We start from the raw sequence: 72,089 nt of genomic DNA, 5'->3' as shown, positions 1-72,089 counted from the left end.
GTGCTCGAATTTCTAGTAGTTTTGGTTTTCAAAGAGGTTCTGGGATGTAATTACTTCGATTTGTCATATTTTAGTCACTTTTTATAGCCAAGCGTCACAGATTATCAGTAAATCGACGAAAGAATGAGAATTCAAATTCTGCTGAAGACGTCGGTTTGGTTTCTTCTTGTCATGGAGGAGAGAGTGACGTTGGCAATTATACTCTCTCTTTGTTTCAATGAGAAACGAGAATGCTTCGTCTCTCTTCGTTTGTTCTGGTTTCGGTCATTTACGAATGAGACAGTAAAATATTGAAAATGAGGCAGTTGGGTTGGATTCTTTCATTCAGAATGCGTGACAATTTTAAGCTATGGTCATGACACCATTTTGCTCCTTTGCCCATTCAAGACGTTTTTGCACATGCTTTTCACTCAACATCGATTTTTTCAAAGTACTCCGAAATTTCAAATTGCTTACGATCAAATGTCTGCGAACAGTTCCGCACGATATATTTAAACCTTTTTTGGCAAATTTTGAAGCACCTTCGCGTAAAGTTAATGTCGGATTCTTCAAAAACAGGTCACGAATCACTTTTTTTTTCATCTTTTTCCGACAATACACCGACAGAGCCGCGATTTGCAAAAGTGGCGACATTTTTCACCTCTTTAACCCCTTAACGACCAAGGGAAATATGTTTCCCTTCTATAAATATCGTTATAGATGCTTCAATTACTATTAAATCGATGTTTTCTTTTACTGAATGTTAAAGAAAACTTATTTCTAAGTGTGACAAGTGTGTTTCTGAACGAATAAGTAAAAAGAACTATCAATCTTTATTGCACTAAAAAAGTTAGAGCAAAATGACGTATAGAAAATAGAACACATAATAAATGTGTTATGTGCAACGTTCACAAGTACATGAAATCGATTTGTAGAATGCCATAACTAACTATTTATTATACTATTCTGATAATCAAAGCAATTAAAGCAATAAATTAAATTACGGTATAATAATCCCAACTCTTTTTTTATTTATTTCTAAGAATCATAAGGAAAAATATTTCCCATAAAATTATAGGAACCTTATCTACCCTGCCATGTTTTTCTGGTGATGTTCTCTTAATTTGCACCCCCAATAGCTAAAATATTGTCTTGTACTGACATATTTCGTCCTGCACATCTTATGGTCGTGAAGAGGTTAAAACGATTCACCCACTTACTCACAAACTGTTTCGACTTATTCATGTATTTCGCCGCGGCAGCTTGGGTCATTTTGGAACCTTTCAGATGCGAGCACAAAAAACTGCTTCCAAGCGCGTAGCGTACGCGGTACTCATTTTGAAAAAATGCTGAAATCAAATTGTAAACAATCGTCAGCTGATTTATTCTCGCATTGCATCAATCACACTACTGCCCTTTGTGTTTAAAAAAATATCACACCATTTCACTTTACTGATCGCGAGTAATGGTGAGCACGCTCTTATGTAACATCTCAACACATATTTAAAAAAAAGTTTCGTCGTATCTCATAGTGCTGTTTTTTGCGCATCTGTATCGTATTATATTTTCCGTTTCCAAAAATTATCGTAGAAGAAAACTGTTTTCTCGTGATGAAGTGGGTGTAGTACTGCGCTCCGCGACGTGTAACCTTACTCCCCCCTGAGTGGTTGCAAATTCAGGTCCATCCTACTGATACAATTTTGATGCGTAAAAAAGAAATTAATTACAATTTTTTCGACACAATGGTACTTACTTAGAAGTAAATGTAAACGGGTTAAAGTGAATGTTAAATGCTAATCAGTAGAACAAAGGCAAAGCGGCGGAACGAAAATTCCAGCTTCCAGCAAAATGCAGTACTTGTACCAGTGTTGAAAAAAAATGAAAATTTCGAACATTTTCAGAAGTGATTTTCGGTCTAAAAAATCATCGATTATTAAACTCATTGCAGGAAAGTTCAGTACTGATTTTTCGCAAACGAGATTTTCACTGGAACTTTCACATGGCTAAAAATCAGTTGTGAAAAGTTCACTCAGTGGCGTACCGAGAAAGTTGGCGCCCGGGGCAAAATAAGATTTGCCGTTCCCTCGTTGGTTTAATAAGCGAAAGAAAAAAAAGCTCAACTCCATTTGAGGAAAGATGACTTGGACGAGCAAAAATAACAAGGGCGCAGGGATTGGTTTACCGCCCTATAAATGTTGCGCCCGGGGCGAGTGCCCCCTTCAAAAATACCCCCCACCACTCTCTAGATGCGCCACTGATTCATTATTGAACATTCTGCTTGATGATGTTTAAGAAAAAAGTTCAATATATCTGATATGATTCTTGAACAGAATATTTTTGGGAAATGAATTTTCATAGCCATTATATCTCAACCCTTTGCAGAATACATGATGATTAAATTCGCCAATGAACAAAACTGAACTTTTCTTAAAATGTTCAATGCGCTTAGGATGGCTAATAAGTAGATCAATAATGGCGATGTATTCAAAATTTATTCGACAATACCGTTTTGGCAGAGTAATATCATCAATAGAAGCAGCAAGTGCAGAGATCAATGATCGTTATAATGATATCATAACAGAAAAACATAAATAAAAACTTTATTTAATCTACCTAGTGGTGTAATATTGCCTCCTCATATTACTTCTATTTCTGCCAAGAATTTTTTTTTTTCATACTTGAGTAAAATTAGAAACTTTCTTTGTATATAAACTAACATGACCGATTAATTTTGTAAACAATTATGCCAAATAATAAGAATTTTTACCTATTTTGCATCTAAATAATGGCTTGAAGTTTCAAACACACTTTACAGTATAGTTCCGGAACCGGAAGTTTGACCCGTATGAAGCTCAACAGCAACATATGAGGCTATAGAACTTTTCATTTGAGTCTAAATTTGTGAAAATCGATCTAATCATCTATGAGAAAATAGAAAATATTAAGGATTTAATCTAAATATAATTTAAGCGCAATTCTTTATGCTGTCTAGAATTTCTTCAGATAATATGGAAAGATTGTAGCTTTGATCATAATGTAAGAAAGTAAAATGAAATGATTGCCAATTACATTACAATAAACGCTATCCCTAAATAAAAAGTAGCTGTCATTTTCAGATTTGATTCAATTTTTCATTTTCATACAGAGATTCTCAATACGGAATTTTTATCTTCTGATACAGATTTACATCTTCTCCTGAAACGCTATACAAAATTGAACAAAGCACGCTGTGTACTTTGGCGGTGGTGTTTTCTTCTTCCATACCAGCACGTACCGATGCGTACCAGTTTTGCATCGTTTTGTATGACAGTTTGAAAATTTTGATACTCATCGCCCCATAATTTCGGGTGAGATTGCACTGTATTGTTTAAGATACTGAGAGCTTTAATTTGAATCATGATCTGTGAAAAACGGTTTAATCGTTGCTAAGAAATCGAAGTGAGTTCCGTTTTTGGAGCTTTTCTTTACTATTATCGGTGTGTTCGGAAGCGGAAACTGGGAACTAGGAATCTCAAAGTAGATTTTTATAACAACTAAACCACAAGGTCTGTCAAATAGATGAATTTACCAGTAAATTAAAAAAAATTGCATCTCGTTTCGCTATCACTTTTGAAAAAATACACATAAAATAGAAATTAAATTTTACTTATTGCGATCTAATACCGGAACCAGAAGTCGGATTTGGATCATCTCAGTTTTTTTTACAAACTTAAAGATTAAGAAATTTCCGAGAAAATTGAGTGCACATTTTCTCATACATTTGCACGTATTACTTTGTAATTCCGGAACCGCAAGTCGGATAAGGATAACATTTATTAGCGACCTATGGGACTATAAGACGTTTCATTTGAATCTGTGTTTGTTAGAATCGGTTCTGTCATCTCTGAGGAAATCGTGTAACATTATTTGTCACACACACCCATACATTTTGTGATCTCGACGAACTGACTCGAATGGTATATGACATTCGGCCCTCTGAGTTTCCGTTCAAAAGTTTGTTTTTACAGTGATTTCAAAGTGTTACTATATGAGAAAGGCCTATTTAGCCTGAATATCATACTCATACATGCTGACAATGCTGCGCTCCTGTTACTTCTATAAATCAAATTCAAGCAAAAAACGTTTTATTGGGGCTAATCGAAATAGCGCGGTGTAATCAACCAGCTGAAATTAAAACAGTTTTTTGTTGCTGCATGCATCGAAAATATCACTGTCATTATTTCTCAGTTGCGAGTTTATTCAGCAGATTTATAATTAAATCTTGCACAAATCATTTCGCTATCGAACTGAAGAGTAGTGGAAACTCAGCATCGAAATATCGTCGGAGACTCTTCTACCTTTCGATTATCTCTACAACGATATTTCTGTGGGTGAAAAAAAATCATTTGTGAATTCTGAGGTTCAAAGTTTTATGGATGCTTGCTTCATGAATGAAAATCTGGGTGATTTGTTCAATCACTGATTTTTTCAAGAAAATCTCTTGAACTGATTTTTTCACGAGTGATAATGAAATGAAATTTTTCTGATCCGCATTTTCCCAACATTGCTACACTGCACATAACTAAAAGGATGGAATAACACATATAGTTAGGGTCAGGGTCATTTTGCATAAAGCCATTTCGCCGAAAAAGACATTCTGCATACAAAATTCCTGAATTTTATTCGAATCAGACTTCCGGTTCCGAAATTACAGGGTGATATGAGCAGCAAAATGAAAATATGTGTACTAACTGAGCCGATTTTCACAAACTTAAATATAAATGAAAGGTCTGAAAGAGCCGAGCCATATAAAAGTTTTGATGTTTTTCTGGATACGATTTCCGGTGTGGAACTACAGGCTCATTAGTGTAAACAAATTATTCCAGGAGTGTTTTCTCAGTAATTCCGTTGAAATTTTTTTTTAAAATTACTCTTCTTAGCACATGACAAAATAATCTCAATTCAGTTTTACCGATCTTCATTTTCCCGGAAATACCGGAAACAGTGTAAATAATTTCAAAATGGAACTCACTAAAATTGATCAAAGACGATTTTCACAAACTTGTCTTCAAATTTATCCCACAGAACTTTTATTAGGTTTGAATTTGATCCAGATCCTATATTATAAGTTGACGAATGTTGAAAATTTCATACCGTCATTCGAAGTGACGAAGCAAGTAATACGAAAACTATTCGGGACAGTGCTGAAATCTATTTTAGTACATTAGTGGGCCTCGTTAGTTTATGAGCAATCCAACCCTTTTTTATCTATACCGGACCAGTTCCGGAAGTACCGGAAATTGTGGTTTAATGCTTCGATTGGTTTAATACTTCGATTGCTCTGAGATGGCTGAGCCGATTTTCAAGGTGGCCAAGAGTGCTTAAACTTTCAAACCGTTGATAAAAAGTGACGATAGGAAAACGAGAAAAATTGAACTTCGTTCAACTATATTTGCAAATTTAAAAGGTTATGCTATTTTACACTTAAATGAATGAATTTCAAGGCCTTTCGAGAAAGGTTTTTTTAAGTGTCTTTCAGTAATAATCATGATTAAATGAGTAAAGTTAGGAAGGAATTATTACACAACTAGGTGGAGTTAAGCAGGTTTTCTTTTTCATATTGTTTTGAACACCAATGCCAACAACATATGAATAATGCAATAATTGTTTATAACTATGTTGTGTTATGTCAATAAAATACTTTAATCCGTGTTTTTCATATAAACCAATTTTATTAACTAAACTTGCTTTAGATTTACTACAATACCGCTATGATGGAAAATATTTTATTCGTGAGAAACAAAACAAAACCGGTGGAGCGTTCAAGTTCTTGCAATAACCGTATTTCGAAACTTGATCGTAATATCGGTGGCCCGCATATTCGAGTTGGGAGCCATGTACTGCTGCAAAGCTTGCACCATCGCGGGAGATTTCCTGTCGAACGGGAAACCCATTGACCGAGCGTCCGGATAAAGTTTATCTCGTAATCCACAGAAAGAGTGAGAATCATTACAATTTACGTTCCTGGAGGCAAAAATTGATTTAATAAACGAATGATGAACGACATGACTAAGCTGAACTCACTCGTCGAACTCCTGACCAATACTATCACCAGAATAGTTGGATATCATAACAAATAAATCAAACACCATGCCCTCCGTAGTTCCCTTCGGCAATAGCATATGTTCTGGCCAGCCACATCCACAGAAGCGGAATTGCTCCAAATCGTCCTTGTTAGGAAGGTGAGCTTCGGTTTTGATTTGACGGAATGTTCGATTGTAGGCCACCGTCACGCTGGATTGGTTGGAGCGTCGAGAGATGTTGTTCGCTCCCGGGTTCACTGCAAAAAAGTATATGACAGCTGTTATTATGAACACCCCAACAAATCAAGCCACACAGTACAAGTAACCATAAACTTGTCTAGCTCAATGACGTAACGTCTCCATTCGTCGTACTTCAAAATCGTATTGCGGTCATCCGTTTTCGGTGCCATAAAAATACGAACTGTTCCTCGAGACCGGCTTCTGTTGCTGTTATTTACTTTAATGTTGTACATGAACGGTGCATGTTGCAGATGAGTGAACGAAGCAAACACATTTCCTCTAGGACCAAAATCCAATCCGGCAGCCAAATCAACTTGCGACCGTTGCCAATAGGTAAGCAGAATATTCGGCACAACATTTGCCCGATTCAACATTACGTTTAAATCTGTGACGCTAATGCCTGGGAAAGTAAGCTGGAAGGTGGAAATAATTAAAGAACATCTTGAACGTGCACTGCTGACGATTACTCACATCGGCCGCAGTATAAGGAGTCAACGAATCTTTATGACGAACTAGAATATCATCGACGAAAGAATGCCAAAGATAGAAGGCAGGATCTCTTTGAACCGTCGATAGCTCCCCCATGATACTGAATGGTTCCAAATAACGATTGTCAGGATCATGGCAGAAAGCAATTGCTATGTGACCGGCGATGTGCAGGTTCCCGTACAGTGCTGAGTTGATTGTCAAATCCGATGCCTCCAGTAGATTTGCCAAAATGTCGATACCGGTTTTGTTATCCAACGGAATTCGTTTTCCAGATTTCTTCGAACACGTAATTTATGACAAAAACTAGAAACTGATTTTTTAAACAATGGTACTCACATCGACTACAAATCCAGAATCGATTGCTGTATAGATTCTCTCCCGCCATAGTTCCATTTCGGAAATTGTGAACTTCATATCCATGTCGGGACGATCAATGTCCTTCAGCGTTCTGCGCTCCGGACGCGAAGCGTATGCTCTATTATCAGCACTTCTAACCATTTTCGAAAAATAGGCCTCATCAATAGGTTCTCGGAAGTTTTGGAAAGACTTCGCCTTCCCTAGCCGATTACAGAAGCGTTCAACATTGTACCGATGAATAAGTTGCTGGTGCATATAGAAAAACAATTCTCCTCGACGATCCTTATTGATGATCTCCACCGGACCCGACGTCGGATACACCAAGTGCCAGTGCCAGTGATGTAGGTTGACTCCAATATCCTCACGCCAGTAAGCCATCCGCTGCTCATTCTCCCGGTCCGACGCCGTATAATTCATCGGTATATCAATTGCAATCTACAAACATCCATATCTTCCTAAATCTAAACGCAATCTTAGTTTTTTTTGCTTCTAACGCCCATCCTTACCCTATCCGATTGCGAAACCACCTTTCCCTCTTCACGTAACTTCGGAAACACAGATGGATCGACGAAATGATCCGGAAACAGTTCCAATATTGATGGCAAGTTAACATTTTTCGTATCCTCACGATGCTGCACGGCCACCGAAAACGCATACTGAAACAGATAGACATTCAATCGCTCTCGGCAGTACGATGCTACCGCAATCAGAGCTGGAATGTTCGGCTGTTTCATAAAAAGTTCGATCAACTGCGCCGCAATCTGCCGATGCTTCGGAATGAACACCGAAAATGCTCCCCGGCGATCTATCACTTCCGCAAACGCAATATCCGGAATTCCCACGTCCCGTACCGGGATTTTCACGTCCACGTTATCACCGAAACGGGTTTGCAAATCAATACCAAGTGGGCGGTACCGGTCGGAGAGATATCGTTCCGGCAGTTCCACCACGGTTTTGCCGTCATCTTTCGGATAGAACGTAGGTTCCAGGGGCCTCTGTAGCAAAGCCAGGACGTCCGTGCTGGTAGTCATTCTGCTTGTTGCAACAAAAAAAAAAACACAAATCTAGTAGTGGATGCGTTCACGATAAAACTAACACGATCTGCATAAACATGCACTTTTATATAAGGGACAGATTGATAAGCGCGTTTGCTAGTGGTTTTGCGGTTCCAGTTCCCTTCGCCAATGTTGCACCAGAGCACGTGACTTTGAATGCTCTGCAAAATTGCAATCATCTCGTCGGATCGCAATGAGAATTATCTTGCCTTTGGAGTTGATTGGTTAAATTAACGTTAGCAGATCTTTATCCGTGTCAAGTTTTACTAGAGCAATACATTTCTGTAATTAAGCCTGAAATTGATAATGTAATTAGAGCCCGAATTGATACTGCTATCATTCGCTATATCTAATGTAATACCAGAGCTCGCGAATCCGTTTGTCCCCTGTAATTGTATCCAACACCGAGAAAAACTCCTTGTATCACGGAATAAGAGAACACCATGTGATATAATCTAATACCCGAAGTATGGAGATTTTCCATAGCATCCGTAAATAGGAGTTCCTCCACACGAAAAAGGTAAGCCAAAAAACTAATAAAAGTAAGTCAATGTGGTTAAAGCTCAGTGTTTTTTCTCCCGTATCGGTTTTACCGCACAATTTGCTTTGCTGAGGTTTAAAATGCCTATAAAAAAACACAAGTCAGTATTTGGTGTGTTGTGATTTCACAGCAGCAGGACAGTCAGCCTCATCAGCGCCGGAAAGGCGAAACCGGCTAGTTCAAATAAGGGGCGACTAGAGCTAATGATGATGTTGCCATAGGGGTAAATCGTGCGTCATTTTACTGGAAAGCAGTGGGAGGGTAAATGAATGTTTTCGTTTTTTTTAAGTGAGGCAATACAGGCATGTGAATATTTTATGTCTACACGAACTACAGACCGGAGGGTGGAATTCAATTGATCTCCATTTAGAAAGTATGAATGCTAATGATAATCGAATCCGAAAGCGATCCCTTGGTGACAATAAAGTATAATATTGGGGTTGATTGATTTTGGATTGGTTACCAATAGATTTGAATGGTGTAGCAACCGTAGGAAAGACTACCGGTATCGTTTTAGTAAACCAGTGCTTGAGGAATTTCAAGTACCGTATGTTTCTAAAGCGCCTGAAAGCTATGCAGCAATCGAGTCACTTGATCTGTTTACCGCATGTTGTGGTAAACGCCATAGACAGTGCGGCACAGCCGTACAGACATGGAGACGCCTTATCTACTGATGTGTCGTTCACTATTTTCCCCGCATCAATCCACAGTCGGATCCATACCCCACCGACGACCGATGGCGAACCAATTTCCCATCACTCTTGGCACTTCCGCTAACGAGACACGCGCTCAATACTTGGGCAAACAGAGAAAAAAAATGAAAGGCAACAGAATGAATCGTGAACTCCAGCAAGAAGATTAAAAAAATCTTTGCCTTTTCTTTTCTTTCCCCACTTCTCGATGGAAGTAAATATTGAATTAAGAAAAACTGATCGAGCATGAAAAAATAATTCCCTCGTTTTGATGCCGGGGAGTATCGGGCGAACGGGGGTTGGGCGCGAGTACACTATTGAAATGATTTCCATATACTTTTTCTGTTGTTGTTGTTGTTGTTGTGTGCGCTATTTCAACTGTCTTTTATTTTTCGAAAAGCTAGATAATTGGGAGATTTGGAACGAAGCAACCGCGGAAGCAGATAAGAACAGAGCAAACAAAGAACGGGACAATCTCTTTGCGGTATTTGTTGTCTTCGTTTGCCTGAAGAACATTGAACGCATCGGAAACCGTGCATCTTTGGTTCAAGATTGAAGTCGTTGCCTTTGAGTTTTTGCTCGCTGGAGTTGGTTGCTTTTTTCTGTCATGAGGAAAATAATTGCTAACTGAATCATTATGCGAGATCCTTTCACATGTACTATGGAAACAACGTTACGCCAGGTACAGCCTTCCTGTTAAACATTTTACTACATTTTCTTTACGAATCTTTATATTTTCCTTTGGTTCTACCTTTTGGTTGAAATATGGCATATCGATAACTGCTTTCTCCTTAGTAGTACAATTTTACTAAAACAACGACTCATTCCAAAATTGTTCATTGAAAATTAAATGATAACAAGTAACATAGTACAATAATTATAATACAGAAAGCATGGCGTTTTGACTCCCTGTGCAGCCATAGGCACCAGACGACTGCCAGGATCGATTCAGTGGCGGCTGTCAAAGCCAAAATGACATAAAGCTCTCGCCCCTCGCACAGTTATCTGTGCATTTACACTTATGTATTTCACTGCACGCACGTTGATGATACTCAGCTGGAATTTTATTCGGAATTCTGTAGGATTTCGAAATGAATTCCGAGTCACATGCAACAATCGATTTCGACTCGGATCGGCTGAATTCCGAGCCAAATTCCAGACGAGTTAACTGGGGAGAAGCGCTTCAAACACTTAGAAAAATATTACCATTAGAACTACGTGAAAACATACTTTATACTTTTCATATAATTTCAATGGGACATACCCCATAAAACTTAGTTTGGTTAAATGAACACAATATATGTATCCGTTGATTTCGATATGAAATTTAGATAACTTTTATGAAAATTTAACGTTTATGCGAGAAATTCATGAACGTTATTATTAATGTGTTACGATAATGATAATGATTTTTTTCCAAAAATTTTACTTTAAAATCACTTATCAAAGCGAGCAAGCCAAATCAAAATCAGTTTACTTTCCATTAACATATTTAGTAGAGGGCTAGCGATTCTATGCATAGGGCGCTAGTCGGGGTGAAAAAAGCAAAATATAGATAGCAACAGGGCGAAACATTAGATCACAAAGCACGCCAGTTAATCGACTGAGCCAATGAAGCACATGATTAATTGATATATATAAATCCACAAAATTTAACTCGGACTCTGTAAAATTCTTTACAAATGGATCATTGCGACATTTGACATGTTAAGTAGTTCTGAAAAGTATCGTTTGTAGAATTATGTCACCTGTAAAATTCAAAATTTTTTCTGTGTACACTATTACCAACCGCTACCTAATTTTGGGTCAAAACATACAAGTAATGAGCTCAATATTTGGGTAAATGATAGGATTGCACATAGTGTTGTCATGGCTACTTTGGCATTGTTCGCTACCTATTTTTTACAATCAATCTACACTAGAAAAAATATTATTCATATGTTAGAAACTTGCACTTGAAGTGGAATTTGAAATAAACAGGTTTTTTGGAGGATTTATTAATAGCATTTTTTTTTAATTATACTTCACCGATGCACTGTTTTACCAAGCCATGAATAAACGAACGAGTATGGCCCTGCCGGTGAAAAAGGTGGGTACGGTGGGTAGTACTACCCACCCGAAAATTCCAAAGGTAAATAATTACCCACCTGAAATTTCTAACGAAAAATAACAGTAATATTAGTATCCTTAATAACAATAAAAGTAGTTTTATTGTAACTGAGAATAATAAATAAAATCAGAATTATAAAATGCTAGTACTCAAGGTAGAGCAAGGATGTGAAGATATACAACAAAAAGGTGAGGCGTGACAATGGTCATTTGAGCATGCAGAAATCTTTTAGTGACTTAACTTTTACCTTCAACCAAAGGGGTCGAGTTCAAGCATCTCATTCATGCAAATCACTCGAGTCTCTGGTATGCCGGAAAGTACCGAAAAAGATCTTTTACCGATTACTATACGAACCGGTAAAAGAAAAGTTACCAGAAGTTATCAGTTTCTACTTGCGACAGCATTCTTATACACATTGAGTTATTCACTGTATGGATATTTTTCTCAATCTCTATACAGCTAGTGGAACATCAGAATGAGAGGTTTGTTCGAACTATTGCTTATGTCGCCAGAGTCACAGCGTGCTGGCTGTTTAGCCTAGGTTGTAAGCGGTATTCAGTAGCGCTGCACTCACCGCTACCTGATGAAAACCCATCATACTATTTTTACTTTTTCACTATTACAGAAGTGAAGAATTAATTGTGTACGAGAATGCAGCCGCAAGTAGAAAGTAACAACTTCTGATAACTATTCTTTTGTCGGATAGTAAGTGGTAAAAGACCTTTATCGGTACTTTCCGGCATACCAGAGACTCGAATGATTTGCATTGATGAGATGCTTAAGTTCAACACCTCTTGCGAAAGTTAAGTTAGTAAAAGATTTCAGCTTGCTAAAATCAACCTTGTCACATCTCGCCTTTCCATTCTTTATCTTCACATAAATGAAATTACTCAAAATCTTTTGACGTAGGATTGCGTCTATGTTTTCTATGCCGGGGTACAAATTCAAAATATAGAAGTAAAACCATATAGACAGTGGTTAGGTTTTGAACATCTACAACTCAACCACGAATAATGTCTAATTTTCCCTGTTTTTTCAAACCATTGTCATTCCACTAATTGATATGACGGTTTCGTTCACGGTTTCCATATGATTTCTGCTCTTCAATGAGTGCGTTCGCATTTGAGAAAATTACTTACAGAAAACCAACTTCAGTGTCGAATCTACTTGCACTCTGTGCGGTTCGATACTGCCGTAGAGAAGGTTGCTTCCACGTCGTCCAAAAAGTTCAGGAACTAACTAGGAAAACAACATTCCTTGAGCAAAATTTCTTTATTTGTTATCTAAATTTTTTATATCATACTTATAGAATGATTTGTCCATGGCCTTAAAATAGGCTTCAGTTGCGGCGATGACTCTCTCAGATCAACAAATGACAAGTAGTCGCTGGGGGCTAGGTTATTCAGAATATGGTGGGTGAAGAAACAGATCTGTGCCCAATACGTTCAATTTGGCCATTATTTTCATTGACTTGTGGCTAAAGATGATTGTCTTGGTTAAAGATGATTTTTTCTGCTTCATATGAGGCCATTTTTTCGATTCCATACTTCGAACTCTTTAATAACTCTTAACGCATTAATAACTAAAAACTTTTGTTTGTACTTCCTTTTCAAGATAGTCGCTGTTAATTATACCTCGACATCTAAAAACTGACGCCATACTTGTTGCAGCTACCTGTTGCGTTTTCCCCGTCTAAATGTTGAAACAACTCCGGAGAAAAAAGATAGATCCATGTTTCGTCCACTGTTTCATACCAACGCAAGAAATCCTTTTTATTGCGACTAAACAGTGCCGACCAGCTTTTGATAGATTGTGAGCGAACGAGGCACCTATTTGGAAAAGATCTTTTTCATTTCCAGATTTTCGCATACGATCATAAAAGCACTTCCAGTTCAGTCGGACTTTGATTTTGTGTTCATCCATAACGATTATCAAAACTTGCTCACATTTTTTTCCGGATGACTGCCTAATTTGGTCACCTTAAAATCAGAATACCACAAATCTTTGTTTGCTAAGTGCGGGTAACACTTCTTAAACCATTGCTGGACTTGCCCGGTTTTTCCTTATAGGAAGCAATGTTTTATCAATAAACGGAATTCGTTATTTTTAAGTTTTCGTAAATCAAAAAATAACGTCACTTATATGTCGGTAAGTTTAGTGTTTGTGGTGCGATTGACGTGAAAATTTGACACTTGTCTTCTGAACGATGATGATAGTTTGACATTACAAACGTCAACTCAGTCGGTCCCGGGACTTTTTTTAACAATGTGCTATGCACATCAGCGGCTGGATTTGTTTTGTGCACCGTTCGATTCGCCCTGGTTTGCGGTTCAATGCATACGGCGCTGGTCTTATAAGCTAGTTGTCATTGTTATGTTCGAAAGAAAGGTCAAATTCCACAGAAGGAATGTAATGCCAAGACATTGCTTTCGATTCACGCGAGACATCTTTCACCATCAACCCCAACCAACTAAACGATCAGGGTAACCAAAATTCTCAAAGAAATAATTTCGAAAATATGCAAACTCAAATAAGTTTATACGGAACCTAAAAGTCTGCTGACTTAATATTCCAAACAAATATTGGCAGAAATTTTGTAGTTTGATATTGTATTTAACCCTTGAATGCGCAATTTTTTTTCACAACAAAATATCGAAAACGCTTCAAGCTTCGAATTTACGCGTCTCATGCAAAGTTATATCGAAACAAAATATTATTTAAAAATCGACTAAATAATACTTCAAAATAGTGAGTCGTTCTTCTCGGTACGAAAAATTACCCACCTGGGTTTAATATGTTTCACCGGCTCTGGTATGATGTGAACATAAACAGTAGCCCTTGTCTATGATAAACGTTTCTAGTGATACACTAAACATTTTATGATTGCAACACCATCGGTATAGGTGCAGCGTAAGTATTAAGACTGTACTCGAAAAAAATGCATCTTTGGGTGTGGTAAATTTAGAAAGCATAACGACCGGTACCATCAACGGCCAAATATATAAATAGAAGAATGTCTCCAGAAGCGCCTGTTGTCTTTCCTCCGGTTCCACGAAGGTGACAGTATGCTTTGACTGAATTCTAGCATTGGCCGTTACGTGAAACCAGAGATGGAGTGGTTCGAAGCCAACGAAGTTGTTTTTGTTCCGAAGTTGGCCAATCCGATAAACTCGTCAGAACTTTGAGCAATTTTAGCCAATTATGAAAGGGAAGCTTTTGAAAATAGAGAAAGTCTCCAAAATGACAAGAATTTGAAGAAAGAGTGAATGAAACTTTGTAAGAAAGATGGCGCAAGTGTTGCACAGGATTCGATTGCGACCACTTTGTAAATTTGAAAAACTTTATATTTGTGAGAACTAGTTCAAAAGAGTGATTTTTTGCTAAGTTTAGTATAGTAGAACTCGGAATTTAACTATATTTATTAGGTATTTTCAGAAGAGTTTTTTTAAACATCAATATTATTTTATGTCACGTGACATGTGATGAATACCCGATAGTTAGTTTTTGCATTGCAATTATGAGTAACGAAGTTGAAAAAATTAGGTAGCATATGTTAAAAAAAATCAGAACACTCTTTGAATTTTCGATCTAACAAAAAACGGTACATTTCAAGTAATAGCACTGTTGAGTAATTTTCGACGGATCAACGAAAATTTGATGACCGAGCCCTTTGTAATCAATTCATTTACCAAACTGATGAACAAACTGTAAGCTGTTGGAAATCCGGTACAAATATGTAAGTGATTAAAATTTTTGCAAAAATTCGTCGTTCTGTAATTCAGAGTGGATAATGACTTTTTCATTCAGAAGCAGATATCATTTATCCAAAACAAAGTAAAACGTTTCAACACCATACTTCATTACAAAGAAGGTTGTGTGAATAATGAATCTACATTTTTTTTAGAATTCTTCAAAACGACGACCACTATTTGGATCGGACATAACGACATTGACGATGCGTGTCACCCCTTCAATGACAAACGAGGAAACATAGCTGCGAGATAGAAACGGTTAATCCTCGTTAATCGATTTAGATCCATGCATTTTTTTATAAAATAAATAATATTTCTGTATAGAATTAAACAGCCACAGTTTCACATCTACACAGCCGCATGTCATAATACTAGTATTATCACTATTTACTATCTAGCGAATGAATGCTAATTGGCGCACCTTCTTGCGAACGTTCTTCATTAGATTCAGAGCAAACCGCTTGGTGACAAGTTTCGACACTTTTTTCCTATCTTTTTCAAGTCGGTTTTGATTGCCGAGAAATGATTGCATTAATACCGAAAATCTAATGTGTTCATGTCTTTTGTAACGGAAGTAACATATTTGATGGTATACAATTCTACCACCGATTTCACGCAATGGTAATTTTTTCAGATTTGCGACATCTTACCCCAGGTTCGAATAGCATTCGAAATCAAACTTTTTGATTTGACTAGGTGGGTTAAAACAAATTTTCATGCACTTCAATTGATTGTCAATTTATTAAGCATAGTTTTATTTTTATCTACAAGTTGATAACTGAAATCGCTGGTTGTCTGAAATTCATACAACCAGGGTTGACGGATAAAAAACTGTATCTGCGTTTGTTCTGTCTCGGCCTCGAAAGTCAACATATTCACAGCGGAACGATATCAGTTCCACAACAATGCTACCGCATACTACTTCTCCGGCCAAGGTTGTACTCACTCAATTAAGTCTAATTGGGATGGCAGCAGAAAAAAAGCACAGTTATGCATCCACCGGTATTCACATTTGTATGGGCCAAACTCTTATCAATTCGTCTTGAGATCGCGACCGTTCCACAAGTAAACTTTGAGAGGCTTAGCTAATTAACAGATAGCAAAATTTTGCACATTTGCTTCTTCATAATAAACGCTCAAAAGGGCACTAGTTAACGCCAGAGTATATTTAGTTTTAGTAAATTGAAAAACGGATAAGTGGAAAAGGAAAACAGTAGTGAAAGTTAACGAAATAAGATTAGCGTTACAAGAACCGGTGTAACCTAGAATGTCAAAAAAATTAGTGGATATAATCCAAATCGAACAACATTGCACTATTGTTTCTACATACTTTAAAAAAGTTGTGTAAATTTACGTCTCTAGATGCACATAAAAGGAGCGTCGCAATTACATATCAAAGCATGTCAAAATGAGTCATGGATATCATTAATTTTACAGCTAACGGAACTGAAGTTGACATCGAAGCAGACACAATATTTATTTTCACATGTTGACAGATGTCATCATTAAAAAAATTACGAGATGCATGAATTTACGTCAAGTGAAAGTTTAATTTTTCCGAAGAGTATAGTTTCGTAGTTTGGGTAATCCTGTTTTGTATTAGGGTAATGTTTAGGTTTTTCCAAGAATTCGTAAATGTAGAACCATTCAATCTTTGGCGCGAAAATATACAGGGTGATTTTTTAAGAGCTTGAGAACTTTTTTAAACAATAAAACGCATAAAATTTGCAAAATCTCATCGGTTCTTTATTTTAAACGTTAGATTGGTACATGACATTTACTTTTTGAAGATAATTTCATTTAAATGTTGACCGCGGCTGCGTCTTAGGTGGTCCATTCGGAAAATCCGCTTTTTTATCGACAAATTTTGTTCAGCGATGAGGCTCATTTCTGGTTGAATGGCTACGTAAATAAGCAAAATTGCCGCATTTGGAGTGAAGAGCAACCAGAAGCCGTTCAAGAACTGCCCATGCATCCCGAAAAATGCACTGTTTGGTGTGGTTTGTACGCTGGTGGAATCATTGGACCGTATTTTTTCAAAGATGCTGTTGGACGCAACGTTACAGTGAATGGCGATCGCTATCGTTCGATGCTAACAAACTTTTTGTTGCCAAAAATGGAAGAACTGAACTTGGTTGACATGTGGTTTCAACAAGATGGCGCTACATGCCACACAGCTCGCGATTCTATGGCCATTTTGAGGGAAAACTTCGGAGAACAATTCATCTCAAGAAATGGACCGGTAAGTTGGCCACCAAGATCATGCGATTTGACGCCTTTAGACTATTTTTTGTGGGGCTACGTCAAGTCTAAAGTCTACAGAAATAAGCCAGTAACTATTCCAGCTTTGGAAGACAACATTTCCGAAGAAATTCGGGCTATTCCGGCCGAAATGCTCGAAAAAGTTGCCCAAAATTGGACTTTCCGAATGGACCACCTAAGACGCAGCCGCGGTCAACATTTAAATGAAATTATCTCCAAAAAGTAAATGTCATGTACCAATCTAACGTTTAAAATAAAGAACCGATGAGATTTTGCAAATTTTATGCGTTTTATTGTTTAAAAAAGTTCTCAAGCTCTTAAAAAATCACCCTATAGTTTCATCGATCGAGCTCATTTTACTTCCATAACTCTTATGGGACTCAAAAGGAACACGAAAAGTTTGGTGGAGCTGAAATCCAAATTTTGTCTCATCTTAATGATCATATCAGGAACGTGATGGGTTAATCGATGCCATTCATGCAGCCCACCTGGGTTCGATTCCCAATCTTGAACATAGGGTCAGAAAGTTTTTTAGACCCAAAGAGGCTAATGACCTTAAGTTTAATACTTCTATAATCGAGTCAGAAGAAAAATATAATAATATCATTGTTCTATACATGATCACTGTGCGCGATATTTAAAACATTTCCTTAAAATAATGAAGACAGTTCTGGATTATTGGCCACGGATCTGTGGTTCAAGAGATATGAATTCTTGAAAAGAGCTGTTTTAGAAAAATAAACTATTCTAATTACTACCAAATCAATGTGTTATTACCATTACTCTGTTGAAAACTATCAAAAACTTGAAGCTTAGTTCCAGTATTTGATCGCACTGAAATAAACAATAAAGTTCGTTGATTTTTTCAGAAATTAATCTCACCATAGTTTGCGAAGAAATAACTCAAACTGATAATCGTTTACCTAAGGTGATGACTACAACCAAATCTGCTCTCATTCGCGAAGAAACTTCTGATGCGATACATAGAATTGTTCTCGGTTTCCCAGACAATTATCAAACATTGCTTTTGGAGCCAATCTTTGCCGATTTGGGTGGTATATGCAAAAAAATCACTGCACTAACTAACTACACTGCACTGGCTAACTACAGAGAAACAGAGGAAAGTTATTTGCAAAGTGGTGAGCTACAGAAAAAATGGAAAGTGTAAAGTCGCAGAGAATGGGCGCCATAACCGATGTTGAAGAGGAAAGTGCTAACGAAAAATCCGAAGTGGTCAACAAGATTCAACGTGTACAGGATAGGTCAATCACTGTGTCACTGAGCAACGATACAACCTGTGGGTTTTGGATTTTAAAAGGAAAATATTTACAGATGTAAGTTTACTGATTTATATCCAGAGTTTTTTGGTCCCCTTTCTCCCCCTGTTTGTTATAATGTAAGGTTGTCCCCGGTACGGGTCTCATTCGACAGTGTTGGATTTAGAAGACCGGGCAAAATTTCTCCGGGGTCGTACTACGTATACGTCACCTGATGATTCCTATGATTGTATTCGTTATGATATATTAAATTATTTCTTTATTATTTTTTTTTATTTAAAAGATATTTTATTCAGGCCAATTTGCGTACAAGCTTTACGTGGCCGATTTAGCTGAGTTTTTAGATAATTTTTTTTGTATTGGATCTCGTTGTCACCCTTTTTCTAGGGGGAGAGGAGCTTCCATTTTCCTCCTGCGAGGATTGAGGGGCAGTTTGTTCGTCTCGTCATCCATTGCCGTGGTATTGTTGTTGATTTCGTTGCTAGTTGCTGTAGATGCGCCTTATTGTACATTGTTTGCAGTTGCTGGTTGGTTGGATGGTAAGTTGTTAACTGCAGCTGGTGTACTTTGTTCTATAGGGGTTACGTTGGATGGTTTCGTTGAAGGGGATACTTCCCTGTTGTTGGTGACTGTCACAGGTGTACTGGGGTTGCTTGGGGTTGGTGTAAAGGAAGCACCGTTGTCCTTTGGTATAGTTGTCTCCTTGTCCGGTTTATCACATGGCTTACCGTAGTGCTTTTTGGCAATATTGACATGTGGCCATCTGATTGTCATAGGTAACAAGTGATTTGCACGGTATTCTTGTATCCTGACCGAATGTTACATAAGAAGGTATAGGCCTCCTCAAGCGCATGCGTAACAAACGTACGCCATTTAGAATACCGAGGAAAAAATTCTTCCACTTTTCTTTTTCGATAGAGAGAATCTCTCCTTTTTCTGACATAGTTTTACGAATATAAGGATCGATGACGCTTGAGGGAAGATCATGCACACGCACTTCTATAGCACTGTCTTCCATATATACTGGAATGTTGTACTTGATATTTTCATGCTCCACATAGTGCACATTATTATTGTCTTTAGCGAATTGAATTGCATCCAGCTCTTTATAGAACTAGATATAAACAACATTATTGGTCTTATTGCATTGAAGTAAATGCACACGTTTAATGTCAAGATGCATTTGCTCCTTAAGCAAACCTTCAAGTTCTCGTATCGAAGGTCGAATTTTGCACTGTCTGAAGTCAACAATAATTGTATTCTTTCGTACCGGCGGTAGCTTTTGTTCGATTGGTTCACTCGTTTCGAGATCGTTGTATTGTTCACCAACAATACTGTAGTACTTGGTTTCTTCTGTCCCGAACGTAAGCGGTTTTAGTTTATCGACTGACTTGGTTGAGATGTACGAGCGAACTGTATTAATTCTTTATGATTTTAATTTAAACAAGTATAGTAAAGTTGAATTAAATTATTTTTTTTCTTTTTAATTTGATTCAATGGCTTTAAGTCATCAATAACTTAATTTAGCTATATCTCAATACCCAACAGAAAACCTGGAATACGATAGATAATGAGATGGATTTCCAGAAATGAAGAAAGTTTTTCTCAGAGGCAGGGCTTATATTTGCTATTCTTTTCCAATAACTGAAACTATTCTACTAATTAAACTATCCTGAGATGTCACTAAATGTATTTCCGAAGGCAATGTTAATGAACAGAGAACATTTACACTTTGTATGGTCCTTATAGTTAAAATCGTGACTATCGTGACGTAAAATTTATTAATTCATATGTTTGTGTAATTATGCCTTTATCAAAAATATGTACTACAGACCTTTTCAAAATTATAAGGCCACCCATAAATTTCAAGATACAAAAAAAGGAATAGTTTTAGGATTATTTTTTTTCGATGGAACATGAAATTAGATTGCAACACACGAATGTGAGTCCAAGAGTTGATTGATTTCGCTGAAAAATTTTTGTGATAGAACGTTTTAAGGAAAAATGGCTTTTCAAAATTATAAGGCCACTTGCGGTTTATTGAGGTTCGGATGATTAAAATAAGCAACAAAAAGCATCTAATGATCCGTTGCTCCACCGGAACGGATTATTGTCTGAAAAATACGAGTTGGCATACTTTGCACCAATTTTTGCATTGTTGCCAGTTCAATAGCTTCCCAAGACTGAAGAATAGCACTTTTTAGCTCTTGTAATGATGAAAATTGACGATTATCGGCATAAGTTTGTCGTACCATATTACCCCAGAGATTCTCAATTGAATTTAAATCCGGTGAGCAAGCTGGCCAGTTCAAAATATCAATTTTCTTGGACTCGGCAGCAAACTAGCTTTGAGAACATTTATGTAATCGGAAATTTTCATTTTGTGCGATACAAATTGAAGTTCCAGCCTGCCGGTTGCACAGAACGCACCCCAAACCATTACAGATCCACCGCCAAAATTTCTCTTTGAGAAATATCGTGGTTCCTTACGTAGATCACGCCAATAACCGTTTAATCCGTCTGGTCCGTCTAGGTTAAACTTTTTTTCATCTGAGAATATCACCTGTAATAGTTTAACACATTTGTTATTAAATAGTTGAAATGCGTTTGTTTTTTTTTTTAATATTGCAGAACATGTTCATACCTATTTCCAATCTTGGGGCATGTTCCGACGTGCGAGTTCCAGTCGTGCTTCCTTGTGGTGAGGTAGTAAAAGAGGAACACTGCTCATTTTTGCTCGAACTATGTTGGGCGAAAGTTTTAATGCCCTCCAAACCGTCGAAACTGAAGCTTCCAACTTAAGTTCAGTGCGGATTTGTGAGCAACTCAAGGTAGAATTCGAAGATTTATTGACAATTCGACGAGTATCTCTCTGACAGTTTCTTTTTGCATCCTGCTTTAAATTCTGACCATACTTTGCTGGATTTTTCAGAAAATTTGCGACCGCAATTCTGCTACGACCAATTTCTCCTGCAATTTTCCTGATCCCCAATCCTACCTTCTTGAAGGCCAAAATTTGTCCTTGTTCTTGTTGATTTAGTCTTTTTCGCTTACCCATAGTCACATAACGCTGTTAAATGAATAAAAATGATATTTATAATCACTAAATTCAACACAAACAGACAAACATACAAGGTGGCCTTATAATTTTGAAAAGGGATAATTACTAACTTCAGCTGCTTCGGCTTTGTTTGTCAACAAATATGCGATACGAAAATGTTTTGCTTGTATTTGTGTTTTCTTCATCGATTGCCATCGTTGAGTTAGGGTGGTCCCATCAAAATCACGTGAAAACTTGAAATTCGAGGATGGCCTTAAAATTTTGAAAAGATCTGTAGTAAATCGAAACCTTCATTTATGAACTAAACGGGGGTTCGTAAAAAGAGGCAGCTCGAAAAAAAGTTTACGTTATTTGGGGTTTGGTTCGTGAAAAAAGTTTTGTGTAATGATATACTTAAACAAAATTTCTTACAATATGCTCGTTTTTGGCGATTTTAATTGTGAACTCAAAATTCATAAGAATATTAAAGAAAAACGTATTTTATGAGATTTATAATAACTGATTGGATTCGTCAAACTCATAAAGTTTTAGAGTATTGTTATGAATGATCAAATTCTTACTACTCGTAATGTCCATGTATCTGAGTATTGAGAGTTTCTAAAGAACTACATAGATGTATAGGTAATCAGTCGACCATAACAAGTATCACACTCAGCATTCACATGTCTCGCTTATGAACCGAATGAGCAGTGCACATCTCATGCCAAAACTTTTGATCTGTAACAAAGAATGAACAATTTCGCTATGGGCGAGTCAATCAATCATAAGAGCATTTTGGTTGTAAATTCGATGACTGAATTATACAACATGCTTAAATATATCTTTTTCATATTAGTCAATTAAAAATACTCATGGTTTAGAACCATCCATAGTTAGTACCTATTTTACTAGGAACCAAAACATGTCGTAAGCCCACAGTACTCTAGCACTGAAAATATTCTGTATTTCTATGTGTTTGGAATTTTGCGCACCTTATAATGGCACTTAATTTCACCTTAATGCTTGTTCATACCAATCATTTTAGAAAACTTCAACTTCGAGATATTTTTGGATATTTCATTCTACTAAAAATAAAGTTTTACTCATTAATGTAAAGGGTAAATTTTGAAAATGCAAACTTCATATCGAAATCTTGCCAATACTATACACTATAAATGTTATACACCGCGGAATGATTTTTCATTTTTTTTAATGTTGAAAACCCGTTATTTATATTTGGTGGATCAATATAGCTTGTGTTGTTATAATAAGGAGTGTATCGAAAAAAAGCTACCCACATACATTTGTGTTGTACGCATGTATTTGTGATGGTTTCTTATGCTCAGATCAATTAAGGTGAAAATTAAGGTTCTGGATACATGGCTATGTGAGCAGGGTGTTACGATACGAAAATTGGCGAAGCGGTTTGGAATTCATCAAGCCAGTGTTAAAACCAGCAGTAATAAGTTTGGGGAACACTATTCTTTGGATGAACTACCAGGAAGAAGCAGAAAACCAGGTTCTTCCAACCCGAATCTGGATCAGAAACTAGTATCTCTAATCATCAAGAATGTCAATGTCAATACGTGATTTGGCCAAAAAAGGCAGGAACGAGTGTCGGAATGATCCAGCGTATCAAGAACCGAAATCACCTGAAGACCTACAAGAAGCGAGCTGCATCAAGAACCCGGAAATTGTAACCGCGTTTTTTGCAGTGTCCGGATGCATGCGTTTTGATGGACGATGAGACTTATGAAAAGGAGGATTCAAATACCCTTCCAGGTCCACAATACTTTACTATCGTCGTTGGGGAGGATGTGAGCGATGCGGACAGATCGATTCAAGTGGAGAAATTCGGTCGAAAGGTACTGGTATGGCAAGCAATATGTTCCTGTGAGTTTCGTTGAGAAAAATATCAATCCACCAAATTGCCCGCTGGTCTTACAAGCCAGCTGGAAGGATTCTTAGTGTCAGTAGGATCCATAGTACTAGCCATGCAATGATTCTGTACGCTAAGAATCGGCTGCGAAGTCTGTTGAAACAGAAAGGCCAAATTCCACGAAAGAAATGTAATGCCAAGACTTTGCTTTAAATTGCCCTCAGCTTCGACCCATCGAACGTTACTGGGCAATCGTAAAGAGGGTCTTCAAGAAGACTGATAAGGCAGCTGGGAACATGCAGGAGATCAACAAAATTTGAGCTCAAGCGTCCAAAAAATGCGATGCAACACTTGTCCGGAACTTGATGAAGAGCGTTCGATCAATAGTTCGAAAATTCGTGAAGGAATAACTCAAATTTCATCCAAATGAGAGAGACGGATATTATCGCAGCAACAAAAAACCGGCATGGTTCATTTAACATACAATAGACACCAGTGCGAGAGCGAATTTCTCTCGATGACCTGTCTGAGAATCAAAGGTTAGCTCGGTTCTGTGGGGAGTATCTCTGAAGCAACAAACGATCGCTTATTCTTGTTTCACGATCCGATTCTGTATGGTTAGTGGATAATTGCGATAGAATCATTTTACTATTGCCGCTTATTCTAACTAACACTGCTGACAACCCTTCACTTAACTAAATCCAACTATGCATCAATTTATATAAGAACTGAATGATGTTCAAACAATACCTTTTTTATGTGGAATTACAACTGGCTTGGTCACAAACAATATCTAGTTTGTGATATACATATCAGTATATAAGAGGGACGGGTATAGCGTGATGGGTAAGTTGATGCCTTTCACGAAGTTCACCTGGGATCGATTACCAACCCCGCACGTAGGGTCAGAAGGTTTTGCTGACCCGAATAGGCGAATGACTTTAAAGTTAAAACCACTATAACCGAAACAATTATCGATATTCGGATGTGTAGAAAAAGAATGCCAGCTTTATTCGTATTCACGTCATCCAGTTATGTCTCTGACAGTACCCTCCCGCTTTTTCCCATGAAAAGATACTGTGCAAGATAGTAAATGGCCTGGATAACGTTATTCAGGCCCTGCTTCAAGTAAATCAACCATTGTTGACTGGTTCGCTGAATTCAAACTTGCTCGTGCAAGCACCAATGATACACAACTCTCTGGTTATTCCAATGTGGTTGTTGTTCGGAAAAATCCTTATGGACAGTCGAAAAGAGAAATTGTATAAGATAACTAACATCGAAATAATCACGTGAATTTTGAAAAAGAGGGTGTCACATTTTCTCGCAGCCGATCAAAAACGATAAGTTATTAGGTGTACAATTTTGCTTCCGCCGTTTTTTTCCAAAATTTAAAGCTTTATTGTGAAAAAGTGCCAACAGATGTATTATTCAAAGTATTGTCCGTCGCTAGCAACAACTTTCTCCCATCTTTCCGGAAATTTTCGGATCCCGGCTCGAAAAAAGGAGTCCTTTTTTGACGCTATCCATGAAGCAATCCATTTTTCCAACTCATCGAAGGATTGAAAATGTTGATCTGCCAGGTCGTGTGCCATCGAACGGAATAGGTGGAAGTCAGAAGGGGCGACATCTGGGGAATACGGCGGGTGGGGCAAGACTTCCCATTTCAGCGTTTCCAGGTACTTTTTGACCACTTTTGCGACGTGAGGCCGAGCATTGTCGTATTGGAGGATGACTTTGCCATGTCGCTCTTGATACTGTGGCCGCTTTTCTCTTAGTGCGCGACTAAGGCGCATCAGTTGCGTTCGGTAGTGATCTCCTGTGATGGTTGCACCCGGATTTAAGAGCTCGTAGTAAATTGTTATTCATCTTTGAAGGTTTTTTTCTCGTCGAAGTCACCATTTTTAAAACGTTGAAACCACTCCCGACACGTTCTTTTACTCAGAGAAGCATCACAGTAAGTTTCTGAAAACTTTCGATGCGCTTCAGCTACATATTTTTATCGAATTGTAACAGAAAAGTAAAACTTCCCGCAAATGGCGAGAATTGGGCACATAAACAGACATTTTCGAGCGTGAATAATACGAAAAAAAAGAACAACTGTCACTGAAACGGCGATGACAATTCGTTAGGCACTGTACACACTCATTTTAAAGGCATTATCATCTATGTATTTTAACCAGCGTCAGCCAGTACAGCTACCTATCGGAAAACGGCGGAAGCAAAGTTGTATACCTGTTATGATGACTAAATTCCATTAATTGAAGTTTTAATTGCTATCGCATTCAACATATTCGTCAGATTTTGAAACTTAGAAACTATTTTCTGTTCTCGAATTTGAAAAACGAAGCTTGCTGGAAAGAGATTTGTATCGCTTGATGAGGTCATCGCTGAGACTGAAGCGTTCTGCGAAATGTCACGAGTTTTTCTTACGTGGTATAAATGTAGTGTAGAAATGCTGGAAAGCCGTTGGAAACATTAAACGACCGTAGCGCCCATGTACAGTTGAACATGTGTTAGATTAGGTTGATTCTTACGTAATGACTAACATGTAGAGTAGTTTAATTGACAAAATGATTCCCACTGATATAAACAAGTTTCGGGTTTGAATTTCGGTTCTATGGTATCTTTTTCGCAAATTTCCATTTTCTCGATTTCATTCATTAACTTTTTCCAGTCGTTTTACTCGTTGGGTACTGACAAAAGTTATCAACCAAGCTCTAGACAACTCATGTCGGCTTAACAACAAATAAAATGTATTCTGATTAATTCCGATCATTTTCTAATCTTACTATTAATCAATCCTTTGCCACATGTAGTGATCCAGAAAAACCTTCGAATAGTACAAGCTACAACAATAGTTATTAAATTAACATTCCTAAAAATCCCCAAGTGACCTGTATGGACGTGACCATCTTAATTACTTATTATTGCATATTAATCGCAATCAATTCCCACCAGATTCGCCAACAAAAGATCCTTTGTCTTCTTGAACGGAGTGATCGGATGTCTTGTCACCGGGAGTTACTCCTATTTCAGTGGAACCATCAGCACCATAGAGAAAAGATTCAAAATTCCCAGCCGGAACACCGGAATCATTTCCGTCGGAAACGATATCAGTTCGCTGTTCCTGTCGACCGTGCTGAGCTATTACGCTGGTAAAGGTCACCGTCCGCGCTGGTTGGCGTTCAGTCTGTTGACAATCGTTGCCTTTTGTTGGCTCAATGCGTTACCTCATCTGATCTATGGACCGGGTGAAGCTGCACTCGGTTTGACCACGAACTACCACGAAGCCGCTGATGACAATTCAACAGAGATAGGCTATGGTGTTCCAAAAGGTGGATCGTTATGTCGCTTGGAAAGGATTAGGGATACCGAATGTGAACTCGAAGAAGGCAATTTCGCTCCGCAGGTGATCCTGTTTGTCGCTCAACTCATCTCCGGTATAGGCAGTACGATGCATTACAATCTGGGTATTTCCTACATGGATGATAACATAAAAAAGTCCAAATCTCCGGCACTTATAAGTGAGTATTGAGGTCATTTTCTTCTCTCTGACTCGATTAAGGCTTGGCTTTCAAGGTGTTTCTTTTTTCATGAGGATGTTGGGCCCGGCCATGGGATACACGCTGGCCTCGTACTGTCTGGAACTGTACATTTCACCGACACTGACACCGACAATCACAAATGAGGATCCACGCTGGTTAGGTGCTTGGTGGATCGGATGGCTGGTGTTGGGATCGTTAACGGCAATATTTGCCTTGCTTATTGCAATGTTCCCCAGGCAGCTGCCACGAATTGCTGCACGGAACAGAATGTTGGCTGAGAAACGGAAACTAAAACTGTCTCTTATGGATCCTAAAGAGAAAAGTGACCGACCGGTTTCATTCGAGGATATGATTGAAGCTTTCAAGCGTTTGGTGAAAAACAAAACCCTCATGTTGAATAATTTCGCAACCGTTTTCTACTTTTTTGGTTACATGCCATACTGGATTTTCACTCCGAAGTACATTGAAACGCAATACAAACAGTCTGCATCTACGTCTAACTTCGTTACTGGAACGGTGGCAATGACATTTTCAGCGATTGGAATTCTGGTTTCGGGTCTAGTGATTACAAGATACAAACCACGTGCACGCTACTTGGCAGCATGGAATGTACTAGTCGGGATTTCATCGGTGATGGGAATGATCACCTATGCCTTCCTGGGATGTCCAGCTAGCGAGAGTTCTGTTACGATCAATGATCCATCAGCGTGTACTTCTGTATGTCATTGTGACTTTGTACAGTACTCACCAATTTGTGGAGAAGACGGCAACACTTACATTTCTGCGTGCCATGCTGGATGCAAAAATCAGCAACGAATCGAAGATGTTGAGGTGAGTAACGGCTTTGCAGAAAATGTGTAATTAATTTTGAGCATGACGAATAAAGACTGATGTTGGGATTTGTTTCATTTAATTTATGAATCATTTCAGACATACAACCAGTGTTCGTGTGTATTTGATAAAAATATCTCCTCAAATTTCGTACAACCATCAAATAGTAGCTTAGATAGTTTCAATTCTTTCAATAGAGAGGTAAGAATAAATTCTAAACATTGAACATTTTCCCTTATCGAAAAATATATCGACCTTATCACAGCCGGCGGATAACGGCAAGGCCTTGGACGGACCATGTCCGGTGGGCTGTCAGAGTGAATTTCTTATCTTCCTAGTGGTGATGTGTTTCCTGAAGTTTTCCGGTGCAACGGGATTGACCAGCAACTTGTTGGTGTCGGTGCGGTGTGTCGAGATTGAGGATAAAACCGTTTCGATTGGCCTGGGAATGTTCATGGTCAGTCTGATGGCACTAATACCGAGTCCGATCTTCTACGGATATGTCCTGGATTCCACTTGTCTGGTATGGGGGAAGACATGTTCGGGACAAGGCAACTGCTGGTTGTATGATGGAGAATCCTTGAGGTAAAATTCATAGTACTACTATTTGTGGGGAGTCTAACGACGTGTCATTCGAGAACAGGTACCTGTTGAACTACACAGCAGCGGCGTTTGTGCTTCTAGGGACAACATTAGATTTGGGAGTGTGGTATTACGTCAAGGATCTAGAGATATTCAATGATGATGATATTTAACCAGCAAACAGCAAAACTAGGTTGGTTGCAGAAGCGTCTAAATTTTCACTAATTCCTGTAGCTCCCATGTTTAACTTCGCATTACTCTGATATATTTTGATTTCAGCATCTAATCATTAAGAAAAAAAAGAATTAGTTGTGAATTATAAGTATTAAAAATATCGAATACCAGTCCCATATAAGTATATTTTTACAATTAAATTGTGAAACGGTGAAATGACCTTGGGTGAAGGGTTATCGGTTTTCGGTAAAGGAACTTTCGGAAAACGACTGTCGGTAGAAAGATCCTAACGATAACTAAACAAATTGCGGAACAAGAAAGCATTTCCAGTAATTAAGAGAGGTATTGATTTTTTTAGTTTAAGGTTTGGTTCCTCCAAAAACATTTTAAAAAAATCACTTATAAAGAGGTATACAGTGATGGCATTTCACCAGAGTGATACTCGCTGGTGTAAGATTCTTGTCTACGCAGAAGATGCAAGAAGCGAACATCACACAAAAAGGAAAGCGCACTTCTTCTCAGTGTCGAATAGATAGAATTTGAGTATGTGCTTGTGGTTAAAGCAGCTGACGCGAGTGAAACACATTTTCTTCGCATGAATCGCTCTCACGCGCTCTCACATCAATACACTCAAGTGATCAGAATTGAGTGATCAAGTGAATTTTTAAATTTTCAGAAGGTAACGATGGCCTTGCTATGACAATCTTTTTCGCAGCAAGGAAAAACTAAATTTTAACGATGAATTGCGCTTTTGCTGAATGCGTGCCCCACGCTTCTCTTATGCGAGCCGTACACCAGGGTCCTCACCGGCGTGCACACTTCTTCTTTTTCATTATAGTTGCTCTGAAAACCGTTGCTCAAACTCGTTCGATTTGTTAGTGGGTGTCATCATTTCTTTGAAACCAATCATTGTAAAGCAAACAGCAAAACATTTTAATATTTTGCATTGAATTGACTATGGTCGGAACTAGAATGAAAAATGTTCACAGAAATAAAACAAAATGGCGACCATTTTTCGATGTTCGACTCTATTTTCAGTTCAGTCTTCTCTTTGTCTACCAACTTCTCGGTCGCACGTACCTTCGGAACTATGAATTTTTGGCAGTGATTTACGCGAAAAAAAATTTTTTTTTTGTTCCTTTTTTGGATAGCTAAAATCTTGTCGTTTCTCTAGAAATATACTATGACTTTCAATCCCTAGTGGAAAGAACAAGGAGTAAACAGTGTCGTTTCTGTTGACGATTTGTTTCCTTTCTTCATTAGAGCTTCAAAAAACGACTTCAACGAGCTTCAAAAAACGAGTTTCAACGAGCTTCAAAAAACGACCCAAACATTCATATATATAAGACATGAATTTAGCAAGAACACCCAAACGTACTGTTATCAATATTCTTTGAAAATTATTATAACTGGGATACTGTAAAATTCTTACGTGTCAGTCCCGATCCGCACTAAACCTTTTTCCGAATCGCGGCCGCATTTTCTCAATTATAAATCAAGTTGCATTAATTTTTTTTTATCTATTCTCTTTTCGTGCTTTTCTTGAGAAAAAATTCATCCGTCAACTTACTATGACGAACAAACTAACTGTCGTCTCCTGGCAGGATCGCCATTGTGTGATTTCTGAATTCCTGAAATCTTCGATATTTCCAATCCAACACGAAAACCTTCTTGTCTCGACTAAGTCCAATAATGATAATGATGCAAATGTCAAATGTAGCAAACGATTGCTGTGATGGAGATGCACTGATTGACTGATTGCTTGATTCAGATCGACCTTAAATATTGTTTTTAGGTACCTACTCATCAAAACCGATTCAAACTACCCATATTGTAAGGGTTTTCAGGGAATATCAATGAACCGGAGGCCACCATTTTGAGTTTTGAAACAACCCCAACCATTGTTTTTCAGCTCCTAGGTTTTACAACATTCAATGCATAATTTTTTTACGAAGTAAATTTCAAATGACGTAAACTTTTTTTACGAACCAAATCCCTATGAATGTAAACTTTTCTTTATGAAATTAATTCAAAACAACGTAAACTCTTTATGAAATTAATTCAAAACAACGTAAACTTTTCTTTATGAAATAATTCGATTAACGAGCCCCTGTTTAGTTCATAAATGGTAGTTTCGGCATACTTGTTTTGGATACAACCTGTTAAAAATTTAATTTTTGAAAGTGTTCAATCAGAGCTGAATATTTATTGTTCAATAACCTACTGCTGAATGGGTTCCATGAAGGGAAATGGATTGATTTGTTCCATATATTGGCTATTCTCTAATATTCTCCAACTTAATGGTCTAAAATAAATTATAAACGGTTCAGTTTCGACTTTCTCTAGCGATAAAATTTTTCATGACTTTTTTTTTTGAATTTTCCTTCCGCTTCCGCAGTACTGTCACTTATAGTTAATGATATGGAAAATTTTATGGAGTTCATTTTTGGCATAAATTTAGGTAAATCCAATTATTTACAGATTGTTCGGAAAATACACAAGCGTTCTTTAACGCACATTCGGTATAAGTATTGGAACAAAAAGCATAAGAAAAAAAAACACTTTAACTTGATCTTTGAGATCTTAACAGCTTTCAAACGAGCCCAAATATATATCGACCCAGTATGACAATATATTTACGCTTTTTGTTGTGGCTTTTTCTTTGATGGATAGCACGAAAATAAATTACGTGGAAATAGCTTTTTTTTAATGATTTTTCTATTGTCTGAGAATAATTATCAACTAGACAATCCTAGATGTGGTAATTGGCAATTGTTGCCTTGATTGTCTGAAAAATTTACCATAAGCTGGCTAAAGCACAGATAAATAAACCATGAGGTCGAGTCGAGTCATCAGTAAATAGTTTGGGAACGATTTTGCTTTATTTAAAAACCCTCTTTTTTACTTCAAATATAAAAAAAGATTTTTTTCTTTTATTGTTCAACGTTTCTTGAAATATCGAAATCGCTTCCAATCACACAATTTGTATATTCCCCTGTTCCTTTAGTAATTTTGACGTGAAGCGATGTAAACTCTTCAAGTAACACGAGATAACAAATGTCTCGCCTAAGTTCGGTAAAAACCAACACACTGTTCTAAAGCTCGTCTGAAGTTATTTCCTGATTTCGATATATTTGTTATTAACTGACATATTCAGCAGAATGATGCGCATTACCTAGGTATCAGAATATTATTTCAACGGTGAAGATCATTTAAATTGCTGATTGAATGCGGGGACATTTTAGTTCAATGATTTCACTTTTCAAATCAGATTGCGACTAAACATTTGCACTGCCGTTAATGACTTTTAACCTGACTACAAACTATTTTTATCCTTAATATTCGTTACGTTAAGTAATTTTTCAGAGCAAGTTTTTAGTCCGATTTGTTCAACCCCGCAAATTGAAGTATTTCATTAAATGCCATGACAATGCAGTTTACTTGTACAAATATTTATGTATATTAATAAACTCAATATTCCGCTTATCGTGCAATACTCCGATTTGCCCAACCCCGCTTTGCCCCAAGAAAACATTTTACTGTTCGACCTGAGCAAAACACGATTACGCTCGGGAATAAAAAATATAATACGTTATAGAAGCGCAAAAGAGAGCATTATAAAATACTGCGAAACTTTTTTGACTTAGGACTACGTCTTTCTTTACTATGCTCATCTGGGTGCATTTTCAGAATTTCACAACACGAAAGTGTAACGACATTACTCCAGATTTGGTTTCTTAATGAGTTTTTCCCTGTTTAAGTATTTTCTCTAATTCTTTCACGAAATAATTGGGAAAAGGTGCATGATTGTTTCTAATACCACGTTTATAACGTAAACATTGTTTAAATAGTGAAAAAATAGGTCCTAACACGAAACATCAAAATTAACCGAATCTATAAATAGATCCTTTTGCTTGCTTCAGTCTGTGATAATCCATGAACGGAGACACATCGGCCATTATTCAACTGGTGCTCAGTCAATGCCAAATATGAGGTTCCGTTCTTCAAGCCTAAACGCAGAAAAAGTTATTCTGTGACTATATCTGCTGTTGGACATACGCAGTTTGAGTTTCGCTTCAACCAAGAGTAATTGTATCATCCAGCTGCTGGTTGTTTGCGGAGGAGAAAAAGAAAACAAAAAAAAGGACAACAATGGAGAACATTACACAAAATCTACCATTCGTATGGCTCTAAATGTTATCTGAAGAACTAATTAGATTGCTTCTTTGCACATCGAAGTTAAAAATCGTCAGTTTAGTGCAAATCTAGAATAATTTGATTAGCTTTGTGTACTTTTTGTTGTGCGAAATACGCACCAAACGAACATGCAAATAAAGCTTAGTGAGCATTTGGCTGCATCGCATTCGAGAAAAATGTTCCGAACAGTGTTTAAAATCGTGAAGAATTCTACAATTTGGTCCTTCTGAATGCCAGAAATAAATCCCGTACAGCGATTTGATAGTTTCTTTCACTGAAATATGCAAATTCGAAATGATCTAATCGATATCAATATTCAATATGATACTATTTTTGTGGCCGTTGGAACCGCCCATTTATGATAAAACTACAAACCAAATCAAGAAAAAAGATAGCTCTTAACAACAATGATTCAGTTAGAAATCAATCGGCAATGTCTTGCGGGTCGTTTGTAAAACCAGTTTCACTTCAAACAAGAGCGATTGCGTCATCCTGCTGATGGTCGTTCGCATTGGAGAAAAATACAACATTACACAAAATCAGCCGTTCTAATGGCTTTAAATGTAATCTAAAGAACTTTCAAGATTACTTCTATGCAAATCCAAAGTGTGCACTTTTTGCTGTACGAAATTCGCACCAAACGAGTGAAAATAATGCTAGCATGTGACTGCATCGCATTCGAGTAAAAATTTGCGAACAGTGTTAAATATTGTAGAGAATTCCACAATTTGGCCCTTCTAAATGCGAGAAATGAGTCCCGTACAGCTGAAGATGTGTGTCCGTCCCGGGTTGGCGGCTCAATGCATAAGGCACTGGTCTTATAAACCAGTTGTCGTATGTTCGAGCCCTGACCTGGAAGGATTCGTAGTGTCAGTAGAATCGTAGCACCAGCCATGCAATGATTCTGTACACATTGAATCGGCTGAGAAGTCTGTGGAAACAGAAGGTCAAATTCCACTACGGGAACGTAATACCAAGGTTATGAACGATTGTACGACTTATGGTACGATCATCTAGGTTCAAACTTGCAAATGATTTGGAATGGCGCCCTACTTTCTGGAATACCCTGGATCGTAGAATACAATCACAATCTTTGGAAACCAAATTGTTCTTTTCAGTACTACAAAATCTTAAAGGGTCAAACGGTATCAAATCAATAAATATCTATACACATCTCGAATGCAGTCCTACGTTAATCACGCGGTTATGTCTCTGGCATTACCTACTCCTAGTTTTTTTTATTGCTAATAATTTATTGTTTCAATCATTGATTTTCTCCGAACTATTACATTGGATTAAGAAGTGATGTTTGCAGTATTTTTAAAAATATGCAGTAACGGTTCGTTACTTGCTGTATATTTTATCTTAATTGAAAGCAGAGTGCAACATCTCTTTCCATTTTACCTTATTATTATAAACCTATCTAACTGTTTTGGGTGGCACTAGGAACGTAATCATAAAATTTGGATTTTATTTGAAAAAAAAAGTTTAACCCTTTTTGACGGAGTTCCTGGAATCGGTTTTTGCAAAAACATCAAGCAATTCAATATAAATACTATAAAAAAAACTGAAAATGAAAATAGCAGAAAATTCAACCTGCACTACTCTTCTTTGTCTTGTCGTAGTCAACTATAGAAATAGAGAGACTGTGAATTGGAATCTATGACGGGTCGGGCGTGAAATAACCTATATGCGGCGTGAACACTTTGCTTCCGTAGAACACCTCTCCTCACTGGACTGCTAGACTGCCCCAAGGAATCATCAGAATTATTATTGCTTAAGTTTCCGTATGATTCCTTGCGTGTTATCTACGGTAACTGGCGACGACACTCGCTGGCTTCTCACAGCAGCTTACTTTCACTCCTCAACCTTACGGACGGCTTATCCTCTCAATTAGATTTGATTGAATTAGAAGGTAGAGCTATTTTCGCATCGCATCACTTTTGCGGCCGAACGAGTGGGCCGATCAGTTTCATTCGAGAGCGCGACCGTCGTTGTGACTTCGTCGTTGCGTGTATTCAACTGGTTTTCGTCGGTTCCAATGGTTCGATTGATTCCATTCGGTAAAACCAATGTGAGTTTTTTTTGTCTCGTTCGCATATCGCCAATGCTCAACGGCAGACGCGGGTCTAGGATGTTCAGTGTTTTGGAAAATTTTCGTTGAATTTCGCCATATTACAAACGCTCAGATTCTGCTCAGACTAATCAGCCTCTTCAGCGCACTTGTTTACAGCGTAACCTCCGATAATTTATGGTCCAGTGTGATAAGGTCTATACTAACCGTGACAAAAGCAAATACGAAATGTGCTCCGACTTCTACCAAAGGATATATCTGGCGACTGCCGTTGTGATTTATGCAAATTCCTACAAACAGACACTCGTTATCGCCAGTTCAAACGGTGCTCTGAATAGAGTGGTGTGTAGAAGCTGAAAGACAGTGAACAAGAAAAAAAATTTTTTTTTTGCTCAATTTCCATAGTGATATAGTGATAAGGGTGAGGGTTTTCTGAGCGACGTCGTACACGGTGCATTTTGATTGGATGGCATTTTTTGGAGGTCAATGCGCCCACGAGAGGTGATCAACTGGGATGCAAATGTTTGCATCCTTTTTTTCCCGCTCCATTTGTTTATTCTCGACTTGTCTCAATTTATGAAGATTTCTATCGAGAGCTCCGCTTTTCAAACGTGCATTGAAACGCTAACGTTAAACTGCACACTTCGCTGGCTGCAGGGCAAATTTGCTCTTCACGTTGCATTCGATAATCCCTTTTGTCGACATAAATTATTTCATCCGTTATCTATCCGGTAGCTGCAGCTCTCTTCAAATTTACTATTTACAACTGTTGCACGCCAACTGATAGTAGTCTAATCACATGATCCAAACTATCACCGATAACGGCGAGTCGTTTTCAATAAACTGTTTGCTGATGAAACATGGTAGACGAGTTTGGTTAGAATGGTCTCAGATTATTGCTGATACTATTTCTGTAAATACGAACACATAAGCACGAACAGGAATTCCAAGAGAAGTTTGCGATCAGCCAACTTGTCAACTGATTTTACGGTTGTTGAACTAATCATAACTATCCGAAACAAAATTGACGAAAGCAAATTCATTCACTTTGTTTCAGTGAGTATCTCAGAATTAGACAGGCGTGTCATATGAGTGATCACAAAAAAAAACGTTTCCAAAGTAGTCCTCGTAACGAACGAAACGTTTGACCAAACTCTTGGTGGTGTTTTAAGTTTTACAATCATTTTTTTTTTAATTAGAGATACATCAGGATGACAAATCAACGCAAAAGACATATTGAAAAAGAAAGTTTGCTTATATTTAAAAATTGCATATCGGCACGTGCACTACTACTGCAACTATTTCAGGATTTGCTTGGATTAAGTAGTCATTTGCCTATCTGTGCATACAGTAAACAATGTCCGCGATAGTCGTTTCTTTCGTCAGCTGTGAAGTTGTGCGCACTATAACAAGATTTTTGTGTGCAAAATGATCTTTGGCAACTGAAATTCACTGTGAGCTATGTCTAGTTTATAAATCTACTGTGTCGTGACTATCACAAGATGGCCCAGTAAGCAAACCGATGAAATTAGTTCTCTAGAAGTCCTAAACCTGATCTTTGGTTAACGATTAGTACCATGGCTGATGAATTTTTAAATCTTGGACGCACTACTGGCTACATAATTGTCCCACTGTCGAGAACTTCTACCACTCGTAGGCGGTGAACTTGACCTGAAACTTAACGGAAATTATGTAGGAAAGTGTCGTAGCTTTATAGGAAATAAAATGTTCTAATAAAACCTAAGTCCACTAAGGAGACGTTATGTTTCGACTACTCCCAGAACACTTATTCAGATTTGCGTCAAGGTGTACTATCTTAATTAACGTGACAGTGCATCATAAACTGTTTTCCACTGACTAGTCGAAGACGAATGGTGACGTAAATGAAGGTGGTTATGTGTCCAGAGCAAAAAAAATGGTTTTCCTCCAAATTACCTATTTTATATATTTATAATTCCAGGACAAAACAGTTCCTGATTTTCGAATATGCTTGGTACTTTAACCAATTTAATACACTTACTTCGGTGCTAAGTAATTTATAACGAATTCAGGTTCAAAATAACTCTGGAAACAGACATGAAGAGTGTCCTATTTGTTCGTTCTGCAGTATTCAAGTCGATTCATAAAATATTACTTCGTGGTGGTTGTAGTCGAACACTGACGAATCGTACAAAAAAGTGTTGTATAAATAATTTTTACAAAATTAATCCAGTTTTCGAATAAAAACATGGGAAAACCCTTATCGGTTAGTACACTGAAAAAAAATCGAAGCCGAAACATAAAGTATATTCAAACAATATTTTGGTAAAAATCAAGTTTAATTTGCGAAATGACACCCAGGCCTATACAGTGAAGGAAAGCGTAGTCCTATGACCAAACGCTATAAACTAGACTTAAAAAAAATGTTTTATTCTAGACTAGATTCAATAGTTTGTTTAAATAGTATACACCTTTTAACATAATCTACTGAATAAAGTCTATAGTTGGTGAAAATTAAGAACTTAAGCAAAGTTTCGCTGCTACATTCTGTTCGACCACCTTCGCAGCCAATTTTGAGCCTTGTTTGTTTGCTCTAACTTGACAATCAGATGGAAAGGATGGATTTTAAGGGGAACTGTAGTTCATTATAATGCACTGGTAGTTCATTATAATGCAAATAGTTCCTTTGTCGGTAGACTATGGGACTGCTCAGCTGTTGAATTATTATGAATAAGTGGTTAAACCACATTTCTTAGATAACAAGTGAAGTTCTGCTATGTAGCCTCAGATCGCAAACAATAGTCACAACTATACACAGTCGGTTCAGGGTCATTTCGCCGAAAGCCATTTCGCCGAAAGCCGTTTCGCCGAAAGTCATTTCGCCGAAAGGGTAATTTCGCCGAATGACATTTCGTCGAATGGGCCATTTCGCCGAATGTCATTTCGCCGAAAGCCATTTCGCCGAAAGAGTCATTTTGTCAATTCCTACAATTGTCTTAATATTATAATTGAGATTGATTTAAAATAAACACAAATGAACACCCGTTACGGTTACAAATTTGTATGCAAGAGGTCGCCGTTTCCGACGGCCAACTCAGCCGGCTTTATGCCGCCAAGCCATCTTGGCTTCGGTTATGTGGCTGCGCCACATCAGTTATACAAGTGGCATATTAACACAAAAGTATAATAATATGATGTATTCGAAATTATCCTCATGTTATCCTCATGCTCATGTTAATCCATGCCTTAATACCATTCCAAAACATATTTGGCATAGTAATAAGAAGCCAAATTACGTCAGAATAGCGTGGTAGCATCATGGAAATGGCAAAAACCGCTTCTTTGAGCATTATTCATGGTACATTTCCTTGTTTATCGTTCCGATAGTGATGAAGCTTTGACTTGCTCGACCACAGTTTCATAGTGACTGCCAAATCGAATTTTTTTTATTATTTCTACGTTTCGTCTTTGACTCATCAGTGCAGAGCAGTTCAAATTGAATTTTGCCATTTAGGGGTTAGCCAAGTTTTGTGCTTGAGCATATAACCGTTTGTATTATTTTTACGTTTCGTCTTTGACTCATCAGTGCAGAACACTTTTTTTGAAAAATTTGACCTTTTTCTTCACCTTGAAATGCTCCTCTACACCGTTATTCCAGCACATAAGTTTCATCACGCAGGAAAACTTCGTCAATTATTCGCGATGCAACTTGCGAGCCCGGGTATTAGCCGTCACATTTTGTTAAACCCTAAACGACTTTATGTCATAATGTCGGTCAGTGGCGTACCTAGGAAAATTTGTACCCGGGACAAAACTCGATTCAGCGCCGCCATAGTTGGTTTATTGAGTAAAAATACAGGTTTCCTCAACTGCATCTCAGAAGGGATCGATTTGGTGAGCAAAAAAAACAGGCCACTGGTTCCGATGCTTGGAAGTATGCACGAATGTTGGATACATTTTTATTTTCCTAATCACAGTACGTCTATTCTGCAATATTTTGCCTCTGCTGTACTATTTGCTTCATCTTCACATTGTTGTCAAACGTGTTTCGAAAGATTTAGGACCGTTATTCACAGTACTTGCAGGAAAACTAAGCTTTTTCGTAGATTTTCTTGGTGACAGCACGTAAGTGCTATTCGCACTTGCTTTTCTTTAGGTTGGTGTCAGAGTGAAAGTTTCACGCGAAGCGTCTGGACGTGCGTGTGAGCTAGTTACATTTGATCAAAGCAAATCTGTCAAAGTGAATGCGATGCTAAAACAATACATCGCATTGAATCGATCCGCGTTGCGCGCTCACTCTCACATCAATATTAGGGTGAAACCAGAGTGGGCGCGACACGCAACGCGATGCGATCATTATTTTGTTCATTTGTTTACAGCAAAAAATTAACATGTATTTCAGAGTAAACACGAGGCGTTGCGTAGCAATTTCCGGTGCGACAAACGACGAAGCAGCACATGTACAGTTTTTCATGCGATTAACGATCGACCAAAGGTTTCCTAAATTATTTTTCGTGAAAGAGATTTCAAAAACATTAGAAATCACTGGCATGTACAGCAAATGAAAGTGCATTAAATAAGTTTTGAGAATATTTCGAGTTATCTCAATGAAAAAAGTTTATACATTTTCTATAAATTTTTAGTTGAAAATGCTAAGAAGCTGGCTTTATTTCAACAGGTATTTTTACGCCATCAAACATGTCCACAAATATCTTCGAGGAATATAAAGTATTCTGCACATTATAACGACAACGGCATGATTGATGCAGGCGAAGAAGGGTCATTTGAAATGGAACCTAGTCAGATTGAAACATTCGAACTAGCTAAGCTGCTCTTCTATTCCGCCTCTCAGCAAGAAAGTGGAAGAGAACTCCGAATAGAAAAACCAATCAGTACTACTTCTGGAAATAGAAATTACTGGTGAAAAAAAATTGTCGCGTGAGAAAGATTTGCATTCTGCAAAAAAAAGCTACAACCTTGGATAGAGCTGCAGCGATTGACACTACATCATGTAGATGGCTTAAATACGAGTGAATTCAGTCAAGATGATTTCGTTCCATTTTGATCAGAATTTTCTTTTCAATAAATAAGAATATAATCAAATTATATTGTTTTGTTACTACTATCACTTTGACACTCGCTACTATCTCTCATAGGAAAACTTTCGCGTCGCGTGTCGCGTCCACTCTGGCTTCACCCTTAGACGCCATCTTCGATCTAAAAGCTTGTTCTATCCCCATAAATTGATTTTACACAATAAAAAGACATACGTTCATCAGTCTGTGAAATATTTCACGCTTTGAGGAATTATATCCAGAGATATACGTATTTAGGGTTGTTCAGATTTTGTCACGAACATGCCTATGAAAATAATCAAAAGCTCGTTATTAAAATTTTTTTCCTGGTTGTACCTAACAATAGGAAATTTTTTTCGTTAACGCTAAATAATCATTTGGTCTTTGAATTTATTTCATCATTTGTTCAAACATCTACTTACTTTCGTAATCCATTTTATCTTTTCTAATTCTTTATTTGTTAGTAATAACTGTATTCCTTGTATACTTATTTCCTCATGATATTATTTCGGCAGTTTTTATTTGTTCCATTGTTCACTTGCACATTGAAACAGTCTTGTTTGACGTGCGTATAAAGCAGAATGAGTACGAATTACTTTAAATTGAAATGAAAGTGTTTGAAGACAAATTTTGCCACCCTGAGCAGTGGTAAATACAGCGTTAGACAACCTGTTTTCCACTCATTTATTGTAAAAACTGAGCTTAGTTATGGATATTTTACTTATAATTCGTATTTAAAAAGTTGACTGGATGGCTCAATTTACTTTTACTTTAGGCAGAATAAATATCAGGATATTTTTTTATCATTTATCTATACCCGGCTTTAACCTACCTACGGTCGTTCGCAGACTTCAGGATATAATTTCACGATAAATTTCATATATTTATAGCATATTTAAAGTGAGCAACTTAAAATTTGAGTTGTTCTATTAACAGTAAATCAAAACGAATATTTTTTTTAATACCGAACGTTTCGACGCGATTAGTTTGCGTCTTCTCCAGGGGAACTGTATTTAAATGTTATACATGACAAATATTCTCTAACAATAATGAACAGATTGTCGTTTTTCGTCAAAAACACTTATAAATATGTGAATAGTCAAATAATGTAAATTAAAACATGTTAAATCGTTTTGAGACAAATTGTTAAACTCAGATGCATCCAGCTTCGTTTCCTTCCATGATGCATCTTAACGGTCACACTGCCCACAGCATCGATCCATGGGCGGGCTGCGGGACAAGATCAATCCTTATCATATATCACTGAGATTATTTGTCTGTCTGTTACTGGTGGGTTTCTCTTACCCTCTCTGGCTCCCAGTCTAGGTACCGTAGACAACCGATGCTGGACGTTATCTCGCTGTAGTAGAATCAACAAACGCTGAGAATTTAGAGTCTTGTGTCTCGGCAAAGCTGAAATCCCTATCTATCACCATGAAGCTTTGCCACAACCTCCACCCAGTCATCACAAACCAACGTCGTGGCGTTGAGTGCAGAACGCGCATCCCCGCGGATCAGTAATTAAATTATAAAAGAGACTAAGCGCGTAAAAATCCTTGCCACATATGCTACTGAAAGTGCCAAGTGAAGTGCTTTGCCAGTCGTGAATTAGCCAACACACGGTGGTGGGACAAATGTGAAGGATTATTGTTTGGCTTTTCCACTGGTTGCTTCAACATTCTCGCGTACTGTGAGTGTCAAGGAAAACCCTCGTGAAATGTGTTAAAGCTCATAGGGCGCTTGATTTGGTGAATATTCCGTAGGATTGCTGACACCCCCGCTGTTGTGTGGGCGGATATAACGCATCGTAACAACGAAAATGGGCTCGGAAACCGAGGGAGCTGCTATGGAAGATCAGAAGAAAAGTGTGAATTGTGTTAACAGTGATGTCAACGAAAAGTATGCGGAAAAAGCGGATGAAAACGCTTACCGTTCAGTGCAGTATGAAAGTTACAACAACAGCGAAAAGACGACCAACGGACCGGAGTTCCAGAAGATGCTACCGGATGATCTGGAGGATATGTTCAAGGATATGCCACTGACCAAAGATACGACATGTGGTATTTGGTTTTTCAAGGGTCCGTTTTTGCAAAGGTTAGTATTTAGGTAAGCGATTAGTATGCTTCTCTCGAAGTCATGTGCATAAATAGAGAACTAGAGCAAAACTATCGAAGTTTATTGAATGGTCATCATCTATCATATAAATGCTGAAGTTGGCTATGCATAGTTGACTTTTAATTTAGTATTCTGACCAATTGCTCAACTAAACAAGCAGGAAAGTTCTTAGAAATAAAAATCTGAAAAGAAGAAAAAAATTCAAGTGCTAATAAAAATTTCAAATAAATTCCGACCAGAAAAATGCCCTTTTTACATATATGGGTATTTCAAATTATGTATTTATTTATTTATTCACATATCATCACCAGACAATGTATAGTCCCAATGATTAAAAATTATGCCTATTTCTATGTATGCTTAAAAAATTTGTTTGAATTCTGCTCCGCGTAGTGTGAAAGTCAGACCCGGATGGTACTCTATTGAAAGTTCGTTGTATTTCAATAACTTAAAAAAAAGTAACCATCGGTTCAACACGATTGATTTGATATGATTTGCTGTCCGAAATTAATTTCCATTTTTCAGTTTACATCTGTCACACCTTATTTTATTTTATCATAAGAAGGGCCAGGCCCATTTAATCAAACCCAGGTCATTTAATCAAATATTTAACTCTGCGTTACTTAATACTATAATCATGTTGTTATTTGTTACTTTTTCGAATTTGTGTCAAGGTGGCAAATTCTGAGGGATCCAGTGTACAGATGGTTTTCGGCAGTGGATGATAATTTTTTAGGTGACATTTGTACGTATCGATCGTATCATATCGGTTGCATGTTTCTGTCCATGTGGGTCCGCGGGAAACACAAATTCTTACCATTGAATAGGAAGAACATGGTTAAACGACCACCAGTACTGATTACTAACAGCGCTGCAAAAATAAAAATAAAATTTTTGCGATCGTTCAGGCTATCTGAACATCCTCGAACCATCCTTTCGCGAATATAAAATTTATTGTTTGCTACCTAATGCTTAAAGAAATTCTCGTGAATCCTACCAAGAGCAAAATAAAGAATTTTTTTCAACCAAACTGAAGAAGTGCTTTAAATTTTAATCACTTATATAAGGTGACGTTTCGAAAAATAAAAAAAAAATCTTCAAAACTTAGAATTAATAAAATTTGTAGATCCTGTTACTCTATAGCTAATTAAAATCACTAATAAAAATGTTGGTTTTCTGTTTCCGGTTGAGAATGCATCGCAAGTAGTAGTCAATAACTATCAAATGGAATCTAGATTTCCCACATACACTTATGAGAAACTTTGTTCTGTTAGTGAAAGTTTTCTATCAGGTACACCGGTATGAAGTGAGCGTTTTTAAGTAAAATGTTTAGTAACACTAATTTTGAATGAGAAAATGAAAAACTTTTACTCAAAGTAATGGCCATTACTTTCTACAGACCACCTTCCTGACCACGTCAATAGAAATGTTTGTCTTTTGCAATTAACAAATACAACACCCAATTTTAGATTTCTTGATTGAAATCAAAATGATGCTAAGCCAATGCATGGTCCATCGATCAATACAAATGATAGTCGAAACGGGCCCAGTCTAGTAAATACGGCGGTTTGGGTAGCAGGTCCCAACCCAGTGCGTCGATTGTATCTTGAACTGGTTTTGCTTTGTATGCATTGTCGTGTGGCAATCCATTGATGTTTCAAATTGATCGTTTGTCGTCTGTAGCGATTTGTTATTACAGTTTCACCAGGATTAAGAAGCTCAAGATACACCATACCTTTCTGATCTCTCCAAACACACAGCATTGCCTTCTAGCCGAATCGATCCTGTTTCGCCGCAGATTCCGGTTTAGGCCATGATTTTTAACCTTTGGGATTCTTGAAATAAAACCATTTTTCACATTTTAAAGCTTGCTTCATTTAGAATTGGAACAAACTTTTGCTCATATTGTGGCGCTCCTGGTGGACGGATTTGGATTTGGAATTTTGTCAGCTTCACGTATGATTTTTGACATTCCGAAAATCGACTGTACTTTGTAAACAATCAACATGGAAGCCGAAAGAAGGAAAAAAAATTGTGCACAGTTATTTGGAAAATTCATTGTGGTCTGCATCTAGGCTAGCTAAACAGCTGAAATTGCCCAGAAATACCGTATGGCGCGTTATTAAACGGTATAAGAAAACATTGACGACGATTCGGAAGCCTCAAGCCGATCGTCGGAGTCGAACTGACGACCGGAAATTGCGTGGTAAGATTTTGAAGACGATTAAGAGGAATCCTAATCTGTCGGACCATGATTTCGCCAGAAAATTCGGTGCTGCCCATAGTACCGTGAGGAGAACTCGACTCCGGGAAGGAATCAAGTCGTATCGAGTTAGCAAACAGCCAAATCGGACCATGAAACAGAATAGAGTGGTCAAAATTCGTGCTCGGAAACTATATGACCAGGTGCTGACCAAGTTCGACGGGTGTCTTCTGATGGACGATGAAACCTATGTCAAGGCTGACTTCGGGCAAATCCCAGGTCAAAAATTTTACTTATCAACGGCTCGGGGGGATGTTCCAGCCAAATTTAAATTTGTTTTTGCCGACAAATTTGCAAGAAAATTTATGATTTGGCCGGGCATTTGCAGCTGCGGCCAAAAAAACGAAAGTTTTCGTTACAAATAAGACAATGACATCGGAACTATACCAAAAAGAGTGTCTCCAAAAACGAATTTTGCCGTTCATTCGATCCCACGACCATCCTGTAATGTTTTGGCCAGATTTGGCAAGCTGTCATTACAGCAAAGCCGTTTAAGAATGGTATGCAGAGAAAGTGGTCCAGTTTGTTCCGAAAAACCTTAACCCACTCAACTGCCCCCAGTTCCGCCCTATTGAGAAATACTGGGCAATCATGAAGAGGAGACTCAAGGCAAAGGGAAACGTTGTCAAAGACATCAATCAGATGACGACCTGGTGGAATAAGATAGCTTAAACGATGGACGAAGAAGGTGTGCGCCGCCTACTGAGCCGTGTTACAGGAAAAATTCGAGAATTCCTTCAAAACCGTGACGAATAATTTTATCCGTATTTTTTCTTAAAAGTATGAAGAAAACGCTACATTTGTATAAAAAAAGATCTTGAATACAATAATAAATAACTGAAATACAGGCAATTGTCTTTGTTCCAATTCTATTTGAAGCAAGCTTTAACAGTAACAATTCAATGTATAACTGATTTTGTTTCGTACAAAATTTTACATCTGTCTTTCATTCGATCCATGCCTCAACCATTTTACACATTTTTAGTCATTCCCCATAGATTCTAAATGGTCAGAGATTGTTTGTGGTGCAACATTAACATTCCTGCAATTTGACTAGAAGTATCATCATCATCCAATATCGTTTGTGCAATTCAGCATCTTCAAATTTTTCTGATGGTCTTCCACGTTCTCCATTTTTCGCAATAAAGATCATTATCTCTGAACCGCTCAAACCTAGGGTTTCCAACAGCTTGAATTGATTGCCAGTCTCGAAATGGATTACTTCGATTATTTACAATTCGTAAGGATTATTCCTTCCAAACCCAGATTAGTTGTAGATTACTTGATTACTCAAAAAATATCTGATTCCTATGGATTACTCAAGATAACTCATGATTTGGTAATATTTCTCGTGGATTACTGATTTAATTTCAATAAAGAATGTTTCAGAGCATCGGAAGATGCTCAATATGTCCGCTATATTGAATTATTTTTATTTAAAAACATGTTTCACATTACACCGAAACTCACTGGAACAGTTTTGAACCTAGTTAAAAACAATTTTTCCGACTTTCACTTCGTCGGTTTAGGTGACGATAGAAAATTTTTAACGCTCAACCTAGTAGTTCCGGAACCGGAAGTCGTATCCAGATGAAATTCAGGAATTTTTTTTATATGGGATCATAAAACATTGTACTTGAGCCTAAATTTCAAGAAAATCGTCCAAACCATCTCTGAGAAAAAAGTCTAAGATTCATTTTGAAGTATTTTAACATTATTTTAGGTGCTTTTGGGAATCAATTTAATGGCTGTCTACTAACAATCGATTTTTTAGCAATGACTAACGGTTGGAATAGTTTTGAGCCCAGTTTAGAAATTTGTTTACGTTTGTTACTTCACTGCTTAAAGTAACGATATAAAATTTGTACATATTCTTCACCCTGTAATTCCGAAACCGAAAGTTGTAAGCTTTATATGGGACATTAAGACCTTCAATTCGAACCTAAGAAAATCGATCTCGCTATATCTGAGGTAAGTCAGTAAGTAGTCAGCTTTGGTGTTGGTTTTCGTTTTCTTGATAGCGTATACGAAATTGAACAAAGCACGCTGTGTGCATCGTTTGTAAAGACGTGTTGTGTATTTTTCTTCCATACCAGCACGTATCAGTGCGTACCAGCTTTGTATCGTCATTTTGTATGGTGTCATCAGCTTCGACACTCATCGTAATTGCGGAACCAGAAATCGGATCCGGGTGAAATTACACAATAGCTGTTGAGACAATGCAAGCTCTGATTTAAATCAAGATTTGTGGATATTGGTTCGAGCATCACTGAGAAATCGAAGTGATTTTTTACTTTTGGAATTGTTCTTGACTACTTTCGATGCTTCCGGAACAGGAAATTGGAGACCAGTAGTACCGAAATAAACTTATATTTACAAACCTACAAACTAATAGGTTCTGCAAACTAGAAGAATTTATCAGTCAGTTTTATGGGATTTGTAAAAAGGTACAAGTAGCAGGTTGACATCGTTTATGTAAAAACACTCATGAAATTGAAAACTTTCTACTTATGGCACTCTAGTTCCGAAACCAGAAGTCGGATCCGGATGAAATGTTCTATAAGTTTATAAATAACTTCAAAACCATTCGACTTTTCGTTCTTGGCCATCTCTGAGAAAGTTTTGTGAAAAAAAGATTACGTTTATATTCCAGGAAGTAGGGCGCTATTCCAAGTCATTTAGAAGTTGCTCATACTTTTCAATATTTCATACATCTTAATATTTAAGTGAAAGAAACTATCAACAACATTCTTTCACCTTCTTCCATTCGTTTCGTGAAAGAATTAGAGAAAATACCCAAAAAGGGAAAAAGTTGTTCAGAAATCAAATCTGGAGTAATTTCGAGTGTTGTGAAATTTTGAAAATGCACCCAGGTGAGCATGGTAAAAAAGAAGTAGTCCTACGTCAAAACCATTGCTGGATTTTGCTGTGTGCTTGCCGTTGGATACTTCCAGTCAAGTTTTTGTCAGTATTCAAGAAAAAAATATTATTATAAATTCCATAAACTTCACACTGCCATCTAATTTATAGTCATTTTCTCAAATTCACCCAAGGGGAATGAGTGTCTTTCACAGCAGCTGCCTTAGTATTATTATATTTGACTTCATCAAGTATCCTCCTGAGTTTTAAATTCTTTGGTCAAATCTAACAAGTTCGCGCGCATGTGATGACGGTTGCGGTCAATCTTGCTGCAATCTTGTGGCGTATATGCTTGAAACGAAACCCAATCAAGTTTCATCTCCAGCTGCTGTCAAATGACGACAGTTGCGTCGCTTGGCTTCATGTGAAAATGTCATTACAATTTTTGCATGAACTTGGCGGTCTTAAAATGTACTGTGGAACTAAACGATTGAATTTCATTTTATTGAATCATAACTTGTTTCGCATACAGCGATTTCGTCCTGAATACGAATTACTTTACCATGGGTCGCCTTTTCAAAGCTCGCCCTATGGGAGAATGAGTAGAACTTAATCGAGAATAACTTGGATTGTACTAAACGCAACAACATAATTCTTTCTCCATGTCATTAGAAATATGATCAGCAATAGTGAGATAACCATAAATAATACAAAAGTCTAGATTTTTTAAACTTTTGCGAACACCGAGGATTACTTGCATTTTTCGCACCCGGATGACGCTGTCATTCGTATGTGAAGCCTCATTTGGATTGGATTCTGGAATTAGTTTCTAAAACTGAATTTAGAACCTGGATTTTGGTCCACCCAAATTTTGAACCCTTGTTCTATTTCGATTATAGAGGTTTGAACCTTTAGGTCATTCATCTCTTTGGACCAGCAAAACTTGGTTGGGAATCGAACACGGGTAGGCTGCATGAAAGGCATCGGCTAATCCATCACGCTGCACCCGTCCTTCGACTTTGAACTTATTTTTGTTCTTAGAATTTAGTTTCAGATTTTAGCTCCAGAATACAAGACCCAAAAGTTAAACTAAGACTGTGGAACAGAATCCTAGTTTCTGGACCTTGATTTTTGCAGTTGGTTTCTTGACTAGATTTTGGAACCGAATTTATGATGAATTATGAATTTAAGATCTGGATTATGAAGCAAAATTTTAAACATGAACTCTGAATTAGAATTTCAAATCTGACTTCTGAACCTGATGGCGTTTTTAATTGAAAAACACCGGTGGCATGGATTGCTCTGGTTTTGCACTTTCGAGCAGAAATGGCAATGAAACACCGTCAGAATGTTGCATTTCTGCTCGAAAGTGCAGAACCAGAGCAATCCACGCCACCAGTGTTTATCAATGAAAAACGGCATGAATTTGATTTCTAAATTCAGTTTCAGAACTTAGTTCCCGAATTCAGTTTCAGAGTTCATTTTCAGAATTCAGTACAATCATGCTGGAATTGAATTCGGAACTTGGGTTCTGGAACTAGATTTTAAAATTCAGTTCAGCGCCCTAATTCTAGAATTAAATTCGAATCCTAGGTTCTGAAAATGAGTTGAGTTCCAGAATTCTATTGGTGGCAGCACGGAGAGAAAAAAAAAGAAGCGAGCTTTTTTTTGGGAACATTGTGGATCGATCAGGTTTACTAACTAAAGTCCAAATTTGTGTTGGAAGCTACGAAGTTGTTGAGGTTTAAGCGTCATCACAGTTCTTCGATGGTTCTACGTTTTTCAATTGTCAATGTTGTATAAGAAAAATGTAATACAGCTGAATCTGCATAAATAAGATTTCAGTGTTATGAAACATTATTGTTATTAAACAATGTTGCTCACCAATCGACACTAGTATAATTGTTTTTCTCCAAAACTTGCAGATTCGCCAATAAAAAGGCGTACGTGTTCCTGTACGGAGTGGTCGGGTGCATCTTTTCCGCCACGTATGCCTACTTCAACGGGACTATCACTACGCTGGAGAAGCGGTACAAAATTCCCAGTCAAAACACCGGCATCATTTCCGTCGGAAACGACATCAGTTCTCTGTTCCTGTCGGCAATTTTGAGTTACTACGCCGGCAAAGGACACCGACCCCGATGGATAGCGTTCGGACTGTTCACGATCGTTCTGTTTTGCTGGCTGACTGCCCTACCTCACCTGCTGTACGGTCCGGGAGAAGCCGCATTGGCTCTGACCACCGAGTTCGGTGCTACGTACGATGAGAACCAAACCAAGGAGGTTTTCGAGGCTCAAAAAGCCAAAACGCTTTGCAGCAGCAACGGCACTCGGGGAGCAGAATGTGAAACGGAGGAAGGTAATTTCGCACCGCAAGCGATCCTGTTCATAGCGCAGTTCATCTCCGGCATTGGCAGTTCACTGTACTACACTTTGGGCGTTTCTTACATGGATGACAACATCAAGAAATCGAAAACTCCTGCATTGGTTAGTGAGTATCCTTGTCGTTTGCTTGAATCCGTTTTTTACAATTGGTTCCTTTTTGTAGGTGTCTCCTATTTCCTGAGAATGCTGGGTCCAGCCATCGGATATACACTGGCCTCGTATTGTTTGAAGCTGTACATTTCGCCGTCGATGACTCCGACGATCTCCACCAAGGATCCTCGGTGGCTTGGTGCCTGGTGGATTGGATGGTTGGTGCTTGGATTGGTGCTAGGATTTTTCGCCATTTTTATCGGTATGTTTCCGAAGCAACTCCCGAGGGCGGCGGTTCGGAAGAGAATTGCTGTTGAAAAGCAAAAGCTTGGAATGAAACTTAGCGAGGTTAAGAAGGAGGATGAACTGCCAGCATCTTTCAAAGATATGATCAAAACTTTTAAGCGATTAGTGAGAAACAAAATATTAATGTTCAACAACATCGCTTCGGTTTTCTACTTCTTCGGGTACATGCCGTACTGGATCTTTACGCCGAAGTATATCGAGACCCAATACAAGCAGTCCGCGTCGACATCTAGTTTGGTAACGGGCACCGTGGCTTTGGGATTCTCTGCAATCGGAGTATTACTCTCCGGTATCGTGATTTCCAAATACAAACCAAGAGCCCGTTACATGGCGGCTTGGAATGTTCTGGTTGGTATCCTGTCTGTGATGGGGATGGTGATGTACGCTTTCCTCGGATGCACTGCCAGTGAAAACTCTGTGATCGTCAACCATCCGTCAGCGTATGTAACTTCCGATCGAAATGTTTCATGAACTTTTCTAATGTGTGTGTGTGTGTGTGTGTTTTCGTTTACAGAACTGATCTGACGCCAACCTGTAATTCGGCATGTCAGTGTGACTATGTAAAATATTCACCAATTTGCGGCGAAGACGGCAACACCTACATTTCAGCTTGTCATGCTGGTTGCAAACAACAATATCAAATAGGTGATGTTAAGGTGAGCAAACTTAAGCACTGTGTTATGCGGCGTCATATTTTATCCACTAGGTCTTATCAGTACTGAAATAACTCTCTAATAAACCGAAAATTTCAGACATACGATGATTGTGCTTGTATATCCGGAGGAAACTTTTCCACCAACAACCCTGTATTCGAAAGGTTGATGTCATCTAACAATAGCACATCCCTTCTGTACAATTACGCACATCTGGATACGGTAAGAGTAATACCATTCCTTTTTGTCATTTGGTGAGAAGTAGTCTCTGATCTGTCATGTGTCATTATAGCTCCCCGCAGTAGGCGGTAAAGCCATGGCCGGCCCGTGCCCGTTGGATTGCAAGCGGGAATTCATCACTTTCTTGGTGGTGATGTGTTTCCTGAAGTTTTCCGGTGCTACCGGGCGGGCCAGTAACTTCCTGGTGTCGGTGCGATGTGTCGACGAGAAAGACAAAACCGTTTCGATGGGTTTCGGGATGATGCTGTTGAGTTTAATGTCGTTCATACCAAGTCCAATCTTTTTCGGGCTGGTCCTGGATAAAACCTGCCTGGTGTGGGGAAAAACATGCTCAGGTAGAGGCAACTGCTGGTTGTACGACGGGGAGTCACTGAGGTGAGTTGGTATCAGTTTTTCGGAATCTGCTACCGGTGGATTGTAACGGGAATTCTGTTTTCAATAGGTATCTTCTGAACTTCATAGCAGCGGCGTTCGTTCTAGTGGGGACACTTTTCGACTGCGGTGTGTGGTACTACGTGAAAGATTTAAAGATATTTGATGAAGAGGTGAAGGATGTCGAAATTGATCTGGCGGAAAAGGAGGAGGAGGTCACGACCGATAGACCGTCGTAGTATTATCTGCTCTTATTAATCGTTGAAGGTCGATCATCAACCTACAAAAATAGGATATTCAAAAAACCAATCTGTACATTAACTTAGCGTATGTTAATATATACTGAATTCATTGACCGTTTTTTTAGTGTTCTTTTAGTGAATCAAACGTAATTTTAAACACGAATCGACAATTCGAATAAAGCTACTGTGTTTTATTTTGAAGAAATATTTCTACTTTTTGACTCATAAATCCAAGCATACCGTAATTTCTTGGGGGATTGTTTCTACCATAGCTGGTTTAGAAATTAAATTGCAGTCCGCTGATAGTATGCCAAGTAATTTTAAAACAGTCTTTTCTAGCGGAAGTTGATCAAGCTACGAACTGTTAATATTCAATTCGAAGCGGATTTGTGGGCGAATGATGACTACGCTTATGGCTAACTTTGAGGGAGCTCATTCAGAATTGCTCTTTAAATTGATTGATTGATTACAAATAACTTTTTGATAATTATCACAAAGCGATGAGGATTATTCCCAATCAAACTGCAGATATGTAGAAATATCAGACGACCGGTAGCATCACCCATAAAACATTCCAAGCAAGGTAAAAGACTGAATTCTACACAAGAGCTTGTATGAAACATACTTATCTTGAATGCAAGCATTTCATTCCATCACAAGTTTTAGTGTTGCATGCTATGTTCTGTAAAAGCCAAAAGCAGAGATGCCATTTATTCAGATTATTCCGATTTATATCGACTTTCATTTTCGCGGATTTTAAACGAGATCACAGTATATCAGAAAACATTTTTGAATAGTACCATATAGGACGTGCACATTTTCGTGATAAAAAATATTTTGCATTTTTGCCTTTCTCATAAAGAAAGGCATTCACCGACTTTTGAACCGAGACCCGGAGAGCCGAATGTTATATACCATTCAATTTAGTTCCTCGAGTACGCAATGTGTGTGTGAGAAAAATATGCACGCTCTTTTCTCCGGAATAGTTGAACCGATTTTAATAAACTTAGACTCAAATGAACGGTACTATTATCCATATTTTTTTTTTTTGTAAATTTATTATGAATCTAACTTCCGATTCCGGAATAACAAAAAAAAATGAGCGAAAAATTGCACAAAATATGCACTCACTTTTCTCGATGACTGACTGACTTTCGGAATCACAAGGTGATGAGAGAAAAAACTGCAAATTCAAAAGTTTGCCTTGGTAGAACCGGTGTTTTCAACATGGTATGGTCGTTGACTGCCTTGGTAGAAGAAGGTGTCAAATTAATTCATCCAGTTTACAGGTCTAGTAAATTGAAAATTACAGAAACTCACATCGGATATACCGGTCCCGGAAATTGTAACCAAAAACTTCAAGACAGGTCACCTACACTTTTTCCGTGATAGCTCAACCGATATTCACGAACAAAAGGCCCAAATTAAAGGTAATCCGTAACTACAGGGAAAAGTATGTTTGAAATTTCAAACCGTCCGATCTACCGATGCTGCAAAAAATTGTAAAAATCTTCTAATTTTGATTCGATTTTAGTTCGAAGCTATTTTGATTTTTAGGTTATGCTATTTTACGCCCAAACAAATTTCCCTGTTTCTATCCAATGAGCAGTCTTTTCAAGAACACCACAGTAATATTGCTGATAATGCAAATCACATGACAAGACATCATCACACCAAAAGCAAAATTTTGACATTACATGTCTTTTGTGAAATTTGGTCTTTGTGTCGCAACAGATTTCGCAGCCGATTCGTACCGTACAGAATCATTGTATGGCTAGTAGTACGATTCTACTGACACTATGAACTGTTCCAGGTTGGGGCTCGAACATATGACAACTGGCTGGCTCTATGCATTAACCGTTAACCCGGACATCATCACACCACTGAGTGGATAAAAACAGGTTTTTCTCAAACATTAAGCTGTAGAACATTAAAATTAGGCAGCTATTTAAATTCTGATACTGTATATTATCTCATTAACTCGAAGAATCAACTAAGTCTGAAACAGAAATTGAGGAACGAAGAATTCTTATGCACCTTTCATGTCGGCAAATGTGATTCGCAACTATTTTGTCAGCAGTACAAATTAACTCGAAGAGTAAAATATCGGATTCGAGGAAGGTGATTAGTTCTACTATCTCAGTGTGAATAAAGATTAAGATTAAGTATAGAAAAATTTCGAAAATATGTTTTATCAGTTTCAGTTAGTTTTTAATCAGATAAACTTTTTTTTTCACATGTCGAATGCGAGAACACCTTATTTGCTATTTTTGGGCATTTGAAGAATAATGTTGATTGTCGGCACAGGTTCAATGTTTACAATATTTGCATTTGTGAAACCGACTTTAGAAAAAAAAAAAACGCACACTGAATTGTTATACTAAATTCTCAAATCAAAGCAGCGTTCTTCAGCTTGTGAGACAAATTTTCAACGAAATTTGACCGCTTTTATAAGAAAATTGAAAAATAATTCGAGCTGCTTTGGAAATTTTCCTCCGACTTGACAACTCTTAAAGCAAGTATTATCTCCACACGAACAACCACTCTGTATTTCATTTTAACGTAAATATGCTATTACTGCAAATCCTGACTTACTTCCAGTAGGTGACAGTTTCTTATTGCTTACATTCTTTATTATTCGATTCTTTAAACTACTCAATCGTTCCAATGTTAATTTCGTTTAACGAAACGATGTAATCACTACCAGTCAGCATTGAAAAATCATTACTATGTCATCGAAAGAGTAAATAAAACTAGTAGTTGATGCGGAACTCAGAAAAACTGAGGAATATTTCGACAAATGAACTTAGTTGTATTAATTCCGATAGGGGATTTAGATATGGTATTTTCTCGTAAACACTGCAGCAACATTGTTTTCACAAGTTCTTCTCTAATTTATATATACCATTGAGTTATCGAATTTTTATGAGTCAATCCAGCAAATACAGATTTTTTTACAAGGAAATACGGAAATGCTATTAAAAAATCTAGCACTAAGGTTTGGTTATCAAACTAGCGCGGGTTCCTAACAGGGTCCACATTATGCAACACGAAACATGAAAATGTCTCTTCAAGTAGTCTCTGTATTATTAACCGTAATCAACGAATACTCAGATTCAATTTATAAATTGTTATTTTATTTACAGATTTCTGTCAAACAAATTGTGCTAAGGTCGATCGGAAATGATCCACTAGAATTTATTAAAATTGATTACATTTCCCGAACAAAAAGAGTAATACCTCATGTTGTCCAATATTACATGTTAACCATTTGATTTTCGCCGTATTTAAATAAATTCATCAAACATAAAGTTTCTGAATAATGACGCCACGAAATTCTCTCTACAGAAATATTCACAAATATTAGAAAAGTCATTGTATAGCATCTTACCCTACAAGCTCTCGAATTCGTTTTAGGTTTGTAGCCAGCAAGTCAAAGAAATAAACGGCTCTATTTCCGTGAGGACAATAATTTTCAACAATTGGCCGATATATTTCAATCAAATAATGTTTCAATAGAAAATTCAAAACAAATTGGACTTGACATCAAGTAATCAAATTTCCTGAAACGGGAATAGATTTGCCATTTTAGTACCATACTTCCATTTAGCATCATTCTAGCAACATTTTCGCATAATGTGAGCAATCTTGAATGCAACGTTTCTCCACCTACTGCAAGCAACTTTCTTGCGCGCCATCTAGCGGGTAGTAGTGTCTACGATAATATATTTGAAAAGAAATTGCTAACAACTTACGGCAGAGAGTAGCAGCTGAAGGTGTTGTGCCTATTTCAGACTTGTCCCATTTTCTGCTCAAATTGTTACACATTTATTTCCGTGTTGTACTAATTAATCATAAGCTAACTTAATTTAACGCGTCTCACAAACTAACGCGAATGTTTCAATGTTTCATAAGGATTGTTACGCTGATTAGTAGGTATATTCAATTTGTCTCTAGTAACAACATACATGATACTGAAAATGGAAAAACTGCTCCCAGGCTTCCACTGCTGTCTAAAAATTCACAGTATTCTTTAAGTTTATTAAAAATTATAAAATAAAAATAAATACGATCGTTCGAACTATTTATGCCGATAAAGGAAAACTGAATCTAATCTGTTTAATTATTTATTAGTTCTAAACAAACACAGGTTGTCATAGTAAATCAGTATCGGTGTACCTTCGATCGATTTATTTACGAAATTTGACTTCGGTGAAAGTCTTAATAGTTAACGTACCGTTACAAAATACTGAATTGTTATTTAATTTTGTGAGAACAATGTTCCTGTTCCAGTTGGAATACCAACTAGACGATGAATTTGCTAGACATTGCGAAAAGACCTTTATTGAAATTGTTAACTAATATTATCGGGTAAAATATTAATTTGTGTGCCTGGAGGTAGGTGAAAATTATCATACATTCTGGAGAACAAGTATATGTAGTATCAATTCATGTTTGTCGATGCTATCCAATATTCGGAAATTGTTTCAGAATTTTGTTTGAAATGTTGAGGCACTCGGGTCTAGGAGACTATTTAACAAGTACCTCATACGAATTTCAAAAATGTAAATTAACAAAGAATTACCTTGTTTTATGATCTCACTAGCTATTTCTACGTTAGAAAAGTAGGTATGGCTCAGTTTCTTCGATTCTATTTACAACTTTTCGGAATCGGTTGTTTTTCTTCCTTCAATGGATAGCTAGTCTAATCGAGAATGTAGACCTGAAGTGTGAAAATTTTACTGATCATAATTTCGGAGGTATAGTTTTCTGACTTTACTCACGTTTAGTCATTCCTTTGAAGCGTGTTCTCCCGCAACAATTTTTTACATATGGCCACCACGTTTGAGAACGGAAGGCAATTGTTATAATGTTCAGCCTACACTCAGTATACAAATTGGAGTCACCGCAAAGCTATTGATTCCGAGTAGCTAATACTCGTTTGAAAGCCATTATCAGGCTATTTATCGAAATCGGAGGACTCATGAAAAAACACCTCCGGATCCGGAGCTAATCGTATAAACGACAAAACCGATAAACCACACTCTTTTATATTCAATTAATTTGTTCGGAGATTGCTAAGCTGGATTTGACTATCTCAGGCTCGATTGGAAGCTACCAATGTGGTTACGGATCAAATGTATATTGATCATGGTGTACGCTTCTGGTTCCGCAGATATAACCAAAAAAGTCGAAAACGAAACGCATTGGGAAGACTCAAATGGTCCAAACCTGCACCAAACAGTTATCAAACCAGCAATTTTCCATGTTGATTGTCATTTTCGTTTATGGACTAGCGCAGATAAAAGACACTGGCTGATATCGTTCATCACTCTAAGATCGCGGCTAGTGGAGATACAAATACAAGTCACCATCAAGAATTTTATTGACAATCGTGAACTTGCAGTCTGTGGCGAGATTAGGATGGGATAATGATCTTCACCTGTCGAGACCAGTAGAATTAGTTCGGTTTAGGTCGGAATCTAGAACGGTAGTTTTTTTTAATCATTCATCTTCTGCAAGATCCGACCAGTCCACTAGTGAATCGGTGTCATCATGACTGGAAGTGAAATGCTAACTGCTGGCATCGAGGATGAAACGGATCATCTGAAGCGGGTCACGCTGGAACGATCGGTGTCCGATTATAGTGATAGAGATGTACAGTGTGGGTTTTGGGTCTGCAGGGGAAAGTTCTGGCAGAAATTGGCCAGCAAGAAGCTTTACGTACTATTGTTCGGTGTGGTTGGATGTTTGTTTGGATCAACGACATCGTATTTCTATGGAACGCTGACTACTGTGGAGAAAAGCATTCAGATATCGTCTAAAAATGCAGGAATTATCATGGCGGGATCGGATCTATCCTTCGTTCTCTCGTCGCTGTTTCTATCCTATTATGCCGCAAACAGACGGAAACCACTTTGGATAGCACTGGGAATTACTAGTATGGGTCTTTCGTGTTTCGTAAATTCCCTTCCACATTTCTTTTATGGGCCAAAATTGGATGATCTTTTGCAACATGTGGTGAATTCCACCATCGGTGAAACGAAGGGGAATGATAATCTGTGTAACGAAAATCGTCCTCCACCGGACTGTTCGTTGGACATTGGGAATCTCAAGCCTCAACTGCTCTTATTTTTGGGTAGCTTTTTATCCGGAGTAGGCACATCCTTGTATTTTACTTTGGGGTTAACTTATCTTGACGACAATGTGCGAAAAGAAAAAGTTCCTTTCCTATCGAGTTTGTCTGCGTTCGGCAGACGCCTGGGACCTATGCTAGGCTTCTCATTGGCGTCGTTGTGTCTGAAATTTTTCGTCTTTCCTGACATTGATCCTGGCTACGGAACGACGGACCCACGCTGGATCGGAGCCTGCTGGACTGGTTGGATTGCTCTGGGAACAGCTCTGCTGATCGTGGCACCTATATTCGGTAGGAATGGAAAATCCTTGCTCCAGTATGATGTTCATTTGCTAGTTCCTATTTGTAGCCGGGTTTCCAAAGATCCTTCCTAGGGCGGCCGAACGGAAGTCACTGTCTAGACAAGCTAGCCGGGCTAGCGGGGCTCCGGTGGAAGAAGATCGACCTGAGTCATCGATTAACGATCTACTTGTTACGTTGAAACGACTGATCACCAACAAAGCTTACGTACTGAACAACACGGCTGGAATATTTTACTTTTTTGGCTACATGCCATATTTCCTGTTCCAGTCCAAGTATATCGAGATTCAGTACCGTCTGACGCCATCGCAAGCCAAGTAAGTAGCGTTTATTTGCATTTTATTCTATGATGGAAATTGAATAAGAAGTTTAATCGAAGGTACAGGTAGCCATTCCAATTTTGGTTTTATCCGGGAAAAAATAAGTATTCCAATAGAGGTTTCACAGAAAAAAAGTGACATGTTCAAGCCACAAAAAGTTCCACAGTTACTGGAAAAAATCCAATTTCATACTGCTTATAACACTAGGAACTTTTGACTATCTCACTGCCTAAAAACTTAATAATGTATTCTACGTGCTGCTTAGAAGTGTGGACGCTACAATTTCTTATAAAATTTTTGATGCCAAAAGGCTTAGAATTGCATGAAACGTCTAAATTTAGTGTCATCTCGAAAAATTTTTTTGCTGAGCCGATCTTATTTCTCTCTCATGTTTCGTTAAGTTACCAGGATACAAGAGCAGAAAAAAATGGTGCCGCCATAGAAATGGACTTACCATTACAAAAATAACATTCACTTAATTTTTATCGCGACAACATATATGTTTTTATGCACTAATCGCATCTAAGCTAAATTATCTAGACATTGTCAGGATAGATTTTTGATCCATGCTTTTGAAGGCGAGATATTCAATGAACAAGTTGAATGTTGTCGTTTTCAGCTGTGCAATTCTTCCTTCAGAAAAAAGACTTTCCCGACCACTAAAGTCAATTAATCGTTCTGAAATTTGCACAGAATAATCTAAACTAATTTTCTAAGAGATTGTCAGTTGGGTTTTTTGATATTCGTCACCATTTCTGAAGAAAATCAGATTTGAAGCGTGAAAATAGCCCTTTAAAACGCCCTAAAACACACTAGCCTCAGCCCTTAATTGGTATGCTCTGATATTGTGTTATGCAAGCTCGGAATTCCATGTTATGTCGTTTCCCCATGAGAAATTGACAACTACCCCTGGATAAATTTTGAATGCTTAAGATTAATTTATAATTTATATTAGATGATCTCGATTGAAAATGAGAAATAGTTTATCGCTTCAACCGAAATCGCAGAATGGTAGAGAAACTTAACGCTATAAAAAAAAATCTGCTTGCATACAAGACTTGAACACAAGCTTGGCGAAGAGAAGCTTAAATATCAAAATCGTATCGCAACCCTCTCAGCAGGCCGTTCAATTTTGTTGGTTTTTGAGCGCTTGTTGAACGACATATTGCACGAAATATTCGTTCAATTTGCTGTAACGGTTTGTTGTTGTTTTTTCTCTTGCAAAAATAGTGTGAAAATTAAGTGTTACCTTTACATAGAAAGAAAACTTGTTGTTATTCTACGCGAAGTAGAAGTATTGTGCAGGTATGTATTGTTAGTTTAAACAAATAAGTGGAGAAAACTTCAGAAATTCTGCAGTAAAACTAGTCCAACGGGGCTCCAACTCCTCATGTTAAAAATGGCTCAACAATGGACCTCTGTCTGCCGGGTTTTTTGGACAAAAAAAATGGCATTCGCTTCAACGGTCTGTTTCAAAATCGGCAAACGAAGGTCCCGTGTTGGCCTCCCGTTGAACGATTGATTGGACTTTCATTGGACCAATGATCCAACGTATTGGACCAATGAAGGACCACCGTTGAACGTTTTTTTTTCTAAGTGGGAAGTATGTACAAAGATATAATTGCATGCATTTGGGATAATGGTGTAATTTCGTCGGTTATAAAACAAATGCAAATCAAGACAAATGATGTTCGGTGTTGGTTCGGATTGATTCAACTTTTTGATTGTAGTTCATTAGAAATTTTGGTTGCCTTGTTCCACATCAATGGCTCGAACAACCCCATGTAGCTGAGTCCCAAAAAGTTGATTTTTCCAAAAAAAATTTTTTTTTGAGATGACACTAAATCTCGATGTTTCTTGCAGTTTTGAGACTTTTGGCATCAAAAAAATTTTCGATTTTGGAAATTTCATGTGGTGGTGCTTTTTCAAGATTGAAAATTTTAAAAACTTTACCGCCGAGCAGCACCCCTTACGCATGTCCGATTTAGCACACATTTTGCTTGAGGGCTTTTTTCGAGGTGCTTAAACTTTTGAGCACTATAGCTTTACGAAAATAGAGGTGATTAGTTTGTTAAAATCGGTTCAGCCATCTCCGAGAATCTTGTGCGGTAAAAAGAAACGCGTTTTGTCAGTTACGTCACTTCAACCATCATATCTTCGGAACCAAAAGTTACAGCCATTTGATCTTCGAACTTGATCAATGGTCCGACAGTAGCTTTCAAACGAGCCTAAGTTTGTTGAAATCGGTTCAGCCATCTCTGAGAAAATGACTTTTTTCTGCCTAACCGAAATGTCGAGAATAGTCTTTCGAAAAGTCGGTACTTCAAAAGTCTCATATGGATTTGATAATGATAGCGCTATCTGTGTGTCATGTGTGTGTCTACACGACTTATTGCGGAACTGTTCATAGAATCAAAATAAAATTGAACAGTGTTCCATGGAATTGTGAGGGATTTATCCACTAGTTCAGTTTCGATACGAGCAATGAACATATATTAGGCTCTATCGATGTGAAACAGGAGCTTCGAGGAACGATAATGGTAAAAATCGATTCTCAAAAAGCGATTCACGATGGAAAATGCTTGTTATTGCGTTGGTCTACATTTGTTTCTTTCACCAAATCGGTTAGTGCTAATTTATACCGTAAATCAGTTGTTTTCTTTATGTTTAAACACTTATTTTGTAGTTCATTCTATTTATTTGTAATGTTATTTTCTTTTTGTAGCATGGTTACCGGCTCTGCCACTTTGGTTTTCTCTGCACTTGGGATTTTAATAGCCGGTGCCGTTATCCAGAAAGTCAAACCCACTTCACGGCATCTGGCGGCTTGGAACATTTTCACCAGTATTTGTTCCGCGGGTGGAATCTTTCTCTATTCAGTTCTTGGTTGCAATAGTTTAAATAATACCTCAATCGTTAGCAAGTGAGTATAGATTGATTCGGTTGTGAAATGAGTAGTATTATTAGAAGACACACCGATTTCCATTTCAGTTCTCAAGGTGCGACATGTAGTTTGGGCTGCAACTGTGATTACGTTAAATATGCTCCGATTTGCGGTAGCGATGGCAACACCTATCTGTCCCCATGTCACGCCGGTTGCCGCGATCAGTTCAAGCAGGATAACGGAACAATTGTAGGTTGAATGAGCAGTGTTGCCGAAGTAAATTAATAACCTTCTCAACCTTCAGTTTTACAGCAGTTGTTCTTGCATCCAAAATCCGCTCTATGCGTCGTATGCGTCGTTCCAAAGTCAACCGCTGAACATGTCTCTGGATGACAGTTGGGAACTTAAGGTGAGTGTGATTATTTTTATTTTTTTTTTTTCGGGATAGTATCAGATAAAAAATGTTTTCTATGCTCCACAGCCGCTGGGCACCGCCATTTCCGGAAGTTGTCCCGTTGACTGCATGAACTCGTTTTATCTTTTTCTGTTGGTGATGTGTATAACAAAATTCATCAGCGGAACCGAGTCGGCTGCCAACTTCTTGATCGGGTTGCGGTGCGTCGAAGAACGGGACAAGGCTATCTCGATGGGATTTTCCATGGCGATTAACACCTTGTTTTCGTTCCTGCCGGCACCGATCGTGTTCGGACTAATAATCGACCGAACCTGCGTTCTGTGGGGACAAACATGCTCCAAGCAGGGCAACTGTTGGTTGTACGATGGATTATCGCTTCGGAAATCAATGAACTACACCGCAGCAGTGTTCGTCATCATTGGGACCTGTTTCGACGTCGGGACCTGGTGGTATTCGAAAAATTTTACGATTTTTGATGTAGAGGAAAAGCAAGTGCCCGACCGGGATGTGGCGGACGTAGAGCCGCTCAACAAAGGCGGTGTAGAACAGAAGGAGCTCGAGGTTCTGATTAACGTTACCAAAAAGTGAAAAATAAATATTTACTTGACGCTTCCATGCTTGCGGCAGGTCGAAAAGGGTCGACTATGTTTTATCACTAGCAATTGACCTTAAGCTCTTGTGTTGGAAGAAGATAGATTTATTTGTACAGCTCGTAAAGATAAGGAGTGATTCGCAGTTTTGTGTTCGTCTGATATCGGACTGCTGATAAGTTCAGTTTTGGTTTTTATGAACGTAGTTTTTGACGTGACGTGACTGCGTTTTGTTATTTTGTTAAATTCTAGCTTATTACTTGATTGCAGGTCTCATTAGTAGCACCTAATAGACTGATCTTCATTGCCATCTGCTCGAGCAATACAAGGCAGAGTTGAGTCGATTAAATACATCTAAAGTCAAGCTTTGACGAGGAGTGATTATCGTGATCAATACTTAAAAAATATTCACACAAAACTTACACAATTGATTATCGTCGAGATTTGAAATATCATGATGTACCCGGTTATTCTTTAGGTTTTTTGAAGAACATTACATTTTTTTACTTCGAACGAGTAAGTATATTTCACTGACTTAGAAGTTAATTACATCTTATGTCTGTTTCTTTGAATCCTTGAACTAAACTTAAATCTATGCAAAATTTTAATCCATTTTTCATAAGAATTTTGTAAAATGGGATCGTTTTCGTGAACAAAAAAAAGCAACATTCGAAAGCAATTTCAAAAATTCTTTTAATTCCGGTTTTCTTAGAAATTTGAAGAATATTAAAAATCTATGAATCACAGATAAATCAGTGAATTTGGCATCTCTGACTGAAGTGACTAGCTGGTGTTCGTGAGACCATTGTCTTCTGACGGGTGGTATCAGCAGTGATCCTGTAGGATCACGTTGAAATTGTCGTAGCAGTGTGGTAATTCCTGGCTGATGCTATTGAGCAATTTGACGTCTCTGTTACCCACACCGATGCAGTGTATACGGATATTGCGGGGTACGATTTTACACTGACGTAAAAACATTTATGAATTTCATAAATATACACTGCGGAAAAAGCGCTTAGAGTTTCATTAGTTTATAACTTATGAAACAAGCAAAAATCAGTTATATTTCGTGTTGAAGATTTTCGTGAACAGTTTTATGGTTATCTTAACTGTTCTCTAGGCATTGCACAATTTTTCGTTCCATATATTCCTTCAATAATTGGCCCTATGCGGCTCGACAAAATTCACTGGGCATCTTTAGCACACTCGCACTAGTATTAACCACACTAACACATTCACGCGTGGATTGGTCAATAATAATCGGTAGCTATTGGTTCCCAGCTGATGCAAAAAACGATGGCCGGATATCTGCAGCAGAGCTGCCAACTATACCGATTTCTCGGTATTTATACCGATTTTTGGACTCGATACAGGAATACAGATATGCTTTCTCAAAATACCGATATTTCAATTTTCATTCAGATAAAAACCGATTTTCTGTTTTTGTGTTGAATTCCAGGGGTAAACCAGGTCGAGGGACCTTTTTTTTGTCGCAAAATCAGGTTCCGCACTAAATCGATGTTCGATTTTTCGAGAAAGATATTGTACAGATAGATTTTTACGCCAAATACAGATTTCTGGAAAAAAAAAAAACAGTTGACAGCACTGATCTGCAGCAATGTCAGCGTGTCAAGGGTCCGTGATAGGCTAGGTGGTGTGCGTTCAGGTCTTATACTGTTCGGGTTCGTCCATAACTGTATCAATGCCCTGACCGATTTCCACAATCTTAGGCTCGCTATCACTTCCAGTTCCGGAGATACAATGGTATAAGTAACGTAACCGACAAAACGCACAGTTACTTTGAGATCATTGGTCACGCTCGGAACGATTGTTAATGTTTGCAGTATTGAGTAGGTTTCTTGCTTATTTTTTCGGTTTTGTGTAGATCGGCATGCAGTAAATGATCAAATTCGAAAGATTTGTAAAACCACTTGAAATATCAATAGGTTACATTTGCTACCTGGGATTTGGGAGGTGAACAACTGAAACAATTGTTCAACTTATAACAAAAATTCCAAATGGCTGTCATAATTGTATCGGACTCAATATATGTCGAAATGGCTGTATCTCTTGTGAAGAAAAAAATAGTGAAATTATGCTCTCCGCAAAGCAAAAAATGATGAGCCGTTGACAACCTCGCTGTGAAAACTATTTTGCTGCCGAGTCCGCATTGTCTTGACTGCCTCATGAAATTTTAGGTCAGTGTGTGCAGTTTTCTTCATTTTAAGAAAAAAGAATTCGAAACATGGAAATAAGTTGTACCAGATTTATCTGCTTGAAATGAACGCAAAACTTGCCGACATAAGAATATTATCATGGAAGTTTCAGAAATACAGCATTACATACGCAATGAAAACAAAAATCAATCAGATAATTTGTATTCGGTTTTCATCTCGCTAAAAAAAATAAACAGACCTGGCATCACTTTTTAACGATATTGAACGAAAAGTTAAGCTCATCATAGTTACTTTCATAGTTATATATTACCGCTTAAGCAACTTGTTCTTACAACTACACTGCCCATACTTGCATATCAGTCCCATATGGAAAATCGGCATGTCGAGAAAAAGACGATTAAAATTTTATTTCCGATTTTTTTGATTTATTGTGCTACCTAATGTTAAATCATGGTATTATTACTTGAAATATCGGTAATACACTTTTACTATTCCAATATTGCAAAAAAAGAAATTATTGAAATTTGCACTGAATGGGACTGATATGCGAGTATTTTGAATATGGGACAAACATGAGTTGATATTTTTTTTTACATTTTACTGAACAAACCCTTAACTTTTATTGCAATTTCTGAAAGTATATTGAGGATAGATTTCATTCCTCAAGCTAACTCAAAATAGGCGAAAATCAATATGGGACTGATATGCGAGTATGGGCAGTACAGCACATGCAAAAGCGTATCACAAATGTCGGGTTCACTAAGATGAATGACTAAACTGTATTGTTGTTTAAATCAACTTGTTTGATTAAAATAAAACCAACTAATTTGATAAAAATAAAAACAAAAATTTCTCTTTTCAATATAACCATGTTCATATTCCCTTTTATTTAGGTAATATAAATCATTACGTTGGGTGAACCATTTCCTTTTCAACACACTGTTACCCACGATGCCATATTGGAAAATATTGAAGAAAACCTCATTTCAAGATTTTTCAGATTGATTGAAATATCAATATAATTAAAATCGTCTGAAAAGATGTATGCATGTTTGATAACTTTCTCATACATATTTAAAACACTCTCCCGATCATATTCATTGAAAAGAATAGATTGTTATTTTCATAGAAATTGATGTGCAATCATCAAAACATGTACATTAAAAGGCGCTTGAAATTTCCAGGCGTACGAAGACATGTTTCACCATAAAAATGTAGTTCGTTGTCGATTTTCTATTTACTAAAATATAAAAGATCAATTCCACAATTTGTAGTATTACCATTTATTTATTTGCAAAATATTTTTAAAGTTCCATGTTTGTGTTACCGGCAGAGATGTCTATCTCCTCTGTGTGACGAAGAGCAAGCAAAATTTCTCCTCTCGTACTGACAACTTCAACGAGAGCTCTTCTCTTTCACATATATACACCACTGTTGTATAAAGTGTGCACGCATCATGAGTGCGTTTGTTTATTTCCTTTTACCTCCTCCACTGAATCGCACCTAAGTGCTGGAGCATTAGCTAATAAATTCTCTGAGGTGGATGCAGATACTTTCACAGAGGTGTACACGCCGGTGAGCACTCTGCTGTATGGTTTGCGTAGAAGAAGCGTGGACACGCAAAATCAGCAAAATAAAACAATTTATCGTAAAATTTTCGGTTTTCCTTGCAAATTTTTCATAGCAAGGCCAGATCTGCTCTCTATTAATTGAAGTTCACAGAAGTGTTCGCTCACCATCACGCGTCAGTGGTCACTTGGGTGTATTTAGACGAGAGCGCGTGAGAGCGATTCATGCGAAGAGAATGTGTTTCACTAGCGCCAGCTGCTTTAACCACAAGCAAACACTCAAATGCTGTCTATTCGACACTGAGAATAAGTGCGCTTTCCTCTTTCCTCCTGTGTGGACAAAAATCTGACACCAGAGTGTATCACTCTGGTGAAATGCCATCTGTGACCGTCAGTTGTATTGAAAATCAAATGTGAAACTCATTCATTAAAAATTTTGTTTGCTATGCTTTTGTAAACATCAATTCAATTCTTGTTTACATTACGTATGAGTTCCCATGAGTTTCACAATTGTTTTTTTCGCTGTTTTAATTGCTGCATTTGTAATGGGATCGATGCATGAGTTTTTGTATCAGTTGCACAATAATTGTGAGGTCGTCAAATGGTGAGATAACTAAGTCCTCACAAGTCCCTATCTCATGCCTCCCCGAGCGTCTATGATGACATTTGGTCAATAGAACGGCGTCGACTGGGTGCTATCGCCTTCTGCGTTAGTAGCAGAATGAGAGGGTGCGAAATGGATTGTAGGTTGAAGCCCATCCTAAAGTGCAGTGTTTATCAGAGTATATTACAACATATAATTGTGTTGTTTATTACATCATGTATTATTATTATTATTTTTATTAGAAGAGCGTAACTTACACTGCGATATTACCTGTTATATTGTATCATAGCATATTATTTCATATATTATCGTCTTACACTATTTTATGTTATTATATACTATGTTGTATGGAATTATACTGCATTGCATTATATCATATTATATTGTATTATATTGTATTATATTTTATTATATTATATAATATTATATTATATTGTATTCTATTGTATTGTGTTATATTGTATTGCATTATGTTGTATTATATTATATTATATTATAGGGTTTATTATTAGTAGTACTACGTACCTCTGCGCAAAATATAAATTTGTTTTCCTTATAAGTTATCATTTTAAAAGTAACTTTCAACTAAATGTCAAGGTCGTCACAAGCTGAGCTTCATGCCTACACGTGTGTCTGTGGTGACAAATGGTCGATGGAATGCGTTGATGGCAGAATGAGAGGATGAGAAATGACATATAAATTCAAGTAATATAATATCATAGCATATCGCAACATATCATTTTATTTATTCTATTATTTATTATATAATTCATTGTACTATATTATATTGTTTTTTATTGTTATTTTCATTATTATATTTATTGTTATTATTATTATTAGAAGAGAAATATTCTACTTCCTGCAGTATTGCCAAGATAAGAGCATAACTTACACTACATTAACTGTTATTTTATATCATTGTATTATATTATATTAAATTAAAATATATTATATTATGTTATGTTATATTATATTATTTTGTAATCTATTATATCATTTTATGTTATATTAATTTCATTACACTATGTTTCATTGTATTTATCAATATAAAACATTTTGCACGGAGGCGTAAAGGGGAGGGAGCATCAGGGCATCGGACGAATTGATGACTGGACGAGGGAGTCAAGTCACTTGAAGGAAACTTGTTTCCTTCTGAAGGTTTGAAATGAGTCTGACGCGCCCTTCTCAAACAAACCATCAGGCGGGTTCAAGCATGTATAGCGATATGCTTCATCCATGCACTGGATATTATGGTTGGAAGAGCATCTTTTATTCCCGCGGAATACGAGTAAGTGACTCTACTTACGTATCCGCCCAACCCTTTTTGTTCGCTTTTCGGTAACAGCTATAGTAAGAAGGTGAGTGGATGAGTCATATCGGGGCTACTGTAAGTCTACCCGCATCCACTGGCAAGTCCTTGAACTGATGGTGGCTTCACTTCACATCACATCACATCACATCACAGTTGCACAATAATTGTGAATAAATGTTCGTAACAATGGAAGAACTAGCAGTTTTAGAGACCGTAGAACTACACTTGAGTATCGATCCAACCATCTTTGAGAAAATAAAATGAGTTTAAGAGCTTTTAACCATTGTTTCCGGTTCCTCCGGAACCGACAATTGAGATACGGTATATCTGATTTCATTTTTTTTTGAGCAACAACTAGCTTGTTTTTTAAGTGTCATGCTTAGAAACCTATTGTTGAGATTTAATTTTCTATTGCTATCTGTCTGTATTTCCGGAGCCGGAAGTCTTATCTGGAAAAATATTAATTGCGTTCTTTGAGATCGTAAGATTTCTGATTTGAAAATCATTTTATTTTCAGTGTCTACTATGTTCGAGACAATTACTAAAAACGTAGAATTACACATTTTTGTTGAAGACTGTTCACGGTTTGGCCTTTTCCCTAAAAAGTTATTTAACATTTAAACTTTTATATTCACTAACCTTAACTACTAATAGGAAGCAGGGTCGCAAACCAAAAGGCACATACATTTACTTTTTGTAAAGCTTAAATCAAGTAATATAAAGTTACGAAGTGTGTAGCGTGGTCTTCCTAAATTGTGTGCATGAGACAACAAAATATAGAGTGCATTTTTGACCATTTTCTTAGGAAAAACATTCATTATTAAAATTGTTTATCTTCATATCACGCGTTATTTGTGATATCGACCGATAAGTTACCTTTAGGCAAAAAATTTTGCAAGAAATTGCTGTCGAGGTATAAAAAATAGAGCGTTAGTTTTAACACCAGACGAAAGAGAAAACTTTTCACTATAGCTTACTGTTATGACTTACTCTCAGCGAGTACCGAGTCTTTCGGAATTCCCCTTCAAAGTGAATGTTGATAGGTGTCTTATTGCCCGTTATCATAAAAAAATCGCGAGATATTACCGACTTCAGTAGAAAATGTAATAGAATTGCAGTAAGGCAACAGATTAGTTACAAATTCCCTAAAACCAAACAAACTTGTTTTTGTTGGTTATTATACTTTATTCTTAGTCTGTGCACGTTTTTATACTCAAGTTCAGGCATTTCTCTTTAAAAAAAATGTATACACTCATAATTTACACAATTTGATTCGATACTTTACCGTGCACGCATGTATGTAACGTAACTCACGCATTTTATTGTAATATTATGATCGACCAAATGCTCCAGCATTTGTATTATCAACCAACTACTTTGTGTTCTTAAAAATAATATGCAGTGCTGCTCTCACCAACACCAACAGTGCATATTTGGAGCAGGAAATTTAATATAAAATTACTTCACTGAGCTTCATTTTTCAATATACTTCAAAAGTAAAACTAATCGTCAATATGAATAAACGGTCATATTCATTGAAATTAATGTATTCCAATTTAGTTTTACATCGAGGATGGTTTTGAATCGAAGTTTCAATTCAGCTGATGTCCATTTCAAAGTACTATTTATTTAGAAATCGTGTAAATTTCATTTTTTTCCATTGTATGGCTTAATTCATAAGAACGTATTTCGTAGAATGACATAATTTTACAAAAAGGATTCAGCCTTTCAAGCAGGCTACACTTACACATTTCAACACATAAAAATTAATCTCAGAAGACTTAAATTTAAACGATGTTTTCGGGCGTACTGGTTATGGCGTAAGATATTATCCTTGAAATGAATTGGATTGGAATTAAAAGAACGGATAAGAAATATTCTATTAAAAGAATAAGTAAAACTTGTCGAAATTTAATGAGCACGTTAACATGCTTCTTTAGTTTGATCAATTGCTTACAAGAATGCATCATGAAATTATATTCAATCTTTACACCATTGCACCAAAGCTACACTAACGACAAAGCTCTACAAAGCTCCTTTTAATAAACCCAAAATAGTCGTTTCAGTAAATGTTTTTGCTAAGAAAATGGTCAAAAAACCACTCTATATTTCGTTGTCTTATTTACAAATTTTAATTATATCCGAAACTTTTTGCGTTAGACCTATAGCTTCTTCGGAAAAGTTTTTTCTCGTTGAAAGTTCTAACACTTTGTAGAAGATCATTTTTCTATCTCTTAAGGGAAAAAAGTTGTTGAAATGAACTTTTATCGTAGTAGGCTATGTACATTTTTTATTGTGATCAAATCACGAGTTATATTTTTGTGAATGAGTTCTCCAAAGTAGAGTGCCTTAAACCAGAGTGACGACAGCTATTCGTTTGGAATGTCAGCTTTGTTCCAAACGAGCAAACGACCTGTCAAATACAATACAAAGCGAACGAAACTGTTATCTTCTCGGCTTAACCGTTTTGAGTTGTTGCCAGCATTACGGATGAGATGTCATCACTCTGGTTATAGGCACTCTACTCCAAAGAAACTATGTATATCGGATCAACGGCTTAACAGCTAGAGAATTAAGTTCACGTTTTTGTCAATTCAAACCACTGTGCTTTGGTATGACATTCTTTTTGTTGAGTTTGACCTTTTCGTTCCAATAGACGTTGCATCTGAGTCATGGCGTACAGAGCCGGTGCTACGATCCTCCTGACACTAAGAATCCTCCCAGTTTGGGGTTCGAACATACGACAACTGGTAATACCAGCGCCGTGTGCATTCTTGAGAGAATCAAGTGCATATTTTACTTCGTCACTCCGGAACTGAAAGTTCGATTAGGACAAAATACGATGGCGAGCTATTGGAGCACAAAACGTTTCGTTTGAATCTAGGTTGGTGAAACTAAATCTCCGAAAAAATCGAGTACATATGTTATTTTGTTACGAAGACATTTTGTTATCTCGACGAACTTCTCGGCCGCGGTTCATAAGTCGTGTTTTACAGGAATCGCAAAAAAAAACAAAAAAAAAATTGGGCGAATTCCTGTAGTTAGACAGTGTTTTCTGTGCGAATTTCCGAAGTTATACGGTATGTGTCCCCGTATAACCAAGACTTCAGGTGATTTATGTTGTTTTTCTGTGTAAAAAGTTTACAGGTAAATACGCCTTTTTATGATTGCAAAACGACTAGTGTAAAAGTAGTATAATTTTGTTTCGATATTTCTCTTATGTGGAAATGATGATGAATTGGATACTTGTACCTTTACCTGTATCAACGATTTATATTCGATTTCCAAGAAATTTAAACATATTGCAAACATTGCCATCAAAACGACATGAATGAATTCACTGATTGATTAAACTCCAAAAATAAACACGTCTGCTTTCGATCGGATCACCATAATCGGTATGGGTTGTCACTTATTCCGAATCAACCGCAAATTAATCTGACACATACACACACACTGCGAAAACCCCCAACCAGAAGACTATAGTGTTATTGGCTTATCGAGTGCCTGTTCTCCGGATCGGTCCGGCACGGATCGGACCGGGAAGAGATTTTGCTCCATCCTCCCGTCCCCGAAAAGGAAGTTGCCACAGCCAGAGTGAACGAGCCCATTAATGCAATATGTGCACCACATCACCGCCACCATTAGCCACCGTAGCCAGTATTTGTTTAATGCGTGAACATGAAATTCGTGGCCGGATTGGACGGTTCCGGGATCGCACGCCTTTCTACGATGCGGTTTTGTGGTTCTGCTTTTGAGGTTTTGTCGGAATATGCCCTCGGCAGCAACCGCTTTATTGGTATTGGTGGCGACGCCGGAAAACTCACAACTTTATTACACTGGCAATAAATTTTCTTCGCTTGATACATTGAGGTACCGGATTTATCACTTTTTAATTTGGCATTGGTGAGCAAGTGGCCGTGATGTGTTCATTCTGGAAAACGTTCCGGAGAAAGTGGGTGGAAAAGCTTTTCTCGCGATTGCTCGTTTAGTCATCGCGAAAAATGTTTGCATTTGAAATGGCATCTGCATGCTCATATCATGCAACGTGCGCTACCCCAAA

General features: G+C 37.5%; 4 protein-coding genes across 10 annotated transcripts; 3 read left to right on the top strand and 1 right to left on the bottom strand.

The window, feature by feature from the left end:
- Positions 1-5,711: 5,711 nt before the first annotated feature.
- LOC131435839 (phenoloxidase 8-like) lies at positions 5,712-8,175 on the bottom strand. The gene is made up of 6 exons (XM_058604070.1): positions 7,634-8,175; positions 7,107-7,562; positions 6,753-7,046; positions 6,361-6,694; positions 6,043-6,298; positions 5,712-5,982 (listed from the first exon to the last, which is right to left on the bottom strand). The coding sequence occupies exons 1-6, from the start codon at positions 8,156-8,158 to the stop codon at positions 5,781-5,783; spliced, it is 2,067 nt and encodes a 688-aa protein (XP_058460053.1). The 5' UTR covers positions 8,159-8,175; the 3' UTR covers positions 5,712-5,780.
- Positions 8,176-16,320: 8,145 nt separating this feature from the next.
- Positions 16,321-29,039, top strand: LOC131436017 (solute carrier organic anion transporter family member 74D-like). 4 transcript variants are annotated; one of them, XM_058604432.1, is made up of 8 exons: positions 16,322-16,342; positions 16,715-16,860; positions 18,409-18,873; positions 26,697-27,262; positions 27,318-28,114; positions 28,214-28,315; positions 28,380-28,699; positions 28,758-29,039. In XM_058604432.1, the coding sequence occupies exons 3-8, from the start codon at positions 18,695-18,697 to the stop codon at positions 28,867-28,869; spliced, it is 2,076 nt and encodes a 691-aa protein (XP_058460415.1). In that variant the 5' UTR covers positions 16,322-16,342; positions 16,715-16,860; positions 18,409-18,694; the 3' UTR covers positions 28,870-29,039. The 4 variants fall into 4 exon arrangements, with proteins under 4 accessions (XP_058460416.1, XP_058460415.1, XP_058460414.1 ...); XM_058604431.1 differs by having other exon boundaries at positions 16,322-16,454; XM_058604433.1 differs by lacking the exon at positions 16,715-16,860 and having other exon boundaries at positions 16,321-16,342.
- A 5,988-nt stretch (positions 29,040-35,027) lies between these two features.
- On the top strand, positions 35,028-51,838 carry LOC131436381 (solute carrier organic anion transporter family member 74D-like). 4 transcript variants are annotated; one of them, XM_058605081.1, is made up of 9 exons: positions 35,048-35,141; positions 41,517-41,885; positions 41,959-42,289; positions 49,358-49,923; positions 49,981-50,653; positions 50,728-50,869; positions 50,966-51,088; positions 51,159-51,481; positions 51,549-51,838. In XM_058605081.1, the coding sequence occupies exons 3-9, from the start codon at positions 42,015-42,017 to the stop codon at positions 51,715-51,717; spliced, it is 2,271 nt and encodes a 756-aa protein (XP_058461064.1). In that variant the 5' UTR covers positions 35,048-35,141; positions 41,517-41,885; positions 41,959-42,014; the 3' UTR covers positions 51,718-51,838. The 4 variants fall into 4 exon arrangements, with proteins under 4 accessions (XP_058461063.1, XP_058461064.1, XP_058461062.1 ...); XM_058605080.1 differs by lacking the exon at positions 41,517-41,885 and having other exon boundaries at positions 35,028-35,141; XM_058605079.1 differs by having other exon boundaries at positions 41,517-42,289.
- Positions 51,839-57,149: 5,311 nt separating this feature from the next.
- LOC131438797 (solute carrier organic anion transporter family member 74D-like) lies at positions 57,150-62,410 on the top strand. The gene is made up of 6 exons (XM_058609076.1): positions 57,150-58,147; positions 58,206-58,473; positions 61,202-61,399; positions 61,468-61,609; positions 61,665-61,769; positions 61,842-62,410. Exons 1-6 carry the CDS (start codon positions 57,277-57,279, stop codon positions 62,361-62,363), a joined length of 2,106 nt encoding a protein of 701 aa, XP_058465059.1. The 5' UTR covers positions 57,150-57,276; the 3' UTR covers positions 62,364-62,410.
- Positions 62,411-72,089: the final 9,679 nt, after the last annotated feature.

The sequence above is a fragment of the Malaya genurostris genome, chromosome 3 (assembly GCF_030247185.1).
Source record: "Malaya genurostris strain Urasoe2022 chromosome 3, Malgen_1.1, whole genome shotgun sequence".
Lineage (NCBI taxonomy): Eukaryota > Metazoa > Arthropoda > Insecta > Diptera > Culicidae > Malaya > Malaya genurostris.
The sequence above is the reverse complement of the archived record's forward strand: the minus strand, read 5'-3'. Positions and strand labels throughout refer to the sequence as shown.

Excerpts from the sequence above, each read along its gene's own strand:
- LOC131435839 (XM_058604070.1), bottom strand. The coding sequence starts at position 8,158 with ATGACTACCAGCACGGACGTCCTGGCTTTGCTACAGAGGCCCCTGGAA. Across the intron at positions 7,563-7,633 it reads TGGTTTCGCAATCGGATAGG|ATTGCAATTGATATACCGAT; the intron begins GTAAGGATGGGC and ends GGATGTTTGTAG. Across the intron at positions 5,983-6,042 it reads ATTGGTCAGGAGTTCGACGA|GAACGTAAATTGTAATGATT; the intron begins GTGAGTTCAGCT and ends TTTTGCCTCCAG.
- LOC131436017 (XM_058604433.1), top strand. The coding sequence starts at position 18,695 with ATGGAAAGTGTAAAGTCGCAGAGAATGGGCGCCATAACCGATGTTGAA. Across the intron at positions 18,874-26,696 it reads AAAGGAAAATATTTACAGAT|ATTCGCCAACAAAAGATCCT; the intron begins GTAAGTTTACTG and ends AATTCCCACCAG. Across the intron at positions 28,700-28,757 it reads TATGATGGAGAATCCTTGAG|GTACCTGTTGAACTACACAG; the intron begins GTAAAATTCATA and ends ATTCGAGAACAG.
- LOC131436381 (XM_058605080.1), top strand. The coding sequence starts at position 42,015 with ATGGGCTCGGAAACCGAGGGAGCTGCTATGGAAGATCAGAAGAAAAGT. Across the intron at positions 49,924-49,980 it reads GAAAACTCCTGCATTGGTTA|GTGTCTCCTATTTCCTGAGA; the intron begins GTGAGTATCCTT and ends TCCTTTTTGTAG. Across the intron at positions 51,089-51,158 it reads ATTACGCACATCTGGATACG|CTCCCCGCAGTAGGCGGTAA; the intron begins GTAAGAGTAATA and ends GTGTCATTATAG.
- LOC131438797 (XM_058609076.1), top strand. The coding sequence starts at position 57,277 with ATGACTGGAAGTGAAATGCTAACTGCTGGCATCGAGGATGAAACGGAT. Across the intron at positions 58,148-58,205 it reads GATCGTGGCACCTATATTCG|CCGGGTTTCCAAAGATCCTT; the intron begins GTAGGAATGGAA and ends TCCTATTTGTAG. Across the intron at positions 61,770-61,841 it reads ATGACAGTTGGGAACTTAAG|CCGCTGGGCACCGCCATTTC; the intron begins GTGAGTGTGATT and ends TATGCTCCACAG.